This window comes from Lepisosteus platostomus, chromosome 13 (assembly GCF_059453375.1).
Source record: "Lepisosteus platostomus isolate fLepPlt1 chromosome 13, fLepPlt1.hap1, whole genome shotgun sequence".
Lineage (NCBI taxonomy): Eukaryota > Metazoa > Chordata > Actinopteri > Semionotiformes > Lepisosteidae > Lepisosteus > Lepisosteus platostomus.
In genome coordinates, this window is record NC_142623.1 from 32643168 (window position 1) to 32704115 (window position 60948).

Here is a 60948-nt window from a genome sequence, read left to right on the forward strand (position 1 = left end):
TCCATATCCCATTAGGAGCTCTGTGCCATTACATATCCCATTAGGAGCTCTGTGCCCCTTCCATATCCCATTAGGAGCTCTGTGCCCCTTACATATCCCATTAGGAGCTCTGTGCCCCTTCCATATCCCGTTAGGAGCTCTGTGCCATTACATATCCCATTAGGAGCTCTGTGCCCCTTCCATATCCCGTTAGGAGCTCTGTGCCCCTTCCATATCCCATTAGGAGCTCTGTGCCATTACATATCCCATTAGGAGCTCTGTGCCAATTACATATCCCATTAGGAGCTCTGTGCCCCTTCCATATCCCGTTAGGAGCTCTGTGCCCCTTCCATATCCCATTAGGAGCTCTGTGCCATTACATATCCCATTAGGAGCTCTGTGCCCCTTCCATATCCCATTAGGAGCTATGTACCATCAAGCATCCCGTTAGGAGCTCTGTGCCCCTTCCATATCCCATTACGAGCTCTGTACCATTGCATATCCCATGAGGAGCTCTGTGCCATTACATATCCCATGAGGAGCTCTGTACCATGACATCTTCCATGAGGAGCTCTGTGACATTAATTGTGTTGTCAGACTTTTTGCACCCTTGGGAGCACTCTGCTCATATTTTTCCGGCCCAGTGAAGATCCCAGTGCTCTTACTAGCCCAGTAAGATTGTCGGTGGTTGTGGGGTGACTGCAGTGTGAGTGGAGTGACCGGCGTGGACAGGTCTGTGAGTCCCGCACACTCTGGGACAGGGGACAGGGGACTGAGTCCATCATAGTGTCCAGCTCTGTTCCACACAGAGCCCTAGAACATGAGCATCTCAAGACGACCCTTGTGTCCTTAGCGCTTGCAAGACATTTAAGACCTGGAACACGTTTCCTTTTCAAAACGAGATCATTCAGCGTTACAGGTAATGTGTCGCATATGCAGGGAAACCGCACGCCCGCAGACACCTCTGTCACTTGACTCACTGTTGTAAACTCCTACTTGACAACACCTTCTACACCGAGAACAAAGCGCACGTGGTCTGTGAGTGAATGCGCACAGACAGAAACAGAGGGCCGCGTGCTCGCGGCTCCTCGCGGCTCCTAGCCGGCTCGGCTCGGCTCGGCTCGCTGCCTGCGGGAGGGCCTCGCGCGTGCCCTTGCGCTCGCGCCGCAGGTGACACCTGCTGGAACCCGGGGGCTCCCGGAAGTGCGGGAGGAGCAGAGCCGGCACGCGCCCGAGCACGGGGGGCGCCATTCTGACAAGCGGAGGAGTCGAGGCACGAGCGGCTCTCGAACTTCTGGGAGGGAATCTGCGCGCCGGCGGCGCGTGCCCGTCTGTCAGCGAGGAAGAGGAGGAACGTGGCGGGCGGAGACGCCCAGTCGCGAGGCTATTGAGTTTAAGAGCTTTATATTAAAACAGAGTTAATATTTCATAAGCAGAGACAAGCACGGCGGACTGAGAACAGTTAGCGAGCGGTAAAGTTTCATTAACGAGGCTGTTTGGCTGCGAGGGAAGGCTTTTGTTGTTCAATCTGCCTTCCAGATGTACCATCGCTTTTATTGTAATAATACAGATATCTTTCTCTCCGCACCCCCCCTCTCCGTCACCCTCTCTCCCCCTCACTCCTTTCTTTTAAATATAGTAATAAAAACATACCAGATCCTTTTTAAATGCACTATTACTTATCCCGGCCTTTTCATATTGTACCATCACAGGCACTTTGGAGACGCTATAAAAGCGAGTCATTCATTATTCAGGAGCGCCGTCGTCTTTTGCATATTCTCGGCGCGCTGGCCCGGCTCGCCAGACTGCCTTTGAAAACGCTCGGCGAAATTGATAACAGCAGACAGCGCGCGCAATAAAAACATCGCCCTGGGCCGAGACACGGACCCCCATTATGCAGATGAAGCAGCAATTTCTCTAACAAAGCACGCGCTCTCATTCTTTATACTTCCTTCTGAAGGGGGGGGTCATGTGGTCTTTTCTTTTTTTTCCCCTCAATTCATCAGTTTGATCCGCGACCCCCGCACTGCCGCCTCTGCTCTCGGGGCCGCCTCTCCCCGTCTCAGGGACGGCGGGGGTTATGGGAAATGTGGGTGGGGTGGAGTGGGGTGGAGTGGGGTGGGGGGAGACCCATCCATCGGGAGCCCCCGAGATAATAGTGTGACCCTGTCCTGCGCGGGCCGCGGTGCTCGGGAGTGAGCGAGGAATTGAGACAAACTGCTGGAAAGTGACAGAGGAGGGAGGAGAGAGAGAGAGTCAGTTTCAGGGCCGGCACGCTCCTCTCTCCTCTCTCCTCTCCGGCACTTAGCGGCTCGTAGTCTTTAAATCCAATTAGCGCCACTCCGCAGGAGATCGCAGTAATGAGCGCCCGACACCGCCGCGCGAGCGAGAGGAGAAAATCCAATTAAATCCCCCTTCCGCCTCCCAGGCCGCGCGGGCCGGCACGAGACAGTGCATGGAGGAGTGCTCACTGGACACGAGCAGAGGGCAGGAGTGTGTGACAAACTGTACACACACTGACACGGTGTGTGACACGGTACACACATACACACATATTGATATACTGCACATACTGACACACTGTATACACACTGACACACCCACTGTACACACATACACACACTGTACACACATACTGACACATGGTACACACACTGACACACTGTACACACACACTGACACATGGTACACACATACTGACACACAGTACACAAACATTGACACACTGTACACACACATTGACACACGGTACACACATATTGATATACTGCACATACTGACACACTGTACACACACTGACACACCCACTGTACACACATGCACACACTGTACACACACACTGACACATGGTACACACACTGACACACTGACACACTGTACACACACACTGACACATGGTACACACATACTGACACACAGTACACAAACATTGACACACTGTACACACACATTGACACACGGTACACACATATTGATATACTGCACATACTGACACACTGTACACACACTGATACACTGTATACACACACTGACACACGATACACACACTGACACACGAATATTTTATTCTCCATGGCTCGTGAGCACCCCTGTGAAACTCAGATTTAGAAACCGGACCCCCTGAGAGCCCCAGCAGCCCTGAGCGGGAACGCGCACGTGAAGGGCACGAGACCGCAAGTGCGGATACGTGTGTCCACCGATACCCCGGCACGCGCACACGGAATGCCCCGGGCCGAAGGGCGACTAGACCCTGAATCCTTCGACCCTACAGATGTAAAACCCAGGTTCAGAGCACACAGAGCCCTCGCGCCAATTTCAAAACTGGACATAATACCAGCTCTGCCGAATAAGATATTCGTCGAAAGGTTCAGGTTGTTTCAGGGCTGGTAAGTTCACTACAGCCACTCGAGTGCGGCATCCAGGCTTCAGGACACAATGTGTGGACCTCACCCCCCGCGTGCGCGGCCGCCCGAGTGTCGCGGGCATCGCGTCCACAGACTGACCTGCGCGTTCATGAGGCCCTCGCTCAGCAGCAGACCGCGCGCTCAGCCCTCGCGGACGCCACGTGTGCGCCGGTGCAAGGCAATCGGCGCACCAGACTGGAGGTAACGCGAACACCTGAACAGCGACACGCGCCGAAGACGCATCTGAGACCCACCTGCGCGTGGAGCCTCATCGCTGCCACCGGCTCCCGAACCGCGTTCAGGTCGAGTTACTCAGTTTGGAGCTTCTCGCTCAACAGCGTATCCTAAAAGCAGCATCTGTAATACTAATACATAGAATTCTGATTATAGGTTGTTTTTCCATGGACAGACAGCAAGACCGCAGCGCTAATACCCAGCATACAGATAGATGGCCTACAGACAGATCGACAGGGCGATGGAAGAAGGTTTGGGTTTGACTAACATTAACAATGATTTTTTTCCAAAAATATAATAAACTAAATTCTATTTAATAAAGACATCAGTTACAGCATCAACATTTAAAGTCGTTAGGCTCTTATCAGAAAAGTCTAGTCAACCATATATTCCACAGCAGACAGATTAGACAAACTGACGGACACACATACTGAGACACACATACTGACTGACAGATATAGTGACGGACAGACTGACTGTCAGACTGACTGACAGATATAGTGACGGACAGACTGACGGACGGACAGATGCAGCAGATCTGTGCATCAGTCAGTCGGTCCGCCCGCCTGTCCGTCAGTCCGCACAGAGAAGCCAGCAGATGCCACCAGAGCAGGCGGATTCCGCGCGGGGAAGCAGGAAGAGAGAAGCAGCGCGTGAGGACCGCGTGAAAGCTGGCACTGGGAACGCGGGGTCCTTATCTCAGCGTGGAGCTAATGTCGGCTTGTTCCTCAGCGTGCTTGGGACCTGAAGCGACACTGTCTTCTACAAACAGCAAACCTGTTCAGCCCGCGGCGTCGAGATCAAGACAAGCATCGCGGCGGGAGGAGAATCGCCGGCAGTAAATCGCTCTGATCGTTCCTTCCGGAACACTTTCCTGTGCGCGTGCCCAGGTTCTGAAACCACAGGCGTGGTTCTCATCCGCCGGGAAGGACCCCGGGAGAACTGCTGCTGGAGCGGTGACGTCAGGCCCCCGGGGAGCGGGGCTTTTCGGGATCAGAGCTAACGGGCTGTTGAACTATTAACCACTTCAAAGACGCGACCCTCAGTCCCGCCCCCCGCAGGTCTTCAAGAACGAGGCACCGGCGAAACGGCCGTCCTGCGCACGACCACCGGGCGCTTAGGGCCAGTTGAGGCCCGACCCGTCTAGTCACCTCACTAAGGAAAGAGCTCACATCCCAAGAGAAACAGCACACTGTCACACTGCACTGCTGTAGTCACTGTCTCACTCTGACACACTGTCACACTGCACTGCTGTAGTCACTGTCTCACTCTGCACCTGTGTCAGTCTGACACACTGTCACACTGCACTGCTGTAGTCACTGTCTCACTCTGCACCTGTCTCACTCTGACACACTGTCACACTGCACTGCTGTAGTCACTGTCTCACTCTGATACACTGTCACACTGCACTGCTGTAGTCACTGTCTCACTCTGACACACTGTCACACTGCACTGCTGTAGTCACTGTCTCACTCTGACACACTGTCACACTGCACTGCTGTAGTCACTGTCTCACTCTGCACCTGTGTCAGTCTGACACACTGTCACACTGCACTGCTGTAGTCACTGTCTCACTCTGCACCTGTCTCACTCTGACACACTGTCACACTGCACTGCTGTAGTCACTGTCTCACTCTGATACACTGTCACACTGCACTGCTGTAGTCCCTGTCTCACTCTGCACCTGTGTCACTCTGACACACTGTCACACTGCACTGCTGTAGTCACTGTCTCACTCTGCACCTGTGTCACTCTGACACACTGTCACACTGCACTGCTGTAGTCACTGTCTCACTCTGACACACTGTCACACTGCACTGCTGTAGTCACTGTCTCACTCTGACACACTGTCACACTGCACTGCTGTAGTCACTGTCTCACTCTGCACCTGTCTCACTCTGACACACTGTCACACTGCACTGCTGTAGTCACTGTCTCACTCTGCACCTGTCTCACTCTGACACACTGTCACACTGCACTGCTGTAGTCACTGTCTCACTCTGCACCTGTCTCACTGCACTGCTGTAGTCACTGTCTCACTCTGACACACTGTCACACTGCACTGCTGTAGTCACTGTCTCACTCTGCACCTGTGTCACTCTGACACACTGTCACACTGCACTGCTGTAGTCACTGTCTCACTCTGCACCTGTCTCACTCTGACACACTGTCACACTGCACTGCTGTAGTCACTGTCTCACTCTGATACACTGTCACACTGCACTGCTGTAGTCACTGTCTCACTCTGCACCTGTCTCACTCTGACACACTGTCACACTGCACTGCTGTAGTCACTGTCTCACTCTGCACCTGTCTCACTCTGACACACTGTCACACTGCACTGCTGTAGTCACTGTCTCACTCTGCACCTGTCTCACTCTGACACACTGTCACACTGCACTGCTGTAGTCACTGTCTCACTCTGACACACTGTCACACTGCACTGCTGTAGTCACTGTCTCACTCTGCACCTGTCTCACTCTGACACACTGTCACACTGCACTGCTGTAGTCACTGTCTCACTCTGCACCTGTCTCACTGCACTGCTGTAGTCACTGTCTCACTCTGACACACTGTCACACTGCACTGCTGTAGTCACTGTCTCACTCTGCACCTGTCTCACTCTGACACACTGTCACACTGCACTGCTGTAGTCACTGTCTCACTCTGACACACTGTCACACTGCACTGCTGTAGTCACTGTCTCACTCTGCACCTGTCTCACTCTGACACACTGTCACACTGCACTGCTGTAGTCACTGTCTCACTCTGCACCTGTGTCACTCTGACACACTGTCACACTGCACTGCTGTAGTCACTGTCTCACTCTGACACACTGTCACACTGCACTGCTGTAGTCACTGTCTCACTCTGACACACTGTCACACTGCACTGCTGTAGTCACTGTCTCACTCTGCACCTGTCTCACTCTGACACACTGTCACACTGCACTGCTGTAGTCACTGTCTCACTCTGCACCTGTCTCACTCTGACACACTGTCACACTGCACTGCTGTAGTCACTGTCTCACTCTGCACCTGTCTCACTCTGACACACTGTCACACTGCACTGCTGTAGTCACTGTCTCACTCTGCACCTGTGTCACTCTGACACACTGTCACACTGCACTGCTGTAGTCACTGTCTCACTCTGACACACTGTCACACTGCACTGCTGTAGTCACTGTCTCACTCTGCACCTGTCTCACTCTGACACACTGTCACACTGCACTGCTGTAGTCACTGTCTCACTCTGACACACTGTCACACTGCACTGCTGTAGTCACTGTCTCACTCTGACACACTGTCACACTGCACTGCTGTAGTCACTGTCTCACTCTGCACCTGTCTCACTCTGACACACTGTCACACTGCACTGCTGTAGTCACTGTCTCACTCTGACACACTGTCACACTGCACTGCTGTAGTCACTGTCTCACTCTGCACCTGTCTCACTCTGACACACTGTCACACTGCACTGCTGTAGTCACTGTCCCACTCTGACACACTGTCACACTGCACTGCTGTAGTCACTGTCTCACTCTGCACCTGTGTCACTCTGACACACTGTCACACTGCACTGCTGTAGTCGCTGTCTCACTCTGCACCTGTGTCACTCTGACACACTGTCACACTGCACTGCTGTAGTCACTGTCTCACTCTGACACACTGTCACACTGCACTGCTGTAGTCACTGTCTCACTCTGCACCTGTCTCACTCTGACACACTGTCACACTGCACTGCTGTAGTCACTGTCTCACTCTGCACCTGTGTCACTCTGACACACTGTCACACTGCACTGCTGTAGTCACTGTCTCACTCTGACACACTGTCACACTGCACTGCTGTAGTCACTGTCTCACTCTGACACACTGTCACACTGCACTGCTGTAGTCACTGTCTCACTCTGCACCTGTCTCACTCTGACACACTGTCACACTGCACTGCTGTAGTCACTGTCTCACTCTGCACCTGTCTCACTGCACTGCTGTAGTCACTGTCTCACTCTGACACACTGTCACACTGCACTGCTGTAGTCACTGTCTCACTCTGCACCTGTGTCACTCTGACACACTGTCACACTGCACTGCTGTAGTCACTGTCTCACTCTGACACACTGTCACACTGCACTGCTGTAGTCACTGTCTCACTCTGCACCTGTCTCACTCTGACACACTGTCACACTGCACTGCTGTAGTCACTGTCTCACTCTGACACACTGTCACACTGCACTGCTGTAGTCACTGTCTCACTCTGACACACTGTCACACTGCACTGCTGTAGTCACTGTCTCACTCTGCACCTGTCTCACTCTGACACACTGTCACACTGCACTGCTGTAGTCACTGTCTCACTCTGACACACTGTCACACTGCACTGCTGTAGTCACTGTCTCACTCTGCACCTGTCTCACTCTGACACACTGTCACACTGCACTGCTGTAGTCACTGTCTCACTCTGACACACTGTCACACTGCACTGCTGTAGTCACTGTCTCACTCTGACACACTGTCACACTGCGCTGCTGTAGTCACTGTCTCACTCTGACACACTGTGTCCCCTGCCCCCTGGACAGGAGACACAGTGTACTCCACACACAGTGTTCAGAGTCTTTAGTATTTTACTCTGTGCTGCAATATCCTTTTTACTGTAGTCTGTATTATAATATACTTGTACTTTAGTCTGTATTTTAATATACCTGTACTGTAGACTGTATTCAAATATATATCTTTACAATAGGCTGTATTATAATATACCCGTTTCAGGTGGGGAGCTGCGTCAGCATGCGTAGGCTACAAAGGAACAAGTAATAGGTTTATTCCAGGCTAAAAAACGAGAAAGAGAACACAACGTTTCGGCCGTGGAGCCTTCTTCAGGTGTGAGCCTTCTTCACCTGAAGAAGGCTCCACCGCTGAAACGTTGTGTTTTCTCTCTTCTTTTTTTCAGCATGGAATAAACCTATTACTTGTTCCTTATAATATACCTGTACTGTAGTCTGTATTACAATATACCTGTACTATAGGCTGTATTATAATATATTGTACCTGTACTGTAGTCTGTATTACAATATACCTGTACTATAGGCTGTATTATAATATACCTGTACTGTAGTCTGTATTACAATAGATCTGTACTATAGTCTGAATCACAATATACGTGTACAATTGTCTGTATCACAATATACCCATGACAGTAAAAATATACCTGTACTGCAGTCTGTATCACAATATACCTGAACTACAGTCTGTATTATAATATACCTCTACTATAGTCTATATCACAATATACCTGTACTGTAGTCTGTATTACAATATACCTGTACTATAGTCTGTATTATACCTGTCCTATTGTCTGTAGTACAATTGACCTGTAGTCTTTATAACAATTTACCTGTACTGTAGTCTTTATAACAATATACCTGTACTATTTTCTGTATTACAATATACCTGTACTATAGTCTGTATTTCAATATACCTGTACTGCAGTTTGTATCTGTGTTGTACCTGTGCTGTAGTCTGTATCACAATATACCTGTACTATAGTCTGTATTAAAATAGACTTGTACTGCAGTTTGTATCACAATATACCTGTACTATAGTTTTATTACAATATACCTGTACTATAGTGTTATTACAATATACCTGAACTATAGTCTGTATCACAATATACCTGTACTGTAGGCTGTATTATAATATACCTGTACTGTAGGCTGTATTATAATATACCTGTACTGTAGGTTGTATTATAATATACCTGTTGTGCTGTAGTCTGTATTACAATATACCTGTTGTGCTGTAGTCTGTATTACAATATAGTTACAAGTTGTGCGTCTCGGTCAGAGTCAATAACACCACTGATCTACAAAAGAAAGGGCGAGGATGTTTAGTGTCTGTGCTTTTTTCGTGAATTGTGATTTCTTCTCTCGTCTTAAAGCACGTGAGAATGCTGTCAGCAAGCGCAGCTGTAATTATTGCTCCCCGGCGCGCCTCGCACAGTCCTGGACGCCCAGACTCTCTCTCCCGCGCTGGGTATTGTTGGCATGTAAATGCTTCGGCGGTTGTTGTCGTAATTGAATCCGCACCTTTTAAACACTAATAATCCGGCTCGGAGCCCCCGCGCCGCCCTGCCCGGGCCCGTCCCGCGCGCACAGCGCGTGTTCTGACAGGGCTAAACCACATTAGCGGGTCAATTCCAATGCGCTTCTCATTTCACCGTCCTAACGCGGCGGCGATGAATGCCTTCTGAACATGATTTAATTTTTTTTAAACGCCTTTAGCCTCTCGGTCTGCGTGCGTGTTATTCTCTGTGTGTTAGGGGGCGTCTCTCAAATGTGAAGATGAACTGGCCGTGGAGAGGGACTCACCTGCGCTCGTGCCTGGGTGCTTGTTCCGCCCGCGTGTCGTGCCGCGTGGGGGGAGCCGCGCGCCTGACTCCTGCCCAGGAAGTCTCCGGCCATCCCAAGCCAGATCAAGCTGGAGCCCTGGAGTAAATATTCCACAGTCTCCTCCGTGTGCAATGCCCCTGGCCTACTGCTACAGCCCAGAACACCGTCATCTCAGCAACACCACCATTATCATCACAATCTTCAACACCAATATCGTCATCATATTCATCCTCATTGTCATCGTGTTCATGATCCCCACTAGTATCATTAACATCACCCATCTTCATCATATTCATCATCATCACTATCAATTTCATCATCTTGACCATCATCATTATTTATAGTATAAGCACTAGTAGCAGTACTAGTAGCAACGGCAGATATTGTAGTAGCGATACTTTAAGTAAGAGTAGGAACTGTAGTAACAGTACTAGTAGTAACAGTAGATACTGTAATATCAGTACTTTTAGTAAGTGTAGGAAAACTACATATAGTAGCAATACTTATAGTAACAGTTGAACTGCACTAGCATCAACAATATTACCAGTATTACTGTAGTAGTAGTACTAGTATTAACAGTAGGAACTGTAGTAGTAATAATAATAATTGCTCACACTTATATAGTGCTTTTCTGGACACTCCACTCAAAGCGCTTTACAGGTAATGGGGACTCCCCTCCACCACCACTGATGTGCAGCCCCACCTGGATGATGCGACGGCAGCCATAGTGCGCCAGAACGCTCACCACACATCAGCTATCAGTGGGGAGGAGAACAGAGTAATGAAGCCAGTTCACAGATGGGGATTGTCAGGAGGCCATCATGGGTAAAGGGAAATTTGGCCAGGAAGCCGGGGTTACTCTTTTCGAGAAACGCCCTGGGATTTTTAATGACCACAGAGAGTCAGGACCTCGGTTTTACGTCTCATCGCAGGACAGCACCTGTTTTTATAGTATAGTGTCCCCATCACCATACTGGGGCATTAGGACCCAGTACCCACATGGACCGCAAGGTGAGCGCCCCCTGCTGGCCCCACTAACGCCTCTTCCAGCAGCAACCTTAGTTTACCCCAGTCGGTCTCCCATCCAGGCACGGACCAGGCTCACACCTGCTGAGCTTCAGTGGGTTGCCAGTTGTGAGTTGCAGAGTGATATGGCTGCTAGCTAGTAGTACTAGTAGTAACAGTAGGTACTGTAGGAGCAGTACTAGTAGTAACAGTAGCAACTGTACTAGCAGTACTTGTAGTAAGAGTAGGAACTGTAGTAGCAGTACTAGTAGTAACAATAGGGACTGTAATAGCAGTAGAATAAGTAGTCAGTATAATTTTAATTGTATTTGTTGTTTGTTCGTTAATTATTATTACTGGTGTTATTATACAGCACACGGTTTCATCGAAAGCCTGACGCTACTGTTCTTGTCGTTTTATTCGTTTATTCCTAATACAACTGTTTTTTGTTTTAATTGTTAATATTATAAAAAGCTGGCTTATTATGACAAACTATTACTATTACTGTAGTGTTATTATTTTTAGTACTGAGATCCGTATTATTATTCTATTATTCATAGCAATGTATGAAAGACTCTTTAAATGCATTGTAGGGAGGTCCATATTTTACGCGTCTATGTAAGAGTTTTGGTTTGTTACATTAATGCTGACAGTGAAAATAAATTGCGCTAAGCCCAATATGAATTGATAAAAGATTACGAAGCCGAAATACGTCTCCCCCGGAATAACTGACTCTGATCCCGTTATTTCGTTGTTCCTCCGTTCACCAGCATTTCTTCTCACAGGAGATAAGACCACACACACGTAATAAAAACACGGTCCAGACCTACAGAAACAGCCTCTATTTTTCTTGATGCCTGTTCGTTTTTTGTCGTTTATTGAGCTGGTTTAAAAAACAATTTAGCGCAACAATAAAATACATTAATACATTTATACATTCCTCCCTAAACGTATTATTATTATTATTATTATTATTATTATTATTATTATTATTATTATTATTATTATTATTATTATTATTATTATTGTAGGTATCAGTACAAGAATGTTGTTAATAATTTAATTATAGGTGCCAGTGATAGCATTGGTATATTAGTCCCAGTATCAGGGGAAGGGGGGTGTGGTTTTCACTAAGGGTAATTGATGTCTCTAATAAAACAGCGATCATAACATATATATTGCTTCTTGTCCAAGGCTAGGATATCCCGACGCTTAATGAATTTGACCTATTGTGCGCTTTCTTAAAAATGATGTCACTTTGGAACGCTCCCTAAGCTCGGTTCGGTTTCGCCAGTCATTGTTAACGCGCCAGCCAATGGGAGGGCAGGGGCTTGCTGGGCCGGGCCAATGGGAGGGCGGGCCGGGCAGCAAGGAGGCGCGGGGCCGAGGTGGGTGTAAAACAGAGCTGCCCGCCAGCCCCGCTCAGCCCTGCTAAACTTTCACTCGCGCATCCCGGCCGAGGCTCGATGGACCGCGCGGTCTGGCGGAGGAGGGTGCCCGGGCCGGTGTGACACGAGGCGACGCGCTCACCTGCTCAGCCTGTGCACGCGTGAGCCTCTCGCCCAGGCGGAGGAGCTGCGGCAGGACAGTGGGGAGATCGGAGAGACACGCGCACCAGTTTTTAGTTGGATTTCCTTCCCGTCCTCCCCCCTGCACCCCACCCCACCCACCCCACCCCTGTATTTTCCGTGCCTTTCCCCCCCCCCCTTCCTCTTGTCTGTTCCCTGTGTGCGGGGCGAGCCGAGCCGGACCGCTGCCGGCAGGAGCACTGGGACGGGCAGGATGGACGAGTCACCCAACCCCGGCGCCGGCGGGCCCAGCCAGGCTCCCGCGACCGCCCAGCACGAGCCCATCAGCTTCGGCATCGACCAGATCCTCAGCGGCTCCGACCCGGAGGGCCCCCCGCCGAACGGCGCCCGCAGCGGCTCGGACAGCACCGGCGGGACCGGCAGCGGCGGCTACCACCTGGGCAGCCCGGCCGGGGCCGCCTCCGCCGCGGCGCAGTACCCCTCGCTGCCCGCCGCCTTCCCGGGCCTGGCGGCGCCCTTCGAGGAGTCCGGCTCGTACGGGGTGAACCTCAGTCTGGCCCCCGGCGGGGTGATCCGGGTGCCCGCGCACAGGCCCCTGCCCGGCGCCGTGCCGCCGCCCATGGCCAGCGCCCTGCCCACCGTGCCCGGCTTCGGCAGCCTGAGCTTCCCCTGGATGGAGAGCAGCCGGCGGTTCGCCAAGGACAGGTTCACAGGTGAGCGGCTGAGCGGCGCGTCCTGACCCGCCCGGGCGGCGAGCGTGTGAGCACCTGTTCGGGCAGGGCTGGCCAGCAGAGCGGTGATAATAATAATAATAATAATAATAATAATAATAATAATAATAATAATAATAATAATAGACTAACGCGCACTCTTGCGAGAAAGCAGGACCAGTTCTTCCCGGACTCGCGCGAGCGGGTGGACCGCGAGGGGCGGCTCGCGGGTCGGACGCCGGTTCTGTCGCGAGCTCTGTCGGAACCCGCGCGTACGCTGCTGACAGGGACGTTTATTCGAAATGGCCGTTTTTTTTTTCGTTTATATTTAAAGAAAATAACAGCTTTGTTTCCAGGCGAGATAGTTGTCGGTTCGTTGTCTTTTTTTTTTCGTTCGGAGAGGTTAGCTGTGTGATTTTTCGCAGTTTCTCCTCTCTGGAAGAGCGCGTGTAATCACCGAGCGCTGCGGATAATTATTGTCAATTTTGCCGGAGGAGACATCTCTAATTCCTCGTCCTGCCGTTAATTACGACCAGAAAGGCTTGTCAGCGAGTAGTGACAGAGAGAGTTGGAGTGGGAGAGAGAGAGAAAAAAAAAACAGCGAAAGCAACTTTATTCCTCCAAACTTCTCGCTCCAAACTTCCTTTTGGCGAAATTCTCCGCTCGAAGCAGCAGCCCTCGCTGCAGGGCCGGTCCGGCTCGGGAGCTCTCCAGACGCTCTCGGGTCGCAGTCGAGGAGGGGACGATGGTGGTGGCGAGGGTCCGAGGGAGACATCACACTGACGGCGGGCAGGTGGCAGCGCCGCAGACACTCGGACAGAAACGCGCCGAATCGACCGACCGCTTCGACGCGCTGAAACGATTCCCTGTCTTCCTGAAAAGCCCCTCGGACGAAGCTGGAAACCGCAGAAAGTCTGTCTGGGCTTCACAGCCGCCGGGTCACTGTCTAAATCTCGCTTTTCCCCTATTACTGAAGCCTTTTGAACCCACACACAATATTCTGTGGTTCTTCTCCTTATTATAAAAATTATTCAACGGAAAATATTTGTAGACTTAAGAGTATTTATTCCCGCACACGGCCGCGTGTTTATTTTTACACAGCGGGCCCGTCTGCGGTTTCGTCTCGGGGCCTCTCGGCGCCTGGGTCCGGGTTCGGCCGCGCGCGCCTTCGCTCAATCCCTCCCCGGGAGTCTCGCTCGTGTCCCCCTCGCCCCGCTGCAGGGGAACCCGCCCGCACCCCGCCTGGGCGCTCGGGCGCCTGCACCCACCTTTCGGTTCGGGGTTGTTTTTCAAATCGGGAGCGACCGTCCGCTTAGACATGTTCATTACACTCGACAGAAAGAATTTCAATGAGAGTGAATTGGGTGCGGAGATTATTATTATTAATAATAATAATAATAATAATAATAATAATAATAATAATAATAACATCGATATTATTATTACCCTTATTATTGTTATTATTAATAATACTAATATTTTGTTTTGCCCATCAAATTGAATTCCACACATCACTGTTCTATTCTTAAAATTGTCATCTCGAATTGAAATTTCGCTCGTGATGTGCGGGATGGTCGCGTCAGCGCGAAGTTTCCTCCTAAACGTTCTAATTCTGTTATGCTGGCGGAATGAAATGAATTGAAACAGATGTGCCGAATTGAATAAAAAACGTGTTTTGAAATGTTTATTGATAAAAGGAGAGTAAGAGTATTATTTCAAAATATTTATTTTTTTAAAGTAAGTACATATTGTGTGACAATAACCGCTGTAAAGAAATTTTGTTCAAGATGTTCCTATTATTATTATTATTATTATTATTATTATTGGTGTTTGTGTTGTTGTTGTTGTTGTTGCTGGGGTCTCTTTGCTGTCCGCGCGGAATGCGTGAGCGCTCACGCGCCGAGGCTGTGCCCTGGGAGTCCGGGCGGCCGGCGGCTCGCTCTGCTCTCGAGCTCTCACAACACAGCATCCGCTGGGCGGAATTTCTTAATAATAATAATAATAATTATAATAATAATAATAATAATAATCGAAATTCTTATACAAAATTCAAATATCAAAGAACATAACAGATTCTATGTAATATACAATGTTTATTTTTTCTTATAATAAACATGATAATGTTTAAATGTTACTGTGTAACTGAAAACCCAGACTATAATAATAATACTTTTTATTTATTATTGTTGTTGTGATTTATTACAAATAATCACATAATCCGAAGCACCGGTTACGCAGTATGTTCGCTTACCGTTTTGAAATAGTTTTTTCTCTGTAACACTGTCCCAAAAAACACGTATTAAGATAAAAGTATGCTTATAAAATATATTTAATTCCACAGATTTCGGAACGCATTTAGCATACTGTTTATTTCAAATAAACAACAAACATAGACAAACATAAACTAAAAATATTTAGAAATAAAGCATTAAACATAAATACACCCTTGGTCTACAAGGAGTAACTTTTTTTGCGAAAGTTAAAATAGCATTTGTAAATATTTTGTTTTGTGCTTATGTCGGAATAATATGAACTGCCCTATAGATATTCTACTTCACAAGCAGAATCGACTCTGCCTGGTTCCGACTCCGTGTCATTGTTGTCAGCACACACCCACGCAACACGACCCGCTTCACCCCCGAACCCGGGCCACGCGCTGCCCTCGCGCCCCAGGGCGACCGACGCGCGGAACCTGCGCGTGGAGCACCGCAGCTCTGCGGAACCGAATTTCCTGGACTCAGCGGGCTACTCTGAAAATTGATTTTAGTCAGTTGGTGTCCCCGTAGCTGTTACTGTCGCGGGCCCTGTTACTTTCGACCCGAGTCTTTCTTGTTAGACCTGCAGTGTTGAATTTGAGTTTCAGTGGTGGTGTCGTCCCCGGTTGCTCTCGCGGCGCGGGGCCAGGGGCTCTGGGGGCTGGCGCGTGCAGGGCGCGAGGGTCTCGCAGCTGCACGAGCAGCCGCCACACTCCTGTCGGAAGCGCTGCTCGGTGACAAATACGGGGATTTTCACTCACAACAGCGGCTGTCTGCTGTAACTCAATCCGCCCGAATTAACCCCGTGCAGGGTCCCAGAGCCCCGGGCGCTCGCGGCGGCTTGTCTCTCAGTGCCTGTAGCCTCGAAGCGGCTCAAAAATTATTTCAGTTTCAGTTAACACACGGGCGCCTTTCAGACAGTTCGGTTGTTTGTGTTTCGGTATAATATTTGCTCCGTTATTTCTAGTACATAGATATAGGTACATATATTATTATACCTAGAAACGCCAGCGAATAATCCTAAATATTAAATGAATAATAAAAAAAATAATTTCTCGTATGCTCGTATTTTATAATACTGTACATTAATTTGTTAAAATTTGTATTCTGTATGTTTTTTTTTACATTTTGTACTCTGGACGATTTGGTATAATTTGTACTCGACATTGACTCGAGGAAATCAGCGTGTGCGCGAGAACAAAACTCGGGGTCCTCGTGCCAAAAACCGCCAACCGCCGATGGATGCGACTCGAGCGACTGTTTTTGCTCAAATCGATCAATTCTTGCATCTTCTTAAGCTGAAAGATGCACTTTAAAATTGAAATAGTTACCTATGATCAATTACTTTATTATGTAATATATTATATCGTTTTTATAAATGTTTTTTTTAGAGAGAATGAGGAGAATTTTAGAGAAATATGGAGAATTCCCTTCCCGGCAAAAAAGGACAACGAAAATTAAGAGCAGAAGTGCGACATGCGATGGGTTTAGAAACAGTTTGGTTATTGAAATCAGTTATATAATGAAGTACAATTCACGATTCAGGCCTTTCAAATCACATTTCTACGAACGAGAAAAAAACAGTGGGAATCCTATCGAATAAGTACAATTACAGCGTCGAAATGTGACCATTCAGACACCACAAGAAAGACCGCTATGGACAGAGCGGGACTCCTCTCGGCTAGATAACAGTCATCTGTGAAGCATTTTAATCTTGTGCGCTGCACAAAAAGGAACGCCGCACAAATTTCGTTTTCGGCCTGAGTATTTCTTTTAATAAGTACAGATGAAGAGAGAAATGGATCGGCAGTCCGGGAGAGAGGTTATATCGGATCAGTTCCGTCCCGAAAACCGGCGTTTCGCACAGCGGGATGCGCTGGAGTCCGGTTCTCCCGTGTTCTACAGATGTTCCGACCCGCTCTCGGGTACGAACACGGCCCACGGGACCCGGGTACCGTTACTCCGGAATCCCGAATTCGTTTCCTGTTTGACCACCGACTGACATTTTTTTTTAAATCCCTTTTCTGTAAAAAAAAAAAGGACTAAAACCGAAATAATGCGATTTCATGCTCATAATGTTCTCAGGTTTCTCCTGCAACAGCGCGCCGTGCCCTGTAATTGTGCCACTAGGCGTCTCGTCCCCCGCGTGAACACGGATTGTATTAAACATAATTCAATTCGCTTTTTTGAGAGCGGGAGAGTTTACACTGACAGCTGCTTCATCTCAGCCGGGTTAAAACACACACATATATTCAACGTCATCGGTTCCGCTTTCCCGTTTCAAACCTCAAGAAATCCTTTTCCTAGAAATTCCGTCCCGCGCCGCTTATATACCACGTAGTTACACTGACGCTCCAAAATCTATTTCTGTTCTTTTACAATTATTACAGTTTTTTAAAAAGTAAGTAATTTAGCACACAGGTTGGATCAGTAAAATAGTATAACAGCGGAATAGCCCGACACGCCGCGTAGTGAAAAGATGTCTGACAAATACCCAGTCTATTATTATTATTAGTGTTGTTATGGTTATTATTATTAATACTAAATAGCATAATACAGATATTAATATTTAAGATATGTTAAGTATATTAACGAACGTATATTATTTGTGTAACAATAACAGCTGTAAATTTGCATTTTGTGCAAGAGGATTATTATTATTATTATTATTATTATTATTATTATTATTATTATTATTATTATTATTATTAATCTGAACACGGTGGGATTATGTGACAGTCACTCAACGTGGACAGGACTCAAGACAGACGGTTGTGGGTAATATCGCTAAGAACGCCGGTTAGGTGTCAGAGAGCGGAGAGTATTTTGGATAGAGAGGAGAACGGCTGACCAGAGGGCAGTTATTCACAGAGGCCAGTAACCAGGGGCACACAAAGTATTGTCATATAGCACAGGTGCTGACGATCTGGCACAGACTCGCAGAGCTGGGCTGCAGGTTTGAAGGATATGTCCTAGGGTAGGTGGACAGGTACACTGCGTGACCTCTGGTGTCCACCTGCTGGGCACAGTGAGGTCAGGGTCTGGCTGGACACTGCTGACCCGCAGTGGGGCTCCCTCTCCTCCTGTGAATGACCAGCTGAAGAAATGACCATCCATCTGGCCACAGCACAGCCATTCTGCCAGCCCTGAGCTGACCACAAGCCCTACAGCCCACAGGTAGATATTCAACCCCACTCACTCTCCCACCCCACACCAGATACCCCACACACTCACCCATCCCCCACACCAGATACTCCACACACTCACCCATGGGCCCAGGGGAAGTGGACGGCGCCAGTGTGGCAGCGCTGTGTCAGTACAGCTGAAGGGGTCTCTCTGCTCCAATCCAGAGCAGATCCAACAGTCCAACATGTCCCCAATCTCCCACTGGCTCACTGGCGCCCCCTAGCAGGGCAGGCTGTTGTCTCTGCTGTGCTTGGCGTAGCCTCAGGCCTGTGTCACTCACCCTATTCTGAGAAGAGCAGACGCAGGGCTCCTGTCAGGGGTATGTGAGGCACGGGGAGGCACTGTGCTCTGGGGTGCCCACTGCAGGAAAGGCGCTATATAAAACCATCCCACACACCCACAGTTCCCAGTCCTCGCCGCAGCACTAGAGTGACTGCCCAATCTATCACAGACACTGCATCAGTCTCCTCTCCATGGAGTGAATTAATTGGCTCAGTCATTGACTGAATTGCCAGCGTTTCCAGCGCCCTCTCCTCTAAAGAGTTTCACTTCTCAGTACAGCGTGATTGAGCCCATGATTCTGCTAACTAGCCAGGACGAACACAAGCTATAGGTGCTGAAGAGCTGGGGCTCCTCCCTGCAGGCAGCTTGTAAGGCGCTGTATAGTCTTAAAGGGGAACTGCAGTGCTATTTTTATATTTCAGGGTTAGAAAGACTCAGCATTGATGAGTGCATTTCAAACCGCAATGAAAGTAAAATGTAACACAGTAACGTGTAAAACCTCCAACTATCACAAAATAGACAAAATTTCCAGGTACGCGCAGCACCTTGTTCTGTGATTCAGAACGGGGCAACAAAACTTCCGGTGACGAGTTTCCATTGTAAACAAGCAGGCTTGGGAATATATCTCTTTGAATCCAATAGAAATAGTGCTCTGGACTTCGAGACGGTTTTACAACTTACAACTTACTTGTTAACTCTGCATGCCAATCACATTGGAACATGTCTGCGGTGAAACGTCTGCGGCACAGCCTGTATTTATATGGCCCTACATCCCACGACATTAGTTCTTACAGGGACTAGTGAGCAGGAAGGGCAGCATCCCATTGCAATCCGTAGGAACTCAAATGAGGGTTGGCGACAACAAAGCGACTTACAGTACTTTCACAAAGCTCACGATTCTGTGCTAAATTCGAAATGTGTCATTTTTTTTCCCCTGTAACGTCAATTTATTTTGTTGCCGAGGTTCGAGAACCGGTCGGAGGGATTAGGACTGCTGCTCCCCTCTAACCCGACCCCTGCTCTCTGCCTGTCCCCCCCCCCCCCCAGCTGCGCTGACGCCCTTCACGGTGTCCCGGCGGATCGGGCACCCGTACCAGAACCGCACGCCGCCCAAGCGCAAGAAGCCGCGCACGTCCTTCTCGCGGGTGCAGATCTGCGAGCTGGAGAAGCGCTTCCACCGGCAGAAGTACCTGGCAAGCGCCGAGCGGGCCGCGCTGGCCAAGACCCTGAAGATGACCGACGCCCAGGTCAAGACCTGGTTCCAGAACCGCAGGACCAAGTGGAGGTACCGGCCCGCTGGGACGCTGCCGGCCGGGGGTGAGGGGAGGGAGGGGATGGGGCCGCAGGGCTGAGAGGTTGTGCACATGAACATGATGGTATTGCCAGTAATACTGTACCTGATGCCACTGTTACTGCTGGTCTGCTAATACTGCTGCTGCTGTTATCACTAATACTGTTCCTGCCGCCACCGTTACTGCTGTTAATACTGCTACTGCTGGAATCACTAATACTGCTCCTGCTAATACTACTACTGCTGGAATCACTAATACTGTTCCTGCTGCCACCGTTACTGCTGCTAATACTGCTACTGCTGGTCTGTTTATACTGGTACTGCTGGTATCACTAATACCGTTCCTGTCGCCACCGTTACTGCTGCTAATACTATTAATGCCGCCACTGTTACTGCTGCTAATACTGCTACTGCTGGTCTGTTAATGCTGCTACTGCTGGTATCACTAATACTATTAATGCCGCCACCGTTACTGCTGCTCATACTGCTAGTGCTGGTATCACATATACTATTCCTGCCACCATGGTTACTGCTGCTAATACTGCTACTGCTGGTATCACTAATACTGTTCCTGCCACCACCGTTACTGCTGCTCATACTGCTACTGCTGCTATCAGTAATACTGTTCCTGCCACCACCGTTACTGCTGCTCATACTGCTACTGCTGGTATCACTAATACTGTTTCTGCTGCCACTGTTAGTGCTGCTAATACTGTTCCTGCCACCACAGTTACCACTGCTAATATTGCTACTGCTGGTACTACTAATACTGTTACTGCTGCCAACAGTTATAATTACAGTCCTATTGCCACTGTTACTGCTACTATACTGCTACTACTGCTATTACTAATACAGTTCCTGCCACCACTGTTACTGCTACTTATTCTGCCAACATTACTGCTACTGTTACTGCAAATTCTGGAATTGCTAATACTCTACCTGCTGCCAACATTACCGTACTAATACTGCATGTGTTCTTACAGCTGTTAATATTGTTACTTCTACTAATACTGCTAGTGCTGCTACCGCTATTAATACTGTTGCTACTATTAATACTTCCAGTGCTGCTACTGGTATTAATACTGTTACTACTAATAATACTGCCAGTGCTACTATTGATATTAATAATGTTGCTACTTCTAATACTGCAATGCTACTGCTGATAATTATATTACAAGTGTTATGCTACTGCTAATATAACTGTTACAAGTATTCAAGGACCGCTACTGGTTATAAATACTGTAACTATACTATTAGTGCTGGTACAGTTATCAATACTGTTACTACTATTAATACTGCTAGTGCTGTTACTGAGAATAATTAAAAACGTTAGTTTACGAACTTAAGACACAGACAAAATAATAATAATAATAATAGTGCTGCTACCCTTTTAATACTGTTACTATTACTAATACCTCCAGTACTGCTCTTGCTGTTAATACTGTACCTGTCACCACAGTAACTAATAATAATACCACTAATGCTGATCATAATATACTCACTACCATCACAGTTACTACTAATAATACTGATGCTGATAATGTACTCGGTACTGCCACTGTTAGTACTAGCAATACTCGTAATGGTGCTTCTGCTGTTATTACAGTACCTACCGCAGTTATTACTGATAATCATCCTGCTAATTGTCACTGTTATTACTACTGTTATTCCTGCCTCTATTACTTCAAATACTATGAGTAATGCTACTACCATACTGTATTTTCCACTACTGCAGCTTCTCTTATCACAACTGCTGGCACTGCTGCTATCATTCCTGCCCTCACCACTGTTTGCTGCTTAAGATGTCTGCTTTCAGTAATAACACTTATAAACTGAAACAAACCAGAATTCCACTTTAGGGTTTTGTAAACCATTACAGGTGGTTGTAAAGCCTGTAGTGGATCAGACTGCTCTGCACTGGGAATTGGATTGACAGCACTGTAAAGCCTGGAGTGGATCAGACTGCTGTGCACTGGGAGTCAGACTGACAGCACTGTAAAGCCTGGAGTGCATCAGACTGCTGTGCACTGGGAGTCAGACTGACAGCACTGTAAAGCCTGGAGTGGATCAGACTGCTGTGCACTGGGAGTCAGACTGACAGCACTGCAAAGCCTGGAGTGGATCAGACTGCTGTACACTAGGAGTCAGGCTGACAGCACTGTAAAACCTGGAGTGGATCAGACTGCTGTGCACTAGGAGTCAGGCTGACAGCACTGTAAAACCTGGAGTGGATCAGACAGTTATACAGTGGAAGTCTTGTCTGTTACTCTGAATTGTGTTGGTAGTTGTAGCAGTAACAGTGCTCCAATATAGCTGCAGATCCAATAGTGATGACCCAGGCGTGGTGCATAGGAAAGTGTCTTTTTTTCAGGATGCGCGCTCTCCCACACACACACACACACAGGCGCATTATTAATGGATTATTGTGTTCGTTGTTAATATTGTAAACGAACTTATTTCGCTCGCGGTGTGCGGCTGTCGGCTCTTGCTCTGATGTTTTCTGCGGAAGTGGGAAAATCTGAACTCGCGGCGCACGCGAGGCCCACGTGGGTAGTGCTCGAGCGCGGGCTGTGGCGCTCGTGCAGTCACACGTCACACCTGTGAACCCCGTTGTAGACATCAGGGAAGAGGCGGACACAGCTGAGCTCGGTGAGGCACAAGGACACCGGCGCTCCGCTGCGCACGGTATTCATTGTGATTTAAATTCACTCTTACAGGTTCTATTCCGACAGGTCTGTGTCAGTGGTGTCATTACTATTATTATAGCCGGAACGCAGCGCGGATTCTCGGGGCTGAAGGTCCGGGCACAGCCAGCGTGCCCGGGGGGAGGGGCGGCGCTCCAGCTGCCGGCAGCTCGGGGAGGGGGGAGGAGGGAACGGCCCCGGGCTGTGCCGGCTCTCACCTGCGCCAGATGGCCGTGATGGAGGGTCGGCTGCCCTCGCACCCGCCTGGCAGGTGACCCTGCGTTATTAGGCGCTGCGCGGCAACAGCTGCCGAGATATATCACTGAGGGGCTCGCCCCCCCGCTAGTAAGCCCAGAGGTCAATGGCTGAGGCGAACTGAGCGATATACAGGCATGCATCATTATATACTATATATCACTATATACAGAGATATTGCGCTATATATACAGACGTGTGTCACTATGTATGGGAAATATCACTGTACAGATATATTGCGCTATATATACAGGCATGCATCACTTTGTATGGGAAATATCACTATATATTCAGAGATATTGCGCTATATATACAGACATGCATCACTATATGTACAAAGAAATATATCGGTATATATAGAGACGTATCACTATATGTAAATAGAAATATAGCACCATATATACAGAGATTTAGAACTATATTCAGACGTATCACTATATATACAGAGATATAGCGCTATATATACAGGCATGTATCACTATATAAACAGAGTTATAGCGCTATATATACAGGCATGTATATCTGTAAAAAGAGATATATGTACAGGGATATCTGGACAGACCCATAGACAGGTAGACAGACAGGCAGAGAGGTAGATGTGATAGATACGCAGACACAGGCAGATGTACCGACAGACAGATGGATTGTAGAGCTATAACCTGTAATACTTGGCAATGTGCTGTGGTAATATGTGTTGGAGAATATTCCAAGTACAGAACTGATGACACTGGAACTGAAAGAGAGAGCAATGCAAACGAACCGGTGTCGCGTCGCCCTCGGTAATTTACCCTCGGCTCAGAGTGGGAGAAACTGGGGGGGACGAAAAACAGAATCTGGTAGACCTCGCTGCTTTTCACTCGGTTGTTATAGATATATTATTAATATCACCTATTGTCTTACGATAACGAAATCTAAACTAAAACTAAAGACACCATGAAATATTAACGATGTGTATCTCTCGCCTCTATCTGCTCCATAATATAACGTCAATAACCCGCCATCAATAATTGACGCCTTTCAGGTCGTGATAAATGAAGAAAGACGCCCCCGTTAAGGATGAATTGGTGCGCGCTCACGCGGAGCTGGCGGGAGCGCGGACTGCAGCGCGCCCCTTCCGGAGGTGAAACCCGGCAGCCGGCTGGACTGCCCGGGACTGACTCGGGAAAGAGAGACAGGGGGAGGAACGGGCGGATAACGGGAGAGAGGAGAAAGCGGGAGATATTGAGACAGAGGGCTAGAGAGAGGAAGACATGGGCAGATAATGCGAGAGAGAAGCAGAGACAGAGATACACTTTCTGCGGCACTGTGAGAAATACTCTGGGATGAGACAAACAGTATTCCCTAAAATAGCGAATCTAATCCCAGAATTTCTGCCAGAACCAGAACAGCTTCCGATCCTACTGGGAGAGGAAACTCAAGAGAGCTGCAGCCCAGCGTGTGATCTCCTGTCACAGCCTGAGGACAGACAGTGAGCCCGTCTCTCAATACTGCTCTTCTGTGTTTGATGTGTTGTAACTGTCCAACTACATGCCTGTATTGTGCAGTTGATGTTGTTAATTGTATTCGCTTTGGCAACAGATCATAGCGGAAGATTATAGTTCAACCATAATCTTCCGCCATTATCTGTCGGTGTGGCTGAGACAACTGTGGCACCGTGACAGAATCGCGTACAGGGCCGGACACGCAGACATGAGCGACGCGCCTGGTTTCCCCGCTGGGAGTCCGTGTGTTCAAGCAGGCAGCATTCGTCTCCGGTACGGGTTAACGCCGCGTGGAAACAACACACGCGCTGAGAGGATTAAGGAGACAAAAACGACCATATCCTGTGTGCGCGAGGTGGTCAAGGGGCCCGCGCTCACAGGGGGGACTCCGTGGCGCGTGGGGTGTGAGAATGAATACACCCGTGAATCAATTGGCACGCGTGGCAGTTAAAGTCAGGTCAGACTTGTGCATTCGTGGAAAAATTCCGCTCAGACGAACTGGGCGCTCAGCAGAGACCCTATCCCCACCAGCAATAGCTGTTATCATCTTGTATGTCAAAGGATGAAGAATTGGACGGATTTAAGTGAAAAACGAAGAGAAATAAGCGAATCCAGTTAAATTAATTAAAAGCAGTAATCTGGCAAAAGAAAGCATTCTAAAACTGTCATTGAGCCGTTTTTTTAGAAGTTCTGATCTGCGATCTCACGCAGCTCCTCTGACCCGTGAACAACACGACAATGTCATTTTCAGTCGGACTCGTGTGATGTGTGCTCTTTATTGTCCAGCTCTGTTGAGTAGGCGCTATACAAAGTCCAATGAGCGGCACATGAAGTCGATCGCCAGGAGTTGAAAAGCTCATATTATTTCTTGCACTTGTGTGTTGGAGATTTTGTTTCTTTAATTTGGGTTTTAATTCTCAGCTTGTTGGTTTGTTTTATCATAAAACTTGTGTGGCGCTTCATCAGGTGGATACTATCTGACTGACCTCTGTGTGTGTGTCTGTCTGTCTCTCTGACCTGTGTGTCTGACCTGTCTGTCTCTCTTACTTGTGTGTGTGTCTGACCTGTCTTTCTCTCTTACTTGTGTGTGTGTGTGTCTGACCTGTCTGTCTCTCTTACTTGTGTGTGTGTGTCTGACCTGTGTGTCTCTCTGACCTGTGTGTCTGACCTGTCTGTCTCTGTGACCTGAGTGTCTGTGTGTGTCTGACCTGTGTGTCTCTCCTACCTGTCTGTCTGACCTGTCTTTCTGACCTGTGTGTCTGACCTGTCTGTCTCTCTGACCTGCGTGTCTGTGTTCTGTCTCCCAGGCGACAGACAGCGGAGGAGAGGGAGGCGGAGCGTCAGCAGGCCAATCGGCTGATGATCCAGCTGCAGCATGATGCCTTCCAGAAGTCCCTGGGCGATTCGCTGCCGCCCGACCCGCTCTGCATCCACAACTCCTCCCTCTTCGCCCTGCAGAACCTGCAGCCCTGGGCAGAGGAGGGGGGCAAACTGCAACCTGTCACCTCGCTAGTGTGAGAACGGACCCTGACCACTGACACACTGACCAGCGCACTGACTGACACACTGACCAGCACACTGACTGACACACTGACCAGCACACTGACTGACACACTGACCAGCACACTGACTGGTACAGAGACTGACACACTGACCAGCGCACTGACTGACACACTGACCAGCACACTGACCAGCGCACTGACTGACACACTGACCAGCGCACTGACTGGCACAGAGACTGACACACTGACCAGCGCACTGACTGACACACTGACCAGCACACTGACTGACACACTGACCAGCACACTGACCAGCACACTGACTGGTACAGAGACTGACACACTGACTGGCATAGAGACTGACACACTGACCAGAAAACTGACTGGTACAGAGACTGACACACTGACCAGCACACTGACTGACACACTGACCAGCACACTGACTGGTACAGAGACTGACACACTGACCAGCACACTGACTGGCACAGAGACTGACACACTGACCAGCACACTGACTGGTACAGAGACTGACACACTGACCAGTGCACTGACTGGCACAGAGACTGACACACTGACCAGCGCACTGACTGACACACTGACCAGCGCACTGACTGGCACAGAGACTGACACACTGACCAGCACACTGACTGGCACAGAGACTGACACACTGACCAGCGCACTGACTGACACACTGACCAGCACACTGACTGGTACAGAGACTGACACACTGACCAGCACACTGACTGGCACATAGACTGACACACTGACCAGCGCACTGACTGACACACTGACCAGCGCACTGACTGGTACAGAGACTGACACACTGACCAGCACACTGACTGACACACTGACCAGCGCACTGACTGGTACAGAGACTGACACACTGACCAGCACACTGACTGACACACTGACCAGCGCACTGACTGGCACAGAGACTGACACACTGACCAGCACACTGACTGGTACAGAGACTGACACACTGACCAGCGCACTGACTGACACACTGACCAGCACACTGACTGGTACAGAGACTGACACACACTGACCAGCACACTGACTGGTACAGAGACTGACACACTGACCAGCACACTGACTGGCACAGAGACTGACACACTGACCAGCACACTGACTGACACACTGACCAGCGCACTGACTGGTACAGAGACTGACACACTGACCAGCGCACTGACTGACACACTGACCAGCGCACTGACTGACACACTGACCAGCACACTGACTGGCACAGAGACTGACACACTGCCCAGCACACTGACTGGCACAGAGACTGACACACTGACCAGCGCACTGACTGACACACTGACCAGCACACTGACTGGCACAGAGACTGACACACTGACCAGCACACTGACTGACACACTGACCAGCACACTGCCTCACACACTGACTGGCACACTGACCAGCACACTGACTGACACACTGACCAGCGCACTGACTGGCACACTGCCTGACACACTGATTTACTGATGCACTGACACACCTCTGTCTCTATATCCTATTGAAAACACACTCTTTGTGCTCCTCTTTCTCTGAAAGAAAGAGAGGAAAGGAAAACTGTTTTAGAAACTAAAAAGATATTAAGAAGATATCTGAATGCATGAACTCACCCCTAAAAAAAGCAACAGAAACGGGGATACCCGAGCATCCTCCTCCAGCTGCATTGCTGAGAGAGGGACCCATAGCGCCGCCCTGCTGGGCCATGTGGTACCATGTGGACTTCCAGAAGCACTCATGCTGGGGAAGGGGCAGCAGTCCAAACCAGGAGCCTACATCCAGCTGCCCCCCTCCTCTGTCCTGCAGAGGGGGGCATTGTAACCATGGAGCAGATCGGCCCCCCGAGTCACAGCTTTTCTCCCTGGGTAGGGCCCACAGTGACAAGGGAGCTGCTGGGAGGAAGGGGAGCTCGGCGAGAGACGTGCCTGACGTGGACACTAGGGGGCACTGTGGATCACAAAACTGCCTGGATTCAAGACTGCTGCAGTATGACGAAACTGTCCAACCGCAGGGGTGGATCCACCCTGGACAATTGAAGGGTGCTCCAGGAGTCATATGCCAGTTACCTGTGCATCGTGGGGCTCTGATTGTGTTTGTGGGGGGGGATATTGGGCTTTGATACGACAGAGGGCTCGTAGATACTGTATCTCAGCATCATCTCTGAACAGGTGGAGCAAATCAGAATGTTGACCAATTACGCCAATTAATTACCAGATAATTAATGATGCAGAACATGAATGAAAACCAGATAATCTCGAACTAATATCTGCCTCCAGCCCTGAAAAAGTTCTAGATTTTACCTTGAGTCCATTTTTAGTACTTCACATCCTTCAAAAAAAAAATACAGTAATGAGTTCAATTGAGGTAAGAATGTTTAAAGTTAAGAAAACGCATTTAGAACTGAGACTTGGGGTGGGCGGGGAGAGAGGGAGAGACGGACATATCTACACAGAGAGTTGTGGGAGTGTGGAACAAGCTGCCCAGCCATGTTATTGAAGCCGATACCCTGATGTCTTACAAGAAATCCTTCTGGATGGCAGCTGGATGAAATCCTGGGATCAATTGTCTACTAACGATTAAATGCACTGGATGGGCTGACTGGCTCCTCTTGTCTGCGACAGAGTGATTTTCTCTGATAGACTCAGCCTCGACCCACAGCAAGGTCTCCCTGTTTATCAGGTTCATTTGGGCTTTCCTGGGGTCTAAAACGGAGTAGTGGCGAATGAGTGTAAGGGTAAAAGGAGGCAGGAAGAGGAAAAGAAGACTATTGTAATTACAAACATTAATTTGATTTTGCATTTTAAAATGTCCTTGGGTTGTAAAATCACGCTACTGTGGACTCAGAGGGACAGGGTGTGGAGTTACACTGAAGACTTGTATTATAATTTGTATTTGATAAATATGTAAATAAAAGTATGTTCTTTTTTTCTTTAAAAGAGAAAGAAAATTGTCTCTTTGCTTTACTGTACCTATAGTACAGCACTGATCTAAAACTCATCAGTGTACCTGCAGCACAGCACCGATCTCAGACACACCTGTACCTGCAGCACAGCACCGACCTCAGACTCACCTGTACCTGCAGCACAGCACCAACCTCAGACTCACCTGTACCTGCAGCACAGCACCGACCCCAGACTCACCTGTACCTGCAGCACAGCACCGACCCCAGACTCACCTGTACCTGCAGCACAGCACCGATCTCAGACTCACCTGTACCTGCAGCACAGCACCGACCCCAGACTCACCTGTACCTGCAGCACAGCACCGATCTCAGACTCACCTGTACCTGCAGCACAGCACCGACCTCAGACACACCTGTACCTGCAGCACAGCACCGACCTCAGACTCACCTGTACCTGCAGCACAGCACCAACCTCAGACTCACCTGTACCTGCAGCACAGCACCGACCTGACTCACCTGTACCTGCAGCACAGCACCAACCTCAGACTCACCTGTACCTGCAGCACAGCACCAACCCCAGACTCACCTGTACCTGCAGCACAGCACCGATCTCAGACTCACCTGTACCTGCAGCACAGCACCGATCTCAGACTCACCTGTACCTGCAGCACAGCACCGATCTCAGACTCACCTGTACCTGCAGTAGATCACCGATCTCAGACTCACCTGTACCTGCAGTTCAGCACCGACCTCAGACTCACCTGTACCTGCAGTACAGCACCGACCTCAGACTCACCTGTACCTGGAGCAGAGCTTCAGCCTTTACATACACAACCACACTCTTACACACACATACTTGCCTACATACACATGGACACAGAAAATACTGACAGTCAAAACGTTTTATTGGCATGACCAATAAATTACGTTGTTGTGAAAGCAAATGAAATACACACAGCTTTTACTTAAATTTCCAGTGCAAACATGCCATTGGACATTTCTGTAGATCACATAGGAGACTCAGAAATGCTGTCCCTGACTAAGCCTGTGTTGATTCTGTCTGTCAGGATATGATCTTTCCATTTTCTTCTGGGGGACAGAGACAGACACAGAGAGCCCAGTCACCCCTAATGACAAACATAACTCCCAGCCAGCATTGCACAGGACTGGGCTGAGCTGAGTCCCTCCTTCTCTGCCTCTCTCTCTCTCCCCACCACTCCATCTCTCTCCTCGATCCCTCCCCATCACTCTGCCTCTCTCTTCTATCTCTCCCCCTCACACAGCCACTCTCACAAACCCTCAATCAGCCTCACACACACTCTCAGTCACGTTCCAGCAGTAAAGCCCTGTTCTGCAGCGCGCAGCAGGAAAACCACTTTAGTCCGGAGTGTAAGAGCTGGGATCAAGTCCACAGGGAGCGGCTAAGAGCTTTCCCCTCCCCCTCCTCTCTGCAGGCCCATCACCCCCAGGGCTGCCGACACACAAAGCTGCTGTGTGTGTATATGTGTGTGTGTGTGTTGCTAGGCTCAGTCCCACCATAGAGCCTCCCCACACCAGACAAAACCAGGCACAACACAGAGCCTTCACAAACACTGCAACCACTACAAGTGAAAGCCGACGGACGAGAGGAGGTTATTTGGATCAGGTTGTTTGTCCAGGGATAGAGGGCAGATCCGATTCCTCTTCCTGCTTGTGACAGAGGACTGGGTGAGAGCGGAGAGCTGGCACTCTGAATCCCTGCTTCCCCAACGGAGCACAGGGCCGGGTGGGAACGTGGAGGCGAGAGGAGACCGGAGAGCCATCACTCCTCTCCGATCCCCAACAGAGGACAGGGCCGGGTAAGAGTGGAGTGTCGTCATTTCGAATCCCTCAGAACAGAGCAGTTACAAAATTGGGCAGTGGAATCCCAGCACCTTGAGTAAGACTACAGCCAGAGAGCCTCTTCCTCTAAAGACACATTTGGTATTTAAGCAGAAGAGACAGTCACAGCTTATAAAGTATTTGCGTGTCAGCACTTGCATCAGTTTTTTCTAAAACTATTTGACCAAATTACCACCCTCACTGCAGACGCTGTTTTACCACATAACACTGCACGATTGACCATAGCAAGTGGTAATACATGTGAACACAAACTGCTTCAGCTTTACAGCAGTGCCCCCTAGTGGACTATCATGCCACAACCTGCAGTCTCACTGGCTGCTGTAAAGACAACAAAGACCACAATGCCTTGCTCTCCTACGAGCACAGTACAGCAGCTTCCATTAGAAATCCTTCAGCAGCCTTATAAACTGCATAGCACCTCACTTCTCTACATTGGGGATCCCACTGTCTGCCATGGTTCACCTATACAGCACCCAGGGTAGAGAATTGAGGTTTGCGTGATGTGGGGTGTCAGGAGCCGTACTCCACAGTCCCCAGGATGACCCCTGTGAAAGTGAACCCCAGTACCTGAGGGGGGTTGCAGTCACCCCAGATTGAGGTCCCAGGGTGTGAGAGAGACGGTCATAAACAGACCTACTGACCCAAAAGACAAACAGGGAGACAGCTGACATTTTATTTCGGCAGTAAAAACACTGAAGAGGGACAGCTGGTCCACTGGACGTGCTGGACCCCTGGCCCCTCACAAAACCGGACGGCACTGGTCGGCAGGAAAGGGGAGCTTCCCCTCGGGAAAGGGCAAACCCGCCCCATGTGGACAGAGGACAGACGGACAAGAGGAGCAAAAAAATAAAAACTTAAAAATAATAAAAAAAAAATCCAATCATTTCTTGTCTTTCACAGTCTGTCTCCACTTCCAGAGCTCCTGAATCGTCTGTAGGAGGGAGGGGGAGAGAGAGAGAGAGGAATGAGTCACACACCGGCCACAAGGGGGAGACAGCACAAAGACATGGCGGCGGCCACAAGGGGGAGATGGCGGGACAAAAAATTAAATGCTCACATTTTTATCGTCCACCTTGAAACCGTTCTTCACAAAGTTCTCAAACTTGGCTTCCACTTTGGGCAGCATGACTCCCTGCGGGGAGAGAGAAACGGACAGGATGGCTGAGGACCAGGGGGGCCAGCGCGGTCAGGGAACTGGACACAGGGCCACCACGGCACCCACACTGACCTTCTCCACGCCAACCATCATCTTGGCCTTGATCTCGGCCAGGCTGAGGGGGGCACGGGGCGTCTGGGGCTTCCTGTCTCCTTGGCCCTTGGTGTTGGGGGTCTTCGGGGTCTTGGGAGTCTGCTGGAGATGGGGGAGAGTGTGGTCAGCATCCCCAATACTAGCCACACAACTGGGCTGCTAGCCCACAGGGGAAGGAAAAGAGGAACAGAACGCTTCTGGGTCAGAACCCCATCAGGGATCAGACTGAACCAACTCCAACTTTTCCTACCCCCCCTGCTCCGAACCGAATGCTAACTGAACCAGATTCCTTAGACTGCCGCACCCAAGGACTCCTCTCCCCCAACGGGAAGGTTCAGATGTCCCACAGGTTATCCCACCTCTCCCCCCAAAGCAGGGGCTCATGGTCCTGGCTGGGGGACCCCTGGGTGAACGAGGTTCTCAGAAGAGCAGGGTGTGTGTGTGTGCGCCCCTCCTGCCTCTAGCTGGCAGCTCCAACCCAGCCACTAAAACCCACTGGAAAGAGCTCCCCTTTCACACCACACCTCTTTCAAAAACCACTTGACCCAGTACAGAGTCACGCCTGCTGGTTAGGCTCCACCCCCCAACAGACACACCAGGGTACAGACGGGCTCAAACACACCCTCACCCGGGGCCAAAACTGCTCATTAACCTGCCAGCATGTCTCAGGCCTGCGATAGGAACACACAAACTCCAGTTCACCACCCGAGCATCACAGCCGGCTAACCGACGGACCCAGATCACTACAGGAGACCGGGAAGCGTGCGAGGAAGGCGTGCACAGTTGTCGCACGAGGAAGATCTCGGGGGGCCCCTGCAGGAGCAGCACTGATCCCCCCCCCCCCCCCCCACCAGTCTAAACTCTCCACCCCACAACCCAATGGCCAACCCCAGCAAACTACTACAGCCGGTGGACCGCCCTCAGCTCGAACCCGCAGCCGCGCGCTCGGGGACAGGGGGCACACGGGGAGTCAATCACTCGCAGACCAGCACAGCTCTTCGCACTCGGCTTTATTGTCCTTCTGTTTCAGTCGGCAGCGACACATCGGCACCGTTCCCCCGCGGCCTGCCGATGCAAACAGCTGCCCCTGGGGTGAAACGACTCCGCGGGGAGGAGAAATAAAATAAAACGTCATCGCAACGGGAAGACGTGTCCGAGGAGAACTGGACACTGGAGAACTCCCGTCTGCTGAGGGCACCCAAGGCGGGGGGCTCCCCACTGTCCAGCCGGTGTCACGGGTCACCCCACGGATCACGGGTTCAGCTGAGGCAGGACTGGAGGGCCCCAAAGCTTCATGGACCGTTGAAATGGGCGACTCGCGAGAACAGAAGAGTCTCCAGGCGCCCAGACAAGCGGGCCCCGTGCGAAACGGGCCACACTCGGCGCCTACACCTGACACCTCCGGCTCGGGGCTTTCCGGGCCACGGGACCACTGGGGAACCCGGTCAGTACCTGGTTCTGTTTCGCGGCAGGAGTGGCTGGGGTCTGCATCTTCCCATTCTGACTGGGGGTCTTGGCTGGTGTTTTCTTCTGGGGCTGAAGGAGAGACAGAGAGAGATGGGGGGGGAGATGTATCAGCAGGCAGGAGGTCAGCGAGACAAGGGGCAGGCCAGAGAAACTGGACGCAGACGGATCAGGCTCAGTGAGCACATGCATCAGCAGGCAAGAGGTCGGTCTTACCTTCACTGGAGTTTCTTCTTCCTCCTCACTCTCCTCTTCGTCATCCTCGTCCTCATCGTCCCTGTTGGAGAAGCCAGGTGAGAGGGTTAGACACCAGGGTGCGTATCAACAGCAACAGGGAGGAAGACAGGCCAGGGGGCAGACAAGACTTACTCATCGTCATCCTCCTCCTCATCTTCGTCGTCATCATCATCCTCATCGTCCTCTTCCTCCTCCAGCTTCATCTTTTTCTATGGATACAGTGGGGGTTTAGGTGAAAAAGTGAGGAATTATAAAGCAGGGTGCGAACTGGGATGAAGGACAGGGGGTCTTCACTGACCTGCTGCGGTTTGGACTTCACTGCTCCAGCAGGCCTCTTGACAGACTTCCTGGACTCTTCCTCTTCCTCATCCTCCTCCTCCCCAAAGCACATGTCTTCCGACACTGCAGGAGTGGACAGGGGTCAACACCACAGGACCCAGAACATCAGCTAATTAAACCCTAAACCGCTGTGCCCACCCACTTTTAAAAGCCTTACAGTACTTGTTTAGAAACCACAACAGTGCTAACAAAGAAAGAAGCACTTTAATCCTACAATAAGGCACCATGGAATATTTTAAATTTTATATTTTAAAACATCTACAACTGCAGTGTATTTCTAGTGCATAGTTTCCCATATTTATATTCTTACTACCTGCATGCAGAACCCTAAATGTGTACATTAAACTTCTTGAACTTGATCCATTTCTTTCAGAGTTTGGTGCGCTGCTTCTACAGCGCTTGCTTACCCTTTCAATGGAATCATCATTGAAATCTAGCAAAAACTAGATTGTTGGTAGAAATTAGGTTGAGCAGTGATCAGAGCACAGTGTTGACAAAGTAAAGATACCATATTGTACAGTCAAGACCAACTTCTAGCTCTGCTGTCCAGACTATTCATTTTCTGAGATCCTAACACTGGCTATTGTGTAGCCAGATGCATTGTGGGAACCCACAAGCACCAAAACACTGTGCCCCCTCGCCCCCACGCCGGAGAGTTGGACTCACCCATCAGATGCTGTCCGCTGATGTGAACCGGACCAGAACCCGCCTTCAGCCGGAAAAGCACTGGAGGTGTGATCTCGAACCCGCCCAGGCACACCTGCGAGTCAGACAAGACCGGTCAGCCGGGACGGACCGCGGCAGGAGCCCCGGTGGACAGGCGGGTCTCACCACCCAGGGGATGTGCATCAGGCCCTACGCCCCTTGGCCAAGCGTCGGCAGGCTACATACTGCCCACCTGCCCCAGGGTCACCCTCCCTCAGCCAGGCCCACAGGGCCGGTCCCTGGACACTCACGCTGGGCAGGGTGGACGGCCGCAGGGAGGCCAGCACCGTCTGCACCGTCTGGCCCTCGGAGTCCTGCCCCTCCACCTCCACCACGTGCAGCTCGTCCTTCGTGCTGGGGTCAACGCACACCTGGGGAGACAGAGAGGATGAACAGGCCGCGCCGGGGTCAAAGGTCACCCACTGAAGCCAACCAGAGGACACTGCTGGCAAGCGGATTCAACACTGAGAACAGGAGGCACTTCCTGACGTCTTGACACAGAGCTGTGGGAGTGGAACAAGCAGCCCAGCCATGTTGCTGTAGCAGAGACCTGGAGCTCTTTCAATAAAGGGCTGGATGAGATCCAGCCCAGTTTTAGCCTGTCGCGTCTTTGGTAGTGTATGTTTGGCTGTCTGTATATGGTAGTGTTCTTAAGTTTTTTTTACAAACACTGGAAATTTAACAGTGACCTTAGAATTTCTTCCAGGTAGGCCACCAGTTTTCATTCAACTCAAAACTTCGCAAAAAATAAGTAAATATCAGCACACATTGTAATGTATAAACCTTAAAACAGGCAAATTATTGTTTTTAATTAAATATCGACCTGATTCATTCAGTATGAAACTGTTCGGCCGCTTCAGTGAGAAAAGGGGGCTCTTTACACAAAGGGTGGGGAGAGTGTGGAACAAGCCCCTGTACTCTCAGGAAACGGCTGGACCCGGGGATCAGCGAGCCTGCTGGGCCGGAGAGGAGAGACTCACCATCCTGAGGGACAGCTGGTGCTCATATTCGTCGTCCTCGGGGTTGAAGACGGTGTCCTTGCCCGCCCTCAGCTCACACCCTGGGGAGACAGACAGCACGGGGGGGGGACAGCGGGTAAGCAAGGGTGCCACTTCCCGGCAGCCTCCCCACGGCGGCGCACAGCCGTCGCCACGGAAACGGGGGGGTGGGGTGGAGTGGGGGAGACCGCGACTCGGGAGCACGTGGTAGCCACGTGCGTGGTCTGGGGTCCGAGTGGGTAAAGGAGGAGTCCTCTCGCGGGACAGCAGGTTCGGAGAAAAAGGCCCGAAACTCCGCCTGCACAGAGGACCGACTTCTTATCGTCGAAAACCGGGTCCAAATCAGAGACCCCCTCGATCTCGGCGCAACGCGGCTCCTTGGTCACCCGCGCCAGTGCAATCAAATGCTTTTGCTCCTTCTCTCCCTTACTTTACTCACCGCGGAGTTTTTTTAAAGCAGCTGCCCCGTGGCGTCCCGAGAACTGGCGCCACGCACAGCTCCCCGAGCCGAGGAGCCAGGTCCCGGACAGCCCCCGAACCCCGTAGGCGCCATTCCCCCCCACCCGCGGCACAGCGCACACGTGTTCGCCCGCTTCCTCGCCACACGGCCAGCGGCTCACTTGGAAACCGACATTTCTGGGCTTTAAACAAAAGGACAAAAGAGAAGCGACGGAGGGTCGCTCCTCGAGCGCCTACGCCGCTCCCAGGCCACAAACAGCGATCAATCAGGTCTCCTCTGCCCGCTGCGGGGCGCACGACTCCCGGACCGCGGCACCGTGGCCCCCCGCTCGGCTCGGAGCGCGGAGACCAAAGAGAAGCCTCGGGTAGAAGACCACTACAGGACGACCTCAGATGTTGCGCTTCCCAGCTCCGCTCAACTAAACGAGCTCGCCGTCTCCTTACCGTACAAAAAGTTCTGCGGGCCCATCTGCTCCGTATCCATGCTGCTGTCCATCTTCAACTCGCCACCCCTCCACAGGTCAAAATGAGCTCCGCAGCGACGCACACGTCCCTGACTCCCGCGGAAATACGCCCCGCAGGCGCAGGGAGAGTGACGTCCCGAGCTGATTATCCAATTACAACCCTTCTTTAGGGCTAGCCACTCCCACACTAGTGGAAGCGGCTGCGCTCTTTGCTTCTCCCCAATCGCAGCGTTTCTTCGCTAGACGCCACACCCCCTAAATCTCCTCTGATTGGACACAGGCAGACTGTGCCAAAACGATGGAGAGGATTCACCGTTGTAATGGCCTCGCTGCAGTAGAAGGAATCAAGAGGCCATATTGGGTGGGTGTGAAGGTCAGTACAAGCAGCAGTGTTAAAGATAAGAGTTGCCTAATAATCATTAATTAAAAAAGCATGCCCAGGGGAGGAAAGAGAACACTTCACCAGCAGAAGTAAGAGGAGTTCAGTCCTCCTGCAGCCCCACGACACACAGATCAGGGGAGGAGAGAGAAACTGTACAAGACCAGAGTGGGGTTCAGTCCTCCTGCAGCCCCATGACACACAGATCAGGGGAGGAGAGAGAAATTTCTGCATGAAGGGGAGACTTTAGGGAGGACAGGCTGGCTGATCTCTGTGGTTTTGCCATGAGAGCACACTTGGAGTATCCTGTGTTGGAGGAAATGGCCTCTGATGGATTTACCTGCTTCAAGACAACAGTTGAACACAACATGTGGAGAGGACACGTGTGTGTCAGTGTATCAGTATTTCTATCAGTGCGTTTATGTTAGTCAGTGTGTGTAACAGTTTGTCAATGTGTATCATTGAGTGTATCAGTGCATGTTTGTGTCAGTATATCAGAGTCTCAGTGTATGTGTAAAAGTGTAACGATTTGTGTTTGCATAAGTCAGTGTCTATTAGTGTGTGAATGCGTATCAACGTGTATGTGTTGGTCTGTTTCAGTTTGTGTCAGTGTGTGCTTGTGTCAGACAGTGTGTGTAGCAGTGTATGAACGTGATTTAGTGTATGCAACAATGTGTATCAGTCTGTTTTTGTGTGTGTCAGAGTTTGTATATCAGTGTGTGTCAGTCTGTGACAGTTGTGTGACAGTATATGTATCAATGTACAGTGTGTGCCTGTTAGTGTGTGTGAGCATGTCAGTGTGTGTAACACTATGTACTGGTGTGTAACAGTGTTTCAGTGTGTGATTCAATGTGTCAGTTTGTGTATCACTGTGTGTGTTAATGTGTGTACCAGTTGTGTTTCAGGGTGCTAAAGTGTATAACAATTTGTGTTTCAGTGTGTGACAGTGTAAGTATCAGTGTGTAATAGTGTGTTTCAATGTGTGTAACAGTGTGTATCACTGTTTCAAAGTGTGTCATTGTGTCTCAATGTGTTTTAATGTATCAGTGTGTAAGTGTGTAACAGTGTGTGTTTCAGTGTGAAACAGTGTGTATTAGTGTGTGTTTAAGTATGTATCAGTGAGTGTATCTGTGTGTATCTGTGTGTATCAGTGTGTGTTTCAGTGTGTGTGTCAATGTGAAATAGTGTGTATCAGTGTGTGTTTAAGTATGTATCATTGAGTATATCAGTGAGTGTATCAGTATGTTTCAGTGTGTAACAGTGTGTGAGTCAGTGTGTTTCAGTGTGAAACAGTGTGTTTCAGTGTGAAACACTGTGTATCAGTGTGTGTTTCAGTGTGTATCAGTGTGTGTTCCAGTGTGAAACACTGTGTATCAGTGTGTTTCAGTGTGTAAGAGTGTGTGTGTGTCAGCGAGGGAGGAAGAATAACAATCCCAGATCTCTCCTCGGTGTCCGGGGACGGAGGGGCGGATCAAAGCGGCGGTGCTGGGAATGTGGGAATGTGGGAATGTTAGTGCTGGAGCGGAGCGCAGGAATGCAGACGGAGGAGTGTGAGAGTCTGACCCAGACAGCGGGCCACTCCCCAGCCCTGGCAGAGCCCGGCAGAACAGAGCGCGGATCCTTTTTCACCTCGCCTCTCCGCCGGGAGCGCCTGTTTGCGCAGCTCAAATTGGCATCAGGTGTGAGCCGGGGGGCCCGGTACGGGGGGGGCACAGCGTTCCTCCTCCCCCCGGCCGCGAGCACAGCTGCAGCCCCTGCCTGCCAGCTCTGAGTCAGAGCCCCTCTCCTCTCCCACCCCTCCTCTGGCACACCCGCCGACACACTCCGTCTGGGGGCTCCGTCTGGAGCGGGCTGCCAGCAGGCTGCCGAGCCTCCCCGGGGCCCGGCGACATTAAACATGCAGTTCGCCTTGCCACCACAAGGTGGCGCTGGTAGACTACATAAAATAGCGTGCAGAGACCAAATAGAAACACCAGGGGGCGACAAAACTGCTCTCCCGTTCTTGGCAGGTCAACTGAAGTTTTTGTTTCAGAATCTGACTTGGTTCCAACAATATTAAACTCTCCCTGGCATAAAGAGATTACCAGACATTTTATTTCTTTTTTGGATTGTTTGGTTTCCTATTTTAGTCCCAGTTATCTTTCACCATTTCAGAATAAAAGTTTTCCTTCAACTCGAATGACTGGTCTTCTGCGCACTGGTAGCTCAGCATGGCCTCAGTTCATAGGAAAGAGTTTTTCACTCCCTAATCTAACACAGGTGTTTCCAGCCAAGAAAAAGATTCCGAAATTTCCTTGAAAATGAATGCGCTCCCACGCTGACCACCTGCTGGACAGAGAGCGGAGCTGCTGAGAAAAATCTAAATATTTACTCTCTCACAGGTGTCAGGATGAAGGCTGGTCAGCATGTTCCCCTGCCTGTTGATCAACTCTGTGCCAGGGCAGAGTGTCTGGCCCTGTGTCAGCACAAAGTCCAGAGCCCGGGAGATTCCTGGGACACAGTGAGGAGATTCCTGGGACAGAGGGACAGTGGTGAAGAGACACAGTGAGGGGATTCCTGGGACAGTGGTGAAGGGACACAGCGAGGAGATTCCTGGGACAGAGGGACAGTGGTGAAGGGAGACAGTGAGGAGATTCCTGGGACACAGTGAGGAGATTCCTGGGACAGGGGGACAGTGGTGAAGGGACACAGTGAGGAGATTCCTGGGACAGGGGGACAGTGGTGAAGGGACACAGTGAGGAGATTCCTGAGACAGGGGACAGTGGTGAAAGACACAGTGAGGAGATTCCTGGGACAGAGGGACAGTGGTGAAGGGACACAGTGAGGAGATTCCTGGGACATAGGGACAGTGGTGAAGGGACACAGTGAGGAGATTCCTGGGACAGGGGGACAGTGGTGAAGTGGTGTAGAGATTTCTCTTCCTACTTCCTCCTACTGAGAGTAACAAACACACTTCTCTCCCAGACTCTTTTCCATTAGCATTTTAATGATTGAGGCAGTAATAATTGCTTTAAAGGGACAGCAATATACAGAGGTGAAATAAATAGTTTTATAATAATAATAACATCAATAATAATATTTTTACTTATTCCCTTTATTACTGGTTTATGAGGCGTTGGTAAATTCCACCGAATGTCTTTGTAGCAGCATTCTGTACTCCGATAAATACAGGAACATTTTGCTCCCGGGTCCCGTTTACAAAAAACACAAGTATAGAGATAATTGCCCCCCCTTCAGAGTCAGGGCGCTGATCTGCCCCTGCAGCGTTCCCCTGTAAGCCCCCCTGCCGCTTCTAGGGGTCTCCCGGGGGGGGCGATGTCAGTAACATCCAGTTTCTTTGGTCGATATAATTTTTGGTACGATTCCCAGCTCCCAGGTTCAGTCCAGGCAGTGCTGTTCTGGGATGGGATACTGGGGGGAAGAAGAGGAGGGATCTTGTGTGGTGTGTGTGTGTGTTGTGGGGGGGGAGCTCCCAAAATCCCCTCTCCCTGCCTCCCTGCGGCCCCTCAGTCTCAGTTTTTCATTTCTGAAAGGCATAGAAGTCAGTGGTGGTGGCGGGGCGTCCACAGCCTGGCTTCTCTCTTCTGTACTGCAGCTCCTCTCCGGTCTAGTCCAGTACCACACTTTACTATCTACTCCACTCCAGTCCAAGCTGGTGGTAGTCCAGTACCACACTTTACTGTTCACTCCAGTTCATCCAGTACCATCATTTTGCTGTCCACTCCAGTACTGCTTTTTACTTTCCACTCTAGTTCAGTCCGGTAACACACTTTACTGTCCACTCCAGTTTAGTCCAGTCAAGTCCAGTACCACACTTTATTGTCCTCTTGTGCCCAGGACTGTGCTGTATTGTCCACTCCAGCCCAGGACTGTATTTATTGTCCACTCCAGTCCCGGACTGTGCTGTAGTGTCCACTCCAGTCCAGGACTGTATTTATTGTCCACTCCAGTCCCGGACTGTGCTGTATTGTCCACTCCTGTCCAGGAATGTGCTGCCCTTAGAGCTTTTGCAGTTTAAATAACCTTCTTCACTTGTAATACACTACAGAGTAACATGTATATGCAAAGCAGTGTCTATACATTCCTGTTCATGCTATACTTACGATCTGTTCCTTTTGTATCAGTGAAACAGTACTATGACTTCTATAGTACTCTAACTGTAAACTGTACTGAATTGTCTCTTATATAACATACTGTCTAGTGTGCACTGTACAGTCATTAGTGCACAGTACTGTCTATAGTGTGCTGTCTTCTGCACACTGTCTACACAGTACTATCTGTAATGTACAGTCTTTAGTAATTGTCTGCACTATACTATCTATAGTATACTGTCTTCTATGTAGTGTCTGTAGTATATTCTCTACACATTACTATCTACTGTCTTCTGTAGACTGTCTAAAGTGTACTGTGAACAAAGTACTGTCTATAGGGTACTGTCGATAATGTACTGTTTATACTGGAATATCTCTTGTGTGCTGTTTCCTCTCTACTGTCTATAATGTACTGTCTTCACAGACCTATCTACTGTTTGCTGTGTTCTGCATACTGTCTAGAGCATACCATTCGCATTGTACTATTTATAGTGTACTGTCTTGTGTGTTCACCCTACACTGGACCATCTACATTGTGGTGTCTTCTCTGTAATGTCTACACAGGATATCTATAGTGTACTGTCTTTTCTGTATTGTCTAATAATGTACAGCCTTCTGTGTACTGTCAACTCTCTACTGTTCTGTTTAGTCTGTTTTGTATTGTCTTCAGTGTAATGTCTTCAATGTATTGTCATTGTATCGTCCACTCCTCTCCAGTCTTGGACTATGCTATACTGTCCACTCCAGTCCAGGACTGTCCTGTATTGTCTACTCCAGTGCAGGACTGTGTTGTATTGTCCACTCCTCTCCAGGACTGTGCTGTACTTTCTTCTCAAGTCCACGACTGTGCCGTATTGTCCACTCCAGTCCCGGACTGTGCTGTATTGTCCACTCCTGTCCAGGAATGTGCTGCCCTTAGAGCTTTGCAGTTTAAATAACCTTCTTCACTTGTAATACACTACAGAGTAACATGTATATGCAAAGCAGTGTCTATAGAGTATCGTCTACACTGCAATATCTTCAGTGCACTGTCAACACTATTCTATCTGTACTGTCTACACTGTACTATCCATAGTATACTGTCTAGTGTACTGTCTGCGCTGTACTATCCATAGTATACTGTCTAGTGTACTGTCTGCACTGTACTATCCATAGTGTACTGTCTGCTGTGTCCTGTCAACACTGTACTATCCATAGTGTACTGTTTGCAGTGTCCTGTTAACACTGTACTGTCTATACTGTACTGTCTACACTGTACTATCCATAGTGTACTGTCTGCTGTGTCCTGTCAACACTGTACTATCCATAGTGTCCTGTCAACACTGTACTGTTTATACTGTGCTGTCCATAGTGTACTGTCTGCAGTGTCCTGTTAACACTGTACTGTCTATACTGTACTGTCTGCACTGTACTATCCATAGTGTACTGTCTGCTGTGTCCTGTCAACACTGTACTATCCATAGTGTCCTGTCAGCACTGTACTGTCGATATTGTAGTCTACACTGTACTGTCTATAATGTGCTGTCTGCACTGTACTATTTATAGTGTACTGTATACACCATACTATCTATAGTGTACTGTCTACACTGTACAATCTAAAGTGTACTGTCTATAGTGTATTGTCTACACTGTACAATCTATAATGTGCTGTCTGCACTGTACTATTTATAGTGTACTGTATACACTGTACAATCTGTAGTGTACTGTCTACACTGTACTATCCATAGTGTTCTGTCTTCAGTCTACTGTCTACACTATATTGTGTATAGCTTACTGTCTACACTGTCTATTCACTATCCACTATAGTGTACTGTCTAAACTGTAATGTTAATAGTGTACTGTCAACATTGTACTATCTACAGTGTTCTGTCGTCAGTGTATTAACTACACTGTACTGTCTATAGCATACTGACTACCTTGTACTATCTATGATATACTGTTTTCATTGTCCTCTCTATACTGTACTGTTAATAGTGTACTGTCTACACTGTTCAATCTATAGTGTACTGTCTACACTGTACTGGGTATAGTGTACTGTTCAGTGTAGTAACTATAGTGTCCTGTCTATAGTGTACTGTCTACACTGTATGGGGTATAGTGTACTGTTCACTTTAGTAACTCTAGTGACCTGTCTACTGTGTACTGTCTTCAGTGCATTGTCTACACTGTTCTATCTATAGTGTGCTGTCTACACTGTACTGGGTATAGTGTACTGTTCAGTGTAGTAACTATAGTGTCCTGTCTATAGTGTACTGTCTACACTGTATGGGGTATAGTGTACTGTTCACTGTAGTAACTCTAGTGACCTGTCTACTGTGTACTGTCTTCAGTGCATTGTCTACACTGTTCTATCTATAGTGTGCTGTCTACACTGTACTGGGTATAGTGTACTGTTCAGTGTAGTAACTATAGTGTCCTGTCTATAGTGTACTGTCTACACTGTATGGGGTATAGTGTACTGTTCACTTTAGTAACTCTAGTGACCTGTCTACTGTGTACTGTCTTCAGTGCATTGTCTACACTGTTCTATCTATAGTGTGCTGTCTACACTGTACTGGGTATAGTGTACTGTTCAGTGTAGTAACTATAGTGTCCTGTCTATAGTGTACTGTCTACACTGTATGGGGTATAGTGTACTGTTCACTTTAGTAACTCTAGTGACCTGTCTACTGTGTACTGTCTTCAGTGCATTGTCTACACTGTTCTATCTATAGTGTGCTGTCTACACTGTACTGGGTATAGTGTACTGTTCGGTGTAGTAGCTATAGCGTCCTGTCTATAGCGTACTGTCTACACTGTCCTCTCTATAGTGCAGTGTCTTAGCAATATGAGGACAGCACACACACAGCAGAAAGAGAGAAGAATCACACAATGCACTGGCTGGAGAAGCATGGGTGCTGCACGCTCTCCTGTGTACCTTCCTGTCTGCACTGCCCAGGGCCGTGGGGCAGAGAGGGGCTCAGCAGTTCGCAGTGCTGCCTGCGGGGGGCGCTCTATCGGGGGCTGGGCGTTCGCAGCCTCTTGGTGCGCTTGCTGACGGTGGTGAAGCGGAAGGGCTGGGGGTCGGGCTGCTCTCCCGAGGGGTACCGCTTCATGAAGTGGACGTCCTGCTGGTTGGGCAGAGTCTGGGGGCCCCGACGCGGGCGCCCCTTCTTCGTGAAGCCCACGTACCAGTCCTTGTACCTGGCCGACATCAGGGCAGTGTAGTTATTCTCCAGCACCTTCTCCACAAACACGCAGTCGTCACTCCTGTTGTTGGGCTTCTGGGGAGACAGACACACTGGTGGACACTGGTCTTCAGGTGTCACGCCTGAAGAACGCTCCACGGCCAAAACGTTGTGTTTTCTTTCTTCTCTTTTCAGCATGGAATAAACCTTTACTTCTTCCTTTGCACACCAATACACACTGAGATACACTGATACACACACTCAGAAATACACTAATAAACACATACTGATACACTGAGATACACACACTGATACATACTGATATATACACACTCAGATACACACTGTAACAGTAACACTCACATTGTAACATTAACAACCTCATACTGTGACAGTAATACACACACTGTGACAGTAACACACACACACTGTGATGGGAAAATACATACTCACACTGTGACAGTAACACTCATGTACTCACACTGTGACTGTAACACACACTCACACTGTGACAGTAACACACACATACTAACACTGTGACAGTAACACACATACTCACGCTGTGACAGTAACACTCATGTACTCACACTGTGACTGTAACACACACTCACACTGTGACAGTAACACACACATACTAACACTGTGACAGTAACACACATACTCACGCTGTGACAGTAACACTCATGTACTCACACTGTGACTGTAACACACACTCACACTGTGACAGTAACACACACATACTAACACTGTGACAGTGACACACACTGTGACAGTAACACACATACTCACACTGTGACAGTAACACACATACTCACACTGTGACTGTAGCACACACTCACACTGTGACAGTAACACACAGACTGTGACTGTAACAATCACACTCATACTGTAGCTGTAACAATCACACTCACACTGTGACAGTAACACTCATGTACTCACACTGTGACTGTAACACACACTCACACTGTGACAGTAACACACACATACTAACACTGTGACAGTAACACACATACTCACGCTGTGACAGTAACACTCATGTACTCACACTGTGACTGTAACACACACTCACACTGTGACAGTAACACACACATACTAACACTGTGACAGTGACACACACTGTGACAGTAACACACATACTCACACTGTGACAGTAACACACATACTCACACTGTGACTGTAGCACACACTCACACTGTGACAGTAACACACAGACTGTGACTGTAACAATCACACTCATACTGTAGCTGTAACAATCACACTCATACTGTGACAGTAACACATTTTCGCACTGTGACAGTAACACACTCACATTGTAACATAACACAGACTCTGACAGTAACACATTGTCACACTGTGACAGTAACACTCACAATGTGACAGTAACACACACACTCACTCTGTGACAGTAACACACATAATCACACTCTGACAGTAACACATTCTCACACTGTGACAGTAACACACACACACTCACACTGTGACAGTAACACACATAATGACACTCTTAAAGTAACACACACTGTGACAGTAACACACACATTGTGACGGTAACACATATGCACTGTGACAGTAACACACCCTGTTTAGCCAGTTGTTTGTGTGTATATCTGGCTCTGGTTCGGGGGGTGACATGCTCACGATGGCTGACAGGGGGCGCTGCTGAGCAGGAAGCTACAGGCCCTGTGGCTGACCAGCGCTGTCCCCTCGGGCTGAGGCCAGGGACTGGGCTCAGAACCAGAACCAGCGCCAGGCCTCTCCCGTGCCTCACCTTGCCCACCAGCTTCCCGCGCCGGGTCATGCACAGGTAGAAGTTGGTCTCCTTGCCTCGGATTCGCACCTGACTCCCGAAGGTGTCGGCCTCCACTACGAGCTGGGCTTGTGAAGAGAGGGGGGGGGAGAGAGGGGGGCGTTAGAGGGCACTGGGCGCGAGATGGAGCTCAGCAGGACTGCAGGGGGCACTCTTGTGTTGTGTGTGTGTGTACCAGCGGATGGGGTACTGGTGTTTGTGTTATGTGTGTGTCCCAGTGGGCGAGGTAGTGTTGTGTGTTGTGTGTGTTTCTCAGTGGGGGAGGTAGTGTTGTGTGTGTATCCCAGTGGGTGAGGTAGTGTTTTGTGTGTGTTCCAGTGGGTGAGGTAGTGTTGTTTGTGTTTTGTGTGTGTCCCAGTGGGTGACCTAGTGTTGTTTGTGTTTGTGTGTTTCTCAGTGTGTGAGGTAGTGTTGTGTGTGTTTGTGTGTGTGTTTCCCAGTGGGTGAGGTAGTGTTGTGTGTGTCCAGAGAGGACAGGCTCAGTGAACACAGCCTGGCATTGAAACTGGACACAGACAGACCTGACTGTCCAAAGAGGACAGGCTCAGTGACCACAGCCTGGCCATAGAAACTGGACACAGACAGACCTGACTGTCCAGAGAGGACAGGCTCAGTGACCACAGCCTGGCCATAGAAACTGGACACAGACAGACCTGACTGTCCAGAGAGGACAGGCTGTGCTCCCACTGCCAGCATTGAGAATCAGAGACATTTTCTGCTGCAGTTAAGAAATACTCTGGGATTAGACAAACATTCTTCCAGAAAATAAATCTAATCCCCAAATTCCCACATCTGCCAGAATCAGAATCCAGTCCGTTTGGGAGAGGAAACTCAATTGAGCTCCAGCCCAGTATGTGACCTCCTGTCACAGCCAGAGGATCAAACCGAGAATGGCAAATATTGTTTTGTGTTATTTTTGTCTGTAAATAAGAATATCAATGTTTTTACTTAAAATATCTGAATGCTCTGTTAATGGTATCTGCTTTGGCAACACTGTAATTCATCAGCCATGGCAATAAAGCTCTTTGATTTTGAATTTGAGAAAGAGCCATAGAGGAGGGGAGAGACAGAGAGGGAGAGGAGCACTGAGCAGCAAGCAGGAGTTTAACACCCAGCTGACAGGAAGGAACACACAGAGAATATAGGAAATCAATATGGTGATCGATGGAGAGATTGTGTCTGAGGCCCGGGGGGAAGTCACTCAAGCACTGATAAACACATAGCCTATCTCTCTCTCTCAGTATACCGATAAACACACAGCCTGTCTCTCTCTCTCTCAGTATACCAATAAACACACAGCCTGTCTCTCTCTCAGTATACCGATAAACACACAGCCTGTCTCTCTCTCAGTATACCGATAAACACAGCCTCTCTCTCTCTCAGTATACCGATAAACACCCAGCCTGTCTCTCTCTCAGTATACCGATAAACACACAGCCTGTCTCTCTCTCAGTATACCGATAAACACACAGCCTGTCTCTCTCTCAGTATACCGATAAACACCCAGCCTGTCTCTCTCTCAGTATACCGATAAACACACAGCCTGTCTCTCTCTCAGTATACCGATAAACACACAGCCTGTCTCTCTCTCAGTATACTGATAAACACAGCCTGTCTCTCTCTCCCAGTATACTGATAAACACATAATCTGTCTCTCTCAGTATACCAATAAACACAGAGCCTGTCTCTCTCTCAGTATTCTGATAAGCACACTGGCTGTCTCTCTCTCCCAGTATACCGATAAACACACAGCCTGTCTCTCTCTCAGTATACCGATAAACACAGAGCCTCTCTCAGTATACTGATAAGCACACTGGCTGTCTCTCTCTCCCAGTATGCTGATAAACACACCGTCTGTCTCCCTGTACATCTGTACTGTGTGATGAGTGTGTCCTGTGTGTGACAGGTCTGTACTGTGTGTGACTGTCAGTAAAGTGTGTGTCTGGTCAGTACAGTGTGTGTCTGGTCAGTACTGTGTGTGACTGGTCAGCACAGTGTGTGTCTAGTCAGTACAGTGTGTGTCTAGTCAGCAAAGTGTGTGACTGGTCAGTACAGTGTGTGTCTGGTCAGTACAGTGTATGTCTGGTCAGCACAGTGTGTGACTGGTCTGTCCTGTGTGTGACTGGTCAGTACAGTGTGTGTCTGGTCAGTACAGTGTGTGTCTGGTCTGTCCTGTGTGTGACTGGTCAGTACAGTGTGTGACTGGTCTGTCCTGTGTGTGACTGGTCAGTACATTGTGTGTCTGGTCAGCACAGTGTGTGACTGGTCTGTCCTGTGTGTGACTGGTCAGTACAGTGTGTGACTGGTCAGTACAGTGTGTGTCTGGTCAGCACAGTGTGTGACTGGTCTGTCCTGTGTGTGTCTGGTCAGCACAGTGTGTGACTTGTCTGTCCTGTGTGTGACTGGTCAGTACAGTGTGTGTCTGGTCAGCACAGTGTGTGACTGGTCAGTACAGTGTGTGTCTGGTCAGCACAGTGTGTGACTGGTCTGTCCTGTGTGTGACTGGTCAGTACAGTGTGTGACTGGTCTGTCCTGTGTGTGACTGGTCAGTACAGTGTGTGACTGGTCTGTCCTGTGTGTGACTAGTCAGTACAGTGTGTGACTGGTCTGTCCTGTGTGTGACTGGTCAGTACAGTGTGTGACTGGTCAGTAGAGTGTGTGACTGGTCAGTACAGTGTGTGACTTGTCTGTCCTGTGTGTGACTGGTCAGTACAGTGTGTGTCTGGTCAGTACAGTGTGTGACTGGTCAGTACAGTGTGTGACTGGTCTGTCCTGTGTGTGACTGGTCAGTACAGTGTGTGACTGGTCAGTACAGTGTGTGACTGGTCTGTCCTGTGTGTGACTGGTCAGTACAGTGTGTGACTGGTCTGTCCTGTGTGTGACTAGTCAGTACAGTGTGTGACTGGTCTGTCCTGTGTGTGACTGGTCTGTCCTGTGTGTGACTGGTCTGTCCTGTGTGTGACTGGTCAGTACAGTGTGTGTCTGGTCAGTAGAGTGTGTGACTGGTCTGTCCTGTGTGTGACTGGTCTGTCCTGTGTGTGACTGGTCAGTACAGTGTGTGACTGGTCTGTCCTGTGTGTGACTGGTCTGTCCTGTGTGTGACTGGTCAGTACAGTGTGTGTCTGGTCAGTAGAGTGTGTGACTGGTCTGTCCTGTGTGTGACTGGTCTGTCCTGTGTGTGACTGGTCTGTCCTGTGTGTGACTGGTCAGTAGTGTGTGACTGGTCAGTACAGTGTGTGTCTGGTCAGTAGAGTGTGTGACTGGTCTGTCCTGTGTGTGACTGGTCAGTACAGTGTGTGTCTGGTCAGTAGAGTGTGTGACTGGTCTGTCCTGTGTGTGACTGGTCAGTACAGTGTGTGACTGGTCAGTAGAGTGTGTGACTGGTCTGTCCTGTGTGTGACTGGTCAGTACATTGTGTGTCTGGTCAGTAGAGTGTGTGACTGGTCTGTCCTGTGTGTGACTGGTCAGATTGATGTTTAACAGGCCTGGGTGAAGGGTCTAGGATCAGCACTAGGGTTGCAGCTGGACAATGGCTCTGTCAGCATTAGGAAGAGGCTCCCTGCTGGTGTCCGTCAGCGCGCCTGACCCCCGCCCGGAGCCTGCCTGTGTCCTGTGGACTCTGGGTCTTACCATATTTGTCTCCGTCTTCGCCGCGGGCACTGATCCTGCGCCCCAGGACCTGCACGTGCTTCCCGCTGGTGCGGCTGTACAGCTGGTAAACGCGGGGCTGCCGGCGGCTCATGGGATCTCGAACCCGTGTCTGGTTCTCCACGTGCACTCGGAAGTTATCACTGTCCTCGCCCAGTACCTGCTGGGGCACAGAGACGGGGAGAGACAGAGAGGAGGAGGTGTAGAGAGACAGAGAGGATGAGAGAGAGAGATGGAGAGGTAGAGAAGGAGAGAGATGGATAGAGAAGAAGAGATGGAGAGATAGGAAGGGGGAGAAATGGAGAGATTGAGAGGAAGAGAGGGGGAGAAACAGAGATGGAGAGAGAGCTGTTAAATAGCAGGAGGTACTCGCACTCTGTTATCACACAAATTAGTCTGGTCTCTCTCACATCTGCTCTCTTGAACAAGTTCATCTTCTGGTTTTCACTGCACTCTGTATACTTGTTACAGGACAGTGACATTTCCCGGGCTGGACATCGTGAATTCATGGCTGCTAAGATTTGTAGACAGATGGTGACAGATGTAATGGCAACATAGTGCACAGCGCCACCTACCTGCAAAGGACTGCACACCACCAGAAAAGCCTGGACACATCTGGAAGAGACACGCAGGGTTAGGTTTAGGGTTAGGGTTAGACAGATATCAGTATAAAACAGTCACAGATCACTGTCTGTGCAAAAACCATCAATAATTCTGATCAACACAGCTGTCAGACAGCCCTAGCAACCATAATCAATTATTGAGGCTGTCAGGGAGCCTCAATAATTCCAATCAATAATACAGTCAGACAGTGCCATGCCAATAAAGCTGATCAGGTAAGGTGTCAGACAGGCCCAATAACCCCTATCAATAAAGGAATCAATAAAGCAGTCAGAGGTCCCCAATAACCCTGATTAATAATGGTATCAGACAGGATAAACAACCTTGATCAATAAAGCTGTCAGATAGGATCAATAGGCATGATCAGTAATGCTGTCAGACAGTATTAATAGCCCTGGCCAATAAAACTGTCAAACAGGATCAATAACCCTGATAGATAAAGCTGACAGTCAGTATGAATAACCCAGATCAATAACACTTTCAGATAGTATCAATAGTCCTGATCAATACGGCTCAGGAAGGATCAATAACCCTGCTTGATAAAGATGTCAGACAGGATCAATAACCCAGATCAATAAAGCTGCCAGACAGGAACAGTAACCCTGAGTGATATAGCTGTGACAGAGCAGCAGAGCTCCAGCTCTCCAAGGTACCCAACCCAAGACCTGACCTTTGACACTGGGGGAGACCCTGAGGCCTCAGCACCGACACCCACAAGGGCTGAGCTTACCTACAGAGTGAGGAGCCAATGACAGCGAACTGTACTCAAGAGTAACTGTAGCACATAGAGTAACTCTGCAGGTCTAAGAGTAACTGAGCAGTAGTCAGAGTAACTGTGTAGCACAGAGAGTAACTGTGCAGTATCTAGAGTAACTGCAGGTCTAAGAGTAACTGAGCAGTAGTCAGAGTAACTGTGTAGCACAGAGAGTAACTGTGCAGTAGCTAGAGTAACTCTGCAGGTCTAAGAGTAACTGAGCAGTAGTCAAAGTCACTGTACAGTAGTCTGAGTAACTATGCAGCAGTCAGAGTAACTGTGCAGTACTGAGATGACTTCCTCCACAGTGCCAGCAGAGACTGTGGGGTTTGATGGGATTGTGCATCAACACCTACTCTGACAACAGGAACTCAATACTCTGACACCGTCAACCCAGCAGACGTCTTCAGATCCAGACACTGAGGGGACAGCAGTGGAAACTACAGGGAACGGGCTCTTCGACAGACTGGACGCTGCAGCAGCTCCAGCTCTCCGCTTATAGCCCCGCACCGGACAGAGTGGGACAGGGGTCTGCTGCTCCCTGTCCAGGAAGCACCTCTTCAGGACAGTGAGCGATCCACTTCAGCTGAACCAATGGGCAAAGTGCTGCAGGAGCGGACCGGCGCCCCCCTGTGACAGACGCCCTGCTAGTGAGCTCTGGGAGTCAAGCCGCAGAGAGACACACGTGGAGCATGCAGTCGCCCAAGCTGAGCCCCGCCCCTGCTCCCACCCCTCTGCACTTTTGCCACTCTCGAAGAGTCACCCCAGCTTCATGCCCCTGTCTGGGATTCTCCTGCACCCCGCCTCCCCCAGTACCGCCCCGGTCAGCCTGCCAGGACACGGCGTGAGGACACAGTCCGCTCCGCGCCGCGCGGTGACAACGCAGCTCCGCACATCTGTTCCCTTACTGCCTGCAGATGTGAGCTGCGCTTGGAACCCAGCCCACAGCTGGGCTAAAACGAAGACAGATGTTCAAACGTTCTTGCGTGAAACATGGAACCAGAAACGGCACCACAGGCAGGAGCTGTGTGGTGTTCTGGCCCGAGGTGCGGAAATGTCGCCCCTCTTTGGAGTCCGGACCGGGTGTCTGACATCAGCTCGCGCCGGAAGGGACAGGACAGCCCGTTCCCTTCGGAGACTGGAGCTCTGCTGTCGCAGTGGGGGAGTATCCACCCCTGGGTGAAGACCCTCAGGGGTTCTGCTTCCACAGACACACCAAGATTCCCAGATCCATCTCTCTGTGCCCCCTGCAAAGCCTGACCCTCAGAATATCCCAGGATGCTTAGTTGCCTCCGGGCTCGACTAGTCCTCATCGAGCAGAGGGCCAGGAGGAATTACTGAGATTGATTGATTAAGCAAAGGTTTCAGTTTCGATCTTGAACCTGATGTCATTTCCTGTTTAAAGGACAAATCAAAAGCCCTTCCATGCTCTCAGATGGTGATTTATGGTCAAGGGTCAGGGGTCAGGGGTCAGCTGGGTCAAAGGTCAAACCGGAGGTCATACAGCCCTCTGTCTGAAGAGAATATCTCAGCAACCTGGATCTAGCACTTTCACCAAAAACCTTCGGTTTTTCCCAACAGACACTTACAGAGGTCAAGTTAGTGCAGATACAGTATGTGCGTGGAGCCTAACTGTACAGTTTGCAGGTCACTATGATAAAAAATAAAGAATTGCCCAGGGCGAAACGAAACGTCTAACTTGACTATTTGCCAGGCTCTGTCTCCCCACGCGTGACAGCAGAGTTTCGCGTGCTCATTGCTCGAATTCCCTCGCGTCTGGGCAATTGACGGTCCGACGCTTGTAATAGGGGCTTCCCGGTTCGAACCCGCAACCTATGCCCCCACCCCCACCCGGGCTCCATCAGTCAGGGTGCACCTCGGGCTGAGGTCCTGCCGGCCGGCAGACTGCCCGACAGCTGTCGGTGCCTCAGTTCACCGGACGTCCCGCGTCTGAGCCGGCCTACAGCTGGCGGTTTGCATCGCGAATCCTGAGCCCGTTTGCGCCCGCTGACTGTGGACGAGCTGCGAACAGACACGATTACGAGGACGACTGTTATTTCCTTACAGAAAGGCCAGTGTGGAGAGAAGGGACCGCATCGCTCTGGCCCGTCGCTGCCCCCTCCCGACCCCAGCGAACCGGACACTGAGCGACTGGACTCCAGGCGGTACCGGTCCCAGGTCCGCCTGGTTGTGGTTCGGACGGCGCCCTGGGTCAGAGACGCCCTTCACAGGACGGGTCGCACCGGAGAGGTCTGGATCTTGTCGTCGCGGCGCGGGCGATCCGGAGAGCGGGGACCGGGCGCCTCTCCGGGGCTCATGCCCCCCGGGTGAGTCGGGTGGGGGGCGGGGCGGGGTGGCGGCCGGGTCCGTGTCCTCCGAGGGCTCAGTCCTGAATTCCCGCCGCGGGAACGACAGGTAGACGGGGCGACAGGTGAAACCCAGATCCAGGCTGTGTGCTGCTCAGGCAGAACGACAAGTATTCACGGCTCTTAGCCCCAGAGGCCCGGGCGGTCCGCCGTTATAATCCCTTGTGTTCCTCCTGGACAGCTCCGGACTGGGGTCTCCAGGGGCTGTTGTCCGGCCCCTCGGTGATGGATCTCTCCGCCACCCGCGCGCCCCCCGCCCCCCTTCCAGAAGCAGGTCCCCCGAGGCTGATCGCGAGCGCTGTCCGGGAGGCAGAGACGGGCAGAGGGACCGGAGAGAGAGGCGAGGGGAGGGGAGGGGGCGGGGGCGGGGAGATTCGGCTACTCCTGTCCCGGCGGCGCAGGGGTCAGCGCCGGCAGCGGTCGGGTCCCTGTTTCCGGGGCAGGGAAGGTCGGCGAGAGGACGGCGGCTCCGGGGTGGTCGGCTCTGCGGGCTCCGTGAGCAGCAGTCTGGGCTCGTTCATGGTGATGCCCGCCCGGGAGGCTGGGCAGGCGGGGGAGAGAGACCCGCAGCGACCGGCAGGCAGCATCTACAGCCCGAGCCGGTCCAGCTCAGAGGAGGAGGAGGAGCGCAGGAGGAGGAAGAGACGGGGCAGGAGGAGGGGTGGTGGTTATGGTGGGTGGGGGTGGGGGGGGGCAGGTCAGGCAGCCCCGCCGGCACGGGACGGTGACAGCGCGCGGGCAGCTCCGACCTCCCGCGGTCCCGCGCGCCGGGCTCCCGCGGCAGGCTGAACGGCGGTCCGCGCGCCGCTAGGAGAGGGAAGAGGCCAGCAGACGGGCGGATGACATCACCGGCAAAAATTCCCCTTGAAAAGGCAATCCGGGCTTCCAGGAGGAAAAAAAGTTCGCAGGAAAAGGAGCGCAGGCAGGCAGCTCAGCGCCTCGGAAGACGCCGCCGAAGATCGCGTTCCGGGCGGAGGTGCAGGACAAGAAGCATCCGCGCCCCGGTGACAGGGCGGCTGGCCGCACTGACAGATCGCGCCCCCGATTCCTCCCCTTCCCGCAAACCGCACAGATCGCCGGCACCGCAAGGTGCGTGTTGTAATCGGCGGGCGAGTTTCAAGAGTCAAGTTTCTGTTTTGCCCTTCTTCCCACCCCCTGTTCTTTATTGCAGCCGAGGCTTTGTACCGAGATGGCTCTCGGGGAGAAAGCGAGCGCAGCGCCGGACCGATCCCTCTCTCCCTCTCTCTCTCTCTGCCCCGCTCTCCACACACACCGCCGGGGTGCAGGGCTATCCGACCGGCCGCTCTGACACTATTGTCACGGCAACTTGAACGATAGAGACGAGGCTGCGAGCACACATCCGACAGCAGCGAGGCAGGGGCGTAGAAACCGGGGCTCCCGCCTGCTCCCCGGTACTTCTCCTGGAGAGCTTTCCCAAAGAGCCGAGCACGGCGGTGCGATCAGTGGAGGAGCGCTGTGGTGAAGTCGGGTTACCCCGAGAGAGCCCTGGGCGTTCAGAGACAGAGAGAGAGAGAGAGGGAGGAGGAGGAGGAGGAGGTGGAGGGGGCGGGCAGCGCTCGGCACAAAATCCCACCCCCCCTCCTCCCCAGTTCAGACTTGAAAGCAGTCTGCAGAGCGCAGCGCACACCGTCCACCGAGCCGCGCCGGGAGGGAGAGAGAGAGAGAAAGAAAGAGAGAAAATTACGACTCGCACCAGTTCAGTATGAAACAGGAAGCGCTCGCTGTAATTACGACTTTGAAAGTGCTGCGCCGCGATCTCCCGTTTCAAGGCAGGACTTGGAAAGAACAGAAAAAACAGTCAGAGGAATGAGAGGGCGTGAGGCAGGTATGTAAGCAGGGATCCAAAACGAATATTTCCCGCGGCCGATCAGACGCGCCGCCATGGGACCGACCCGCCGGACCGCAGCTCGGCGCGCCCCCCACCAGCGCCTGAGCCGCAGACTCCCGGGCCGGCCAGCTCGCCTGCCCCGCTCTCACAGCCCGGCAGAGAGGAGGGGGGGCTGGTCGGCGCTGCACTGCTGTCTCTCCGCGCCAGGCTGGTGCCCCAGGACAGTCAGGTCCTGCTGGTCTCCCACTGGGGCTCTGTGCGGGCTGGGAGCAGGGAAGAGAGTGGATCTGCAGGGCGGCTCCTCAGCCCTCCTCTGTCGCTCACCTGGGGATCTGTGTCATGTTCTGGGGTGTCGGTCAGCTGACATGCTGTAACTGGACTCACTGGTACCCTGACTGACTCCCCGACTCTGTCTCCTTGACTCCAACTCTCTGACAACCTGACAGGCAAACTAACACCCTGACTGACTGACACCCTGACAGATACACTCACACACTAACACCCTGACAGATACACTCACACACTAACAACCTGACTGACTGACATCCTGACAGATACACTCACACACTAACACCCTGACTGACTGACACCCTGACAGATACACTCACACACTACACCCTGACAGATACACTCACACACTAACACCCTGACCAACTGACACCCTGACAGATACACTCACACACTAACACCCTGACTGACTGACACCCTGACAGATACACTCACACACTAACACCCTGACTGACTGACATCCTGACAGATACACTCACACACTAACACCCTGACTGACTGACATCCTGACAGATACACTCACACACTACACCCTGACAGATACACTCACGCACTAACACCCTGACCAACTGACACCCTGACAGACACTCACACACTACACCCTGACAGATAAACTCATACACTAACACCCTGACTGACTGACACCCTGACAGATACACTCACACACTACACCCTGACAGATACACTCACAGACTAACACCCTGACAAATACACTCACACACTAACACACTGGCTGACTGACACCTGACAGATACACTCACACACTAACACCCTGACTGACTGACACCCTGGCAGATACACTCACACACTAACACCCTGACTGACTGACACCCTGACAGATACACTCACACACTAACACCCTGACTGACTGACACCCTGACTGACTGACTGAGACCCTGACAGATACACTTACACACTAACACCCTGACAAATACACTCACACACTAACACCCTGACTGACTGACACCCTGACAGATACACTCACACACTACACCCTGACAGATACACTCACACACTAACACCCTGACTGACTGACACCCTGACAAATACACTCACACACTACACCCTGACAGATACACTCACACACTAACAACCTGACTGACTGACACCCTGACAGATACACTCACACACTAACACCCTGACTGACTGACACCCTGGCAGATACACTCACACACTACACCCTGACAGATACACTCACACACTAACACCCTGACCAATTGACACCCTGACAGATACACTCACACACTACACCCTGACAGATAAACTCATACACTAACACCCTGACTGACTGACACCCTGACAGATACACTCACACACTATAACCCTGACAGATACACTCACACACTACACCCTGACAGATACACTCACACACTAACACCCTGACTGACTGACACCGTGAAAGATACACTCATACACTAACACCCTGACAAATGCACTCACACACTAACAGCCTGACTGACACCCTGACAAATACACTCACACACTAACACCCTGACTGACTGACACCCTGACAGATACACTCACACACTACACCCTGACAGATACACTCATACACTAACACCCTGACAAATACACTCACACACTAACACACTGGCTGACTGACACCTGACAGATACACTCACACACTAACACCCTGACAAATACACTCACACACTAACACCCTGACTGACTGACACCCTGACAGATACACTCATACACTAACACCCTGACAGATACACTCACACACTAACACCCTGACCGACTGACACCCTGACAGATACACTCACACACTAACACCCTGACAAATACACTCACACACTAACACCCTGACCGACTGACACCCTGGCAGATACACTTACACACTAACACCCTGACAAATACACTCACACACTAACACCCTGACTGACTGACACCCTGACAGATACACTCACACACTAACACCATGACTGACTGACACCCTGACAGATACACTCACACACTACACCCTGAAGGATACACTCATACACTGACACCCTGGCAGATACGCTCACAGACTACACCCCGACCGACTGACACCCAGGCAGATACACTCACACACTGAGTGACTCCCTGACTCCCCGACTCCCTGATTGTCTGACTGACACGCTGTCTGAGTTACTGTTTCCACACTGTCAGGTGAGACATTTTCCAGTCTACAGGACAAGGGCCACTGATCCTGAACCTCACCCAGCCCTCTCCTGAAGTCCTGGAGGACAGAGAGTCACCCTCGGCTGCTCACAGCAGTGTGAGAGACTTGAGAAGCCTCTGCCTCATCACTTACTCTCTCCTGGCGGCTGGGGTATCGATCGGTGAGCGTCTCTCTCCCTCACAGTCCCGCTATTGATCTCTGCTCAGACACGCCCCCCTGCACACAGCCGCACACACACAGAGCCACACAAACACACACACACACTGCGAACCACACGCACACAGCCACACACACACACGCTGAGAACCACACTCACAGAGCCAGACAAACACATACATGCAGAGAACCAAACGCACAAAGCCACACAAACACATACACCCTGAGAACCACATGCACAGCCACACATACACACACACGTTGAGAACCAAATGCAAACAGGCACACAAACACACACACTGAGAACTACATGCACACAGCCACAGAAACACACACACGTTGAGAACTACAAGCACAGAGCCACACAAACACACACACTGAGAACTACACACACAGCCACACAAACGGACACCCGCTGCGAACCACACATGCAGCCATAGACACACTGAGACACACCCAATGAGAGACACAGTTGCTCACAAACTCTGCCACCCTCTCATACCCTGAAACACACTCACACTAACACACACAGCCACAGTCTTTGACAGCCTCATACCCACAGTTACTCATACACACTGACACAGTCATGCAACACACATCTGGCACACAAAATGAACACAGTCATACACAATGACACAGTAACACTGACACACTGTCACACACAATAACACACAAGCACTGACTCACTGTGACGCACTATCACACACACTGACTCACAAACATTACCGCTAATCACTATACTGACACACAACATGACACACACAAACTGACGACAAACACTAACAAACTGACTCACAAACACTGACTCACACACATTGGCATCCTGACACAGTGTAAGACTCACTTCTTCCCAGCCCTTGATGTTCCTGCCAGCTGTGAGATCACAGATTATCCCCATCAGTCACTGGTCTCTGCAGTTTGGGGGCAGCAGCCTTGTAGCAGGGCCGCTGGGGGCCACTGGGGGCCGCTGGGGGCCGCTGATAGTCATGTTGGTCAGGATCAATCGCCTGGACAGTGTGATCGAGAGCACAGGGGGTAAGGGAGAGGTGACTGTCGTGCAGGGCCGTCAGGAGAACTGACATGCACATACACTCACTCTCACACCGCAACACCTGCGTGTACACACTCCCGCTCCTGAGCTCTTTCCATCAGTCTGTCTGTGATCCTTCTGCTCCTGAGCTCTTTCCATCAGTCTGTCTGTGATCCTTCTGCTCCTGAGCTCTTTCCATCAGTCTGCCTGTGATCCTTCTGCTCCTGAGCTCTTTCCATCAGTCTGTCTGTGATCCTTCTGCTCCTGAGCTCTTTCCATCAGTCTGTCTGTGATCCTCCTGTTCCTGAGCTCTTTCCATCAGTCTGCCTGTGATCCTCCTGCTCCTGAGCTCTTTCCATCAGTCTGTCTGTGACCCTCCTGCTCCTGAGCTCTTTCCATCAGTCTGTCTGTGACCCTCCTGCTCCTGAGCTCTTTCCATCAGTCTGTCTGTGATCCTCCTGCTCCTGATCTCTCTTACCTCCTGAATGCTGCTGACTCTCTCAAGTCCAGGTTTTTCTCTTCTTAGCTTAGGCTTCTGCTCAGCAGACAGCTTGTTCTGATTGTCATGTCAACAAAAGATTTGTTTACTTGACAGGTCATTTTTTCTCTTTCTGCATCATTTTAAGGTCTGCCTGATACTACAGGATCAAGTGAATGAAGCTACAGCTTCACAACTTCATGTCAAGGTTATTGCACTGAGTGGGGGGCAGTTGGACATGGCTGCCCTCACTGCTGTAGTGTGCATTGGTATGATGTGTGAGGTATCACCTGTCCCCGGCTCTCTCTTTTCCCTCTGCTCTTGCTCTTTCTGTCTTTTCTCCCCCTCTCCTTCCCTCTGTCTTTCCTCTCCCTTCTCCTTCTCAGATTCCAATTCGAAGAGGCTTATTGGCATGAGCAAAAAGTTAAAACAATACCAATTATAAGGCGTTAACATGGTATAGAGAGTCTGACTCCCTGCTCCTCAGGCTGTGACAGGAGATCACACGCTGGGCTGCAGCTCTATTGAGTTTCCTCTCCCAGTAGGATTGGGACCTGTTCTGATTCTGGCAGGAGTGGGAATTCTGGGACTAGATTTGTTATTTTAGGGAAGAATGTTTGTCTGATCCCAGAGTATTTCTCACAGTCCAGTATCCCCCTCTCCTGTGTCCAGTGTCCACTCCTCTCTCTTCTGTCCTCCTCTCTTCCTTTCATCTCTCCTCCTCTCTCATATCCCCCTTTCCTCCTCTCTCTCCTATCCCCCTCTTCCCCACTGTCTGCTCTCTTCTATCCCCCCTCCTCCTCCACCTCACTCTACGCTCTCTTCTATCCCTCTGCTCCTCTCTCATATCCCCCCTCCTCCTCTCTCTCCTATCCCTCTCCTCCTCCTCTCTCTCCTCTCTCTCCTATCCCTCTCCTCCTCTCCTCTCCCTCTCCTCCTCTCTTTCTCCTTTCTCTCCTCTCCCCCCTCCTCCTCTCTCTCCTTTCCCCCCTCCTCCTCTCTCTCCTATCCCCCCTCCTCCTCTCTCTCCTCTCCCCCCTCCTCCTCTCTCTCCTATCCCTCCTACCCCCCCTCCTCCTCTCTCTCTCTCCTCTCTCTCCTCTCCCCCCTCCTCTTCTCTCTCCTTTCCCCCCTCCTCCTCTCTCTCCTCTCCCCCTTCCTCCTCTCTCTCCTATCCCTCCTATCCCTCCTCCTCCTCTCTCTCCTCTCCCCCCTCCTCCTCTCTCTCCTATCCCCCCTCCTCCTCTCTCTCCTCTCCCCCCTCCTCCTCTCTCTCCTA

The 60948-nt window shown here is 50.4% G+C and overlaps 3 protein-coding genes and 1 long non-coding RNA gene across 6 annotated transcripts; 2 read left to right on the forward strand and 2 right to left on the reverse strand.

Moving 5' to 3' along the window:
- The first annotated feature begins 12106 nt into the window (after positions 1–12106).
- Positions 12107–29138, forward strand: tlx3b (T cell leukemia homeobox 3b). Of its 2 annotated transcripts, XR_015926130.1 has the most exons (4): positions 12107–13249; positions 20017–20254; positions 23027–24667; positions 25988–26123. XR_015926130.1 is itself a non-coding variant. In XM_088604236.1 (3 exons), the coding sequence occupies exons 1-3, from the start codon at positions 12790–12792 to the stop codon at positions 26196–26198; spliced, it is 909 nt and encodes a 302-aa protein (XP_088460362.1). In that variant the 5' UTR covers positions 12167–12789; the 3' UTR covers positions 26199–29138. The 2 variants fall into 2 exon arrangements, 1 of the variants encoding a protein (XP_088460362.1); XM_088604236.1 differs by lacking the exon at positions 23027–24667 and having other exon boundaries at positions 12167–13249; positions 25988–29138.
- A 2495-nt stretch (positions 29139–31633) lies between these two features.
- On the reverse strand, positions 31634–37026 carry npm1a (nucleophosmin 1a). Its single transcript, XM_088604237.1, has 11 exons — positions 36870–37026; positions 35949–36028; positions 35220–35339; positions 34930–35023; positions 34223–34326; positions 34057–34133; positions 33904–33964; positions 33676–33759; positions 32203–32325; positions 32032–32106; positions 31634–31905 (listed from the first exon to the last, which is right to left on the reverse strand). Exons 1-11 carry the CDS (start codon positions 36919–36921, stop codon positions 31855–31857), a joined length of 921 nt encoding a protein of 306 aa, XP_088460363.1. The 5' UTR covers positions 36922–37026; the 3' UTR covers positions 31634–31854.
- Positions 37027–40234: 3208 nt separating this feature from the next.
- On the reverse strand, positions 40235–54369 carry fgf18a (fibroblast growth factor 18a). Of its 2 annotated transcripts, none has more exons than XM_088604239.1 (5): positions 53422–54369; positions 50557–50596; positions 49964–50141; positions 46295–46401; positions 40235–44622 (listed from the first exon to the last, which is right to left on the reverse strand). In XM_088604239.1, the coding sequence occupies exons 1-5, from the start codon at positions 53451–53453 to the stop codon at positions 44353–44355; spliced, it is 627 nt and encodes a 208-aa protein (XP_088460365.1). In that variant the 5' UTR covers positions 53454–54369; the 3' UTR covers positions 40235–44352. The 2 variants fall into 2 exon arrangements, with proteins under 2 accessions (XP_088460365.1, XP_088460364.1); XM_088604238.1 differs by having other exon boundaries at positions 49964–50144.
- Positions 54370–55437: 1068 nt separating this feature from the next.
- On the forward strand, positions 55438–60552 carry LOC148650437 (uncharacterized). The gene is made up of 3 exons (XR_015926131.1): positions 55438–55568; positions 57993–58165; positions 59818–60552. It is a non-coding gene; the product is annotated as an uncharacterized LOC148650437 (long non-coding RNA).
- The last annotated feature ends 396 nt before the right edge of the window (positions 60553–60948 follow it).

Excerpts from the sequence above, each read along its gene's own strand:
- fgf18a (XM_088604238.1), bottom strand. The coding sequence starts at position 53,453 with ATGCGGTCCCTTCTCTCCACACTGGCCTTTCT. Across the intron at positions 50,597-53,421 it reads CTCTCCACACTGGCCTTTCT|ATGTGTCCAGGCTTTTCTGG; the intron begins GTAAGGAAATAA and ends TGTCTCTTCCAG. Across the intron at positions 50,145-50,556 it reads TGGTGTGCAGTCCTTTGCAG|CAGGTACTGGGCGAGGACAG; the intron begins GTAGGTGGCGCT and ends TCTGTGCCCCAG.
- tlx3b (XM_088604236.1), top strand. The coding sequence starts at position 12,790 with ATGGACGAGTCACCCAACCCCGGCGCCGGCGGGCCCAGCCAGGCTCCC. Across the intron at positions 13,250-20,016 it reads CGCCAAGGACAGGTTCACAG|CTGCGCTGACGCCCTTCACG; the intron begins GTGAGCGGCTGA and ends CCCCCCCCCCAG. Across the intron at positions 20,255-25,987 it reads AACCGCAGGACCAAGTGGAG|GCGACAGACAGCGGAGGAGA; the intron begins GTACCGGCCCGC and ends TCTGTCTCCCAG.
- npm1a (XM_088604237.1), bottom strand. The coding sequence starts at position 36,921 with ATGGACAGCAGCATGGATACGGAGCAGATGGGCCCGCAGAACTTTTTG. Across the intron at positions 36,029-36,869 it reads CCCGCAGAACTTTTTGTACG|GGTGTGAGCTGAGGGCGGGC; the intron begins GTAAGGAGACGG and ends CTGTCTCCCCAG. Across the intron at positions 34,134-34,222 it reads TGAAGTCCAAACCGCAGCAG|AAAAAGATGAAGCTGGAGGA; the intron begins GTCAGTGAAGAC and ends CTGTATCCATAG.